This window comes from Toxorhynchites rutilus, chromosome 3 (genome assembly GCF_029784135.1).
Source record: "Toxorhynchites rutilus septentrionalis strain SRP chromosome 3, ASM2978413v1, whole genome shotgun sequence".
Classification (NCBI taxonomy): Eukaryota; Metazoa; Arthropoda; class Insecta; order Diptera; family Culicidae; genus Toxorhynchites; species Toxorhynchites rutilus.
In genome coordinates, this window is record NC_073746.1 from 167,895,812 (window position 1) to 167,967,900 (window position 72,089).

Consider the following 72,089-nt stretch of genomic DNA (forward strand, 5'->3'; position numbering starts at 1 on the left):
GCGCTTGTATAAATGTATAACAACATCATCACTTCAATAAGAAGGGGATTACGGTTTGCGGAGCGGGGGTTGTTTGTTTTGTAATTGCTAGAATACGCCATTTTTGCATTTTCATATGCGAGAGTAGTGGATGAACTGGATAAGAATGAAATTCTACAAAATCATCCCTTCTTTTTGACATAAATTCGCGAAAGCCGAACATAGTAGGCATCGTTCGAATAAGCGTCGTAGCAGTTTGTAGAGAGCTGCCGGCAGCGTTCTGATGATTTTCCTGTTCTTCCGACCGGGTAGAGACTTTCATTAGAGCTGTTTGTGAATATAAAGGCGCCTTGGGTTGGACCAACTTTCTCTATTCAACTTAGCATTTCAAGCCACGCGTGATATTTGTTGGCAACTTTTTCGTTCAACTGCGTTTTGATTTTTGCGTTCGTTGAGTTTCAACATTTGTCAGTGATAGTAACAAACAGTGTTTTAAAGATTAGCCCAGTTTATAAAACACGAACAAAATGTAAGTATTTCGCTAATTCGATTTCCATTCTTATAAATATATCGTTTATTTTTTTTTCGAATGAAGCGATCGGAAGAGTTGGAAGAGAATCTCGAATGGGAAATGTTCTACGTGGGATACAGTTTTTGAATGATTTCATGTTTCCAATCATCAATCAAGGCTCTCTACAGGCTGAAAAAACCCCCTGCTAAAGATTCGAACACTAGACTAGATCTCAAAAGACATAATCTGTTTTCATAAACCCATGTTTCTTAGTTGAGTTTAGATAGGTAAAAACTTTTGCAACGCGCTAATTTATACCAAACAAAAAACTGGTGATTTGGTGATTTACATTTTTGAATTATCCAATTAAAAAATAATTTCCTTCATTGTGATAGATGTGTAGAAAGTTTTGATTGATACAAATGATACATCAATGAATGTTAGAAAGGTAAATTACATGGTAAAAGTGAAAATAATGCAGAAATTGCATTGCCAAAGATGCGAGAAATTTTAGAGAAAAGATGTGAAATTTCCCAGCAAATCAGTTAAGCGATTTGTTTGCCGTAGGAAACCTATAGTTTGTTTGTATTTATTAAATTATTAAATTTCAGAATTACTCAGAATAAATCCATTCACAGATTTAAGCCATCGCTTGAAAAGGGCTTCTCTACAGAATTACCATACCATCTCAAACTTATCGAAGGATAATGCTTCTTGTATGTTTAACTCTACTTAATTCTCAGTTGCTAGTACAGGGTTTTCCAACTTTAAATTCCGAAAGTAAGTTGAAATAAAACACACTTAGAATTCGAATTTCGATAAAACTTTTATTTCAAATTAAAGTTTTGTTTATGCCATTATGTGTGCAATACAACATCATTCAAATGTCCACCTAGGGCTTCCTCGCACACCTTGATCCGGAACAGGTAATTTTCGATGACTTTTCGGCACATATGGGGCGGTATCTCGGTCATAACTTCACGAATGTTGTCTTTCAAATGTTCAAGAGTTTGCGGAGAGTTGGCATAGACACGGTATTTCGCATAACCCCACAAAAAAAAGTCTAGCGGGTTCAAATCGCATGATCTGAACGGCCAATTGGCATCACCAAAACGCGAAATTATGCGTCCCTCAAATTTCGTTCGCAATATGGCCATGTTCGGTCGTGTAGTGTGGCACGTGGCGCCGTCCTGCTGAAACCACATGTCATCCGTATCCATATCTTAAATTTGTGGCAAAAAAAAATCGGTTAACATGCGGCCATAGCGCTCACCATTCACAGTTACCGTCTCGCCGTCCTCATTTTCAAAGAAATACGGCCCGATGACTCCACCAGACCATAATGCGCACCAAACAGTGACTTTTGGCGGATGCAATGGCCTCTCAACAATCACGTGTGGATTTTTTGAGCCCCATATACGGAAATTTTGGGTGTTCACATAGCCACCGAGTTCGAAATGTGCCTCATCGCTGAAGAAAATTTGATGCGAAAATTCAGCATTTTGCTGCTGTTGTTCGTTCATCCAATCGACGTATGCCCGACGCATTCCATGGTCACCACGCTCTAATTTTTGTACCAGTTGGACTTTATATGGATGTAGGTGCAAGTCCAAATGAAAAATTCGCCACAATGATGTGTTTGACACGCCCAATTGCTGAGCACGCCGTGGAATCGAAACATTCGGGTCATCCTCCACACTGGCAGCAACAGCAGCAATATTTTCGGCCGAACGCACATTACGATGATGCACAGGTTTCACAATATCCGCTACGGATCCAGTTTGTTCGAATTTACGCACTACATTAGCGATTGTGTGCTCTGTAGGCCATCCATGACGACCAAAATCCATCCGTAATGCTCGAAAAACATTTGCCGGTTTTTCATCATTTTTATAGTATCATTTAACAAAATTAACACGTTGTGCGATGCTAAAACGATCCATATTGTAAAATGGCAGACATTCAACTAACGATATGACGCTTTGGTTGACAGCTATGTCAAACGGTTGTCAGCGCAGGACTGTATACTTTCGGAAGCCCGAAATGGAAAACCCTGTATATACACACATCAGTGAAAATCAAAACTATTACATCAAATCAGACATAAGGTTAATACCAATCTGTTTATTAGAAATCCTAAAAAATCAGGAACATCGGCATAATGATGAAACCACAGCCAAATCGCTGTGCGTGTCATGTATCAAAGAGCACCGCGTTGTAAAAACCGCTAAGTGTATCATGGGCTTAAGCCAATGTCCTGGAAAAAAGGTAATGAAGATGATCGAGTTTCGAGCGACATAGCATGCGCTGCCATAACTAATTCGTAAATAGTGACGTCAGTCGTTGTGTTTATTTTTGATTGCCCACCGCATCCATGTAAAAATGCTATTTTCAGGAAGTAATTCATCAATGAAAAACGTACATTTTTGTAGAGCTCCCGCCGAATATGAGGCTAATGTGATAGCGTGGAGTGGGTATTTGTGAAATCACAACGAAGAAGTGATATTTCTATGTGCCAGTTTCACTCCCCCACGCTCATAGAAACAAACGAAGTTTCATTATTTTACTGTTATGAAGTTGATCTTTCGAAGGCTCTCAGTGTCAGTGTGTGTGTTGTGAGATTATAATCGTCAATTAATCAATATTTCACCGAAAATGTTACTGCTTTCGAGAACTAAACATACGACTGCTCTCTGGACCTTTCTACCACATGAATAATCAGAATAAGCCACGATATAATTGTCATCTATCATCTGAGAATTTTGGCTCAAATTATCATGCAATCGTGAGTACTTTCAACATTGTTTAGTTTCTCCCATATACATTCCATATTGAATGCAAATAATTACGTCACGATATTTTGCTTGCCAACACAGATACACTTCACCTACTGCTCCACCTCCATATGTACTCATTGGGCTTAAGCTTACGCAGACTTTTGTCAAACTTTATGTGACAGCATGCACTTGCCAGGGTCCTGGTACGCCCAGAGCAAAAACGTAGTTTCACCACATTTCGCGGGGCAGCCATAAGCAAAAGGACGCGAGTGCTTCGTCACGAAGATTTTCGAGTCCAGTTTTTTATTTTTTGGATTTGTACGCAATTTTACGTATACAGAGGAAAAAACACCGAAACATTGTTCCTGGTTGTGCAGGAAACCGATTGCTGGCATTTTTGGTTGGTTTGGCGTTAATTTTGTGGTGCTGTGGATGCATTAAAAATTTGGGTATTTTCCCCACAGCTAGCTGATTCATTGACGAGAGGAAGAAAAAACAACCCTACTTCGTAGTTGAGTGAAGGTTTCAAAATGAACGGCGATTCGAAGGCTCCGATTCGGACGGTGAAAAGGGTGCAGTTTGGTATCCTTTCGCCGGACGAAATTCGTCGCATGTCCGTTACTGAGGGTGGCATCCAATATGCGGAAACGATGGAGGGCGGACGACCGAAGCTGTGTGGTTTGATGGATCCCAGGCAAGGTAAGCAGGGGAATTTGGTATTTCCTCATTCATGATAAATCATGATGGTTTCTTAGTGCGAATGTTTGGTTGAGATCTGAAGCAAAGCAGAATAATTATTGTTTAGAAGCTATTATTATAATTATTTTGATCGTACCATAATCAAACGATTTCGTTGGCTTCCAGGTGTAATCGAACGAACATCGCGTTGTCAGACATGTGCGGGAAACATGACCGAATGCCCAGGCCACTTTGGACACATCGATCTTGCGAAGCCAGTGTTTCACATTGGTTTTGTCACGAAAACTATCAAAATTCTACGTTGTGTTTGTTTCTACTGTTCGAAAATGTTGGTTGCACCGAGCAACCCCAAAATCAAGGAAATTGTTATGAAATCGAAAGGACAGCCGCGGAAGCGCCTTGCCTATGTTTACGATCTCTGCAAAGGTAAAAAGATTTGCGAGGGTGGTGAGGATATGGATATCACAAAAGAAGGTGCACCACCGGATCCGAACAAGAAACAAGGACACGGCGGTTGTGGTCACTATCAACCATCGCTTCGGAGAACCGGCTTGGATGTGATCGCCGAGTGGAAGCATGTGAATGAAGATTCACAGGAGAAAAAGGTTGCCGTCACAGCTGAGCGCGTGTGGGAAATTTTGAAACATATCACCGATGAAGAATGTTATGTGTTGGGGATGGATCCAAAATTTGCACGGCCAGATTGGATGATTATCACGGTACTGCCAGTGCCTCCGTTGGCTGTGCGACCGGCCGTTGTCATGTTTGGTGCTACAAAGAATCAAGACGATTTAACCCACAAACTGTCCGATATTATAAAAGCCAATAATGAGTTGAAAAAGAACGAAGCAACTGGAGCGGCTGCCCATGTTATTGCGGAAAATATCAAAATGTTACAGTTCCACGTTGCGACCCTGGTTGATAACGACATGCCCGGTATGCCGAAAGCCATGCAGAAGAGTGGCAAGCCTCTAAAGGCAATCAAATCGCGCTTGAAGGGTAAGGAAGGTCGTATTCGTGGTAATCTTATGGGTAAGCGTGTGGACTTCTCGGCTCGTACTGTCATTACCCCGGATCCGAATCTACGTATCGATCAGGTCGGAGTTCCGCGTTCTGTCGCGCAGAACATGACCTTTCCGGAGTTGGTTACCCCGTTCAATATTGATAGAATGCAAGAGTTGGTCCGCAGAGGAAATTCTCAATATCCTGGAGCAAAGTACATTGTCCGTGATAACGGCGAACGTATCGATCTTCGGTTCCATCCAAAATCGAGTGATTTGCATCTTCAGTGTGGCTACAAGGTGGAACGACATCTTCGGGACGGAGATTTGGTGATTTTCAACCGTCAGCCCACTCTACACAAAATGAGTATGATGGGTCATCGTGTCAAAGTACTTCCGTGGTCAACATTCCGGATGAACCTCAGCTGTACCTCCCCGTACAATGCAGATTTCGATGGAGACGAAATGAATCTCCACGTGCCACAGTCTATGGAGACTCGTGCCGAGATCGAGAACATCCACATTACACCCCGACAGATCATCACTCCACAGGCGAACAAACCCGTCATGGGTATTGTGCAGGATACGCTAACAGCCGTGAGGAAAATGACGAAACGTGATGTGTTTCTGGAGAAGGAACAAATGATGAACCTGTTGATGTTCTTGCCCACGTGGGACGGTAAGATGCCTCAGCCGTGTATTTTGAAGCCGAAACCACTCTGGACGGGGAAACAAATCTTTACGCTCATTATTCCTGGTAACGTGAACATGATACGTACCCACTCGACACATCCGGACGAGGAAGATGATGGTCCGTACAAATGGATCTCGCCGGGTGACACGAAGGTTATGGTAGAGCATGGTGAACTTATCATGGGCATTCTGTGCAAGAAAACCCTCGGTACATCGGCCGGTTCTTTGCTTCACATCGTTTTCCTAGAGCTGGGACACGAAATCGCTGGTCGCTTCTATGGTAATATTCAGACAGTGGTCAACAATTGGCTCCTGTTGGAGGGTCACAGTATCGGTATCGGTGACACCATTGCCGATCCTCAGACGTACGCGGAAATTCAGCGTGCCATCCGAAAGGCCAAGGAGGATGTCATAGGCGTCATCCAGAAGGCCCACAACATGGAGCTGGAACCAACGCCCGGTAACACGCTTAGGCAGACTTTCGAGAATCAGGTGAATCGTATCCTGAACGATGCTCGTGACAAGACTGGTGGCTCTGCCAAGAAATCTCTGACTGAGTACAATAACTTGAAGGCTATGGTGGTGTCCGGTTCGAAGGGGTCCAATATTAACATTTCTCAGGTGAGTGACTTTCAAAGCGAAACTTCATATCTTTATCTTCGTTAGTTTTCATAATTTCGGATATTCCTTAAAGAGCTGCTTAAAATGGTTCTGGGTCTGTTTTCTAATAGCTGAATGAAATATCTAAATAATGCGTTCCATTGCAGAGCAAATGAACAGAACAACTTGTTCAGTTGAATGCCTGCAATGGAATGATAAATTTTATTCTATCTCTTGGCAACTAATAACAATCCTTAGCGACGCGTACTACTATGCGACTTACTCCTCCCTAATTCACGACGCGTGTAAACATTCGGAACTTCTGTTGCTTCTGAACAGTCTGGCCTCGAAATACTGCGACTGCAAATTGTTCCACCACATAGAGTCCTGAATTCAGCGAGACAAAGCAATGTACTCCACTTCGCAGGTCGATAGGGCTGCGGTAGGCTGCTTCTTAACGTTCCATGAGATTGTTCCCCCCGGTATCAAGAAGTCGTGGATTTCCGGTCATCCGCATCTCCTCCCCAATTGGGGGGCATCTCTATAACCAACTATTATTTCCGCTGAACCGCTTGTCAAGTACTCTAATCACTTGGTGACTGTACTCTTCATTTATTTATACATTTTTATTTATTTATTCATTTATTCATATTTAATTAGTAATCTCAGACTTTTGTCTCTTTAATTGTTACACTGATTTGCGTACAAATGGTGTATTACTGATTATTAAATTATTTACTGTTACTTTGAAGAAATTCTTGAGTTTAACAACTAAAGTGCTCTATACATTTCCTCTTAAGTACTATTTGTGAATTTACAAGTGTCAAATCATTTGGTAATGAATTCCAGTGTGAAATGAATCTCACGAAGAAAGTGTTACCATACCTGGAAGTGAAGTGTCGTGGAATTGCATATTTTTTTGAGCGTGAACCTCTTTTTTATTGAATCGTTTATACAGGCTTTTCCAACTTTAAATTCCGAAAGTAAATTGAAATAAAACACACTTAGAGTTCGAATTTCGATGAAACTTTTATTTCAAATTAAAGTTTGGTTTATGCCATTATGTGTGATTCATCATATCATTCAAATGTCCACCTAGGGCATCCTCGCACACCTTGATGCGGAACAGGTAATTTTCGATGACTTTTCGGCACATATGGGGCGGTATCTCGGTCATAACTTCACGAATGTTGTCTTTCAAATGTTCAAGAGTTTGCGGAGAGTTGGCATAGACGCGGTCTTTCACATAACCCCACAAAAAAAAAGTCTAGCGGGTTGAAATCGCATGATCTGGTGGACGGCCAATTGGCATCACCAAAACGCGAAATTATGCGTCCCTCAAATTTCGTTCGCAATATGGCCATGTTTGTTCCTCGAACGTAGATAATCTGATATTCCATGGATATCCTGCTTCATGGACAGATCAAAATGCACAGAGGAATTCATGTAGTCAGGAAAACAAACACGGTTAGGAATATACGAAGAAAGAACAACCTGCATGGAGATGAATTCATGGTATGAACTCATGAATCCAGAGTGAAAATTTAGCTCGATCAGTTGCTCAAAATTTCCGATCAACAATGGGTTCATAACCTTGCACCGGATGAGTAACCAAAGAGATAATAAATTGAAGCGATCTTTTAGTGGGAGTACGCCTGCCACAACCACGAGACTCATGGTGTGCGTTGAGGGCATACATCTCAACGCAATACGGAGACAAAGATAATGAATTCGCTCGAGTTTAATAAGGTGTGTTTTGGTAGCTGATTAAAAACAGAAAATGCCATACTCCATCACTGAGAGAATAGAGAATAGAGAATAGAGAATAGTCGATACAACACTATAAGATCTTCTGGATGGGCTCCCTACCAGGTGCAGGTCATTGTACGGATGCGATCTGGCGTAGTGGTAACATCCATGCCTCTCACGTCAAAGGTCACGAGTTCAATTCTCACTCCCGACATTCTTCCAAAAATGGAAGTAAAAGTGACGAACCAGCCAAATGAGTTGAAAGTCACTATAATACAGATAAAAAAAGGGTCATTGTACGGAGAAAGTATATTCATTTTCTACTCAGATACCTAATATAAGCCCCCCAAGTACATTTGTAGTCGAACCAGACCCCAACATATTTGAATGACAGAGCATGAGTGATCGGTTTACCCAAAAGTTGAAGCTTTGGTTTTGCTGGTTTATGCTTCCTAGAAAAAAACACTAGACCAATGACCCAGGTTAAAAAAAATGTTTAAAGTATTTTGTAAGGGTCCTTGCAGGTCGGATTTGTTTGATCCTACGACAGACATCACTCCATCATCTGCAAGTTTTTGTAAGGCAATTGTCAATGTCGCCTAAATAGAAGTTGTTCAAAAGGAGGCTTAAACATGAGCCCTTAGGGAGGCCCATGTAAGGGACCCGACATACTGCCGAATCTCCGTGAGAAAAATTCAAATGTTTCTGGCAAAGCAAGTTACATAATCTTTTATTCAATAGAGGCGGTGGAACCCATGTTGTGTATTTGAGAGTAGGCTGATGGGTCGAAAACCCATCAATCAAGGCGAAACAAGATCATTTTCTCCTATAATTTACGAATACAAGACAGCATTGCTATAGGGCGGTACGAATTGATGTCGGACGAGGGTTTTCCAAGTTTTTGAATAGCTATAACTCGTACTTGTCTCCAATCATCTGGAACAATATTATGCTCCAGAAACTGATTAAATAAATTCAACAAGCGATGTTTCGCCACATCAGGGAGGTTTTTCAGCAAATTGAACTTAATTTTATCCGATCCCGAAGCAGAATTGTTACATGAAAGAAGAGCAAGAGAGACTTCCACCATCAAAAACTCGGAATCAAGATCACACCTATCTTGTGGTATATGTCGAACAATTTTTTGGACGGGAACGGATTCAGGACAAACCTTCCGTGCAAACTTCAAGATCCATCGATGTGAATATTCTTCGCTTTCATTCGTTGAAGGGCGATTTCTCATGTTTCAAGCCATTTTTCACAATTTTTGACGTAGGATTACGTCTTTCGGGAACATGTTTCATTGACGTTTCTCGTGACAAATCCCCCACGAAATTTCGCCAATAAGCACGTTTTTTCTCTTTGATCAAGTTTTTAAATTGATTCTCAAGGGTTAAATACGTTTGAAATTTTTCCCACCATGGATTGGGAGGCCTTCGACGAATAGTGGAACCTGTGATGGACTTCGTTTGAGCGCGAACCGCGCTGTCATAGATCAAAAGAGAAAGGAAGTTATACTCCAAAGGAGGTAAGTCATCTCTGGGATTGATGGCTAGAGTAATCGCGTCCACATATTTTTTCCAGCCAATGGGTCTTGTCAGATCATATGCCATGTTTATAGATTCAGAAGAATTCAACCCATAGGTGATAGAAATTTTGATTGGCAAGTGATCACTACTGTTGAGATCCTTGATTACATTCCACTTGCAATCTAGCGAAAGTGAATTCGAGCAAAGCGAAAGGTCAGGAGCACTTGGGTTAGCAGGTGGTCTCGGTACACGTGTTGTTTCCCCAGTATTCAAAACAGTCATATTGAAGCTATTACAAAGGTCATATATCAATAATAAACGGTTGTCGTCGTACTGTTCCCCAGGCGGTTCCGTGAGAGTTGAAGTCTCCCAAGATTAACCGTGGCTCAGGAAGAAGTGAGCACATGTCTGCAAGTTGCTTCCGGCTAATTATAACTCTCGGGGGCCAATACAAACTGACAATAAAGAGGTCTTTGCCTCTGATGTTGCATGGCAAGCAACAGCTTTGATCCCTCCAATAAGGTCAATTCGAAAAAATGAGTGGCACGTATTGATCCCCGATAGCACCCCTCCGTATCAGTCTTCACGGTCCAAGCCTATAATATAAAAATCGTGGAAAGAGAAATCATTTCGCGAAGAAAGCCAAGTTTCCGACAGAGCAAAATATCACAATTGAAATTATGAATTAAAATTTTGAATGTATCCAATTTAGGAATAAGACTACGACAATTCCTTTTGGTGCTCCCTTGGCCGAGTGGTTAGCGTCATAACTAACATGCCGGGTCTTCGGGTTCGATTCCCGTTCTGGTCGGGGGAATTTTTCGTCAAAGAAATTTCCTCCGACTTGCACTGTGATCACGCGTATTCTAGAGCTGGCCACTCTGAATACATTCAAGGCGTGTTATTTGGTATAGAAATCTCAACTAAGTACTAATAAAATGACGCAAGTAATACTACGTTGAGACGGCGAAGTTCCTCTAGGAACGTTAGTGCCATTGAAGAAGAAGAAGAAGAAGAAGACTACGACAATTCCACTGTAAAACAGTTATATCTCCGACCTCTCTGTTTAAATTAGACATCAAGAGAGATAATCATTGTTTGCATCGATTGCTACACAATTGTCTTTAATACTGGAAGCATTGCGGCGACAATGGTTCTGATGGAGTCAGAAACATTAAAACACGTGAAGATTTGATGCACAATGTCAGTCAACTTTATAAATCCCGATTGGGAAGTTGAGCTGGACGAAAAAATAGGGACAGCTGAGGTTTTTGATGTCCCCTCAAGTGATAGGTCGTTCGAAGGTGAACCATTCCCACGGAAGCCAGGAGGAACCTGATTTTGCTTGTCCGCTGCACTCGATTTTTTAGGCAAGCTAACAGGGGGTATCACCGAAGGGGCTTGTTCTTGAACTTTGAGAGTGGTCAAATTTGTTGTTTGTTGTTGGGCCAGTGGAGAAGCGCTTTTTAAGATTTCCGCAAAAGTGCGCTTCGAACGTTCATTTAAAAAGCGCTTCTGTTTCTCCATGCGAATCTTATAAGTTCCACAAGCTGAGAGCACGTGTGGGGTTCCCCACATGTTGCCCTTCGCAAGTGGCACAGCGCTCCTTGTTGGCGCAACAAGCTGCTGTGTGACCAAATGACTTGCATTTTTGGCAAGTCATGGGCTTTGGCACGAAGAGTCACACCGGTAGCCTCAGTTTTTCCACCATGACGTAGTTCGTGAGAGCGGAGCCAGCAAAAGTGACAAAACGAGTCGGACGGCGTAAATTTAGTTTCTTCTCTTTCCTGGGTGACTTTTCCAAGTTGGCGACACTCCAAAACTTTGACTTCCATCGAAGGCAGTCTCTTGAATTTTCCACTTCACTTATTATTTTTTGGCACATCAGACCCGTTTCAGTTATCACCCCTCCAATTTCTATGTCTTGGGAGGGAATAAATCTTTTAGGTTAGACACGACACCTCGCAATTTGTTCGGTCTAACTTTCCAAATTTCAGATACAGAAGGGTACCCATCCAGATCTTTCATTGTCTGAATGACTTCATAAACATTGGATCCATTTCAAATTTGTAAAGTCAGTGGTCGTTAATTTAGAAGGAACAGTTTTGTATATTTGTATAAGTGATTACAAGTTTTACTTACATCATCACATTCTCTGGTACCGCTTTAATCAGTGAATCGATCCCTACTCCGTTTAGAAAATCGATCCGTCAAGATCGATATTTTTCTAAAGATCGCCCAATCTCAGATACTGAATCACTTAACTATCTTCGAACGAAACGAACTTCACTTTCACTAAAGAACTTCTTCAGGTGTAGATTTTGTTCTTCTCACTGTATTATCATAGTATAATCGCGATAAGTTTGAATATCCTAACTGAGTGTAAGAATAGCAACACAACAAATGACTCACAATCCTTCTCCTCTTTTTTTCCAGGTTATTGCCTGCGTGGGTCAGCAGAACGTTGAAGGCAAACGGATCCCGTTCGGGTTCCGCAAGCGCACCCTGCCCCATTTCATCAAGGATGATTACGGTCCCGAGTCGAGGGGCTTCGTGGAAAACTCGTACCTTGCCGGGCTGACACCGACCGAGTTCTACTTTCACGCCATGGGAGGTCGCGAGGGTCTCATCGATACCGCCGTAAAGACTGCCGAAACCGGTTACATTCAGCGTCGTCTGATCAAAGCTATGGAGTCGGTGATGGTTAACTACGACGGGACGGTGCGTAACTCGGTCGGACAGCTGATTCAGTTGCGTTACGGCGAGGACGGGCTGTGCGGGGAGACGGTAGAGTTCCAGAATCTGCCCACGATCAAACTGTCGAACAAGGTTTTCGAGAAGAGATACAGATTCGATCCGACCAATGAGCGAAATCTGAGACGAATTTTCAACGAGGATGTTATCAAAGATTTGACCGAATCGGGAGAAGTCATACAGGAAATTGAGGCTGAATACGAGCAACTTCTGCGGGATCGAGAAGCACTGAGACAAATTTTCCCCAACGGCGAATCTAAGGTTGTATTGCCCTGTAATCTGCAGCGAATGATTTGGAACGTGCAGAAGATTTTCCACATAAATAAGAGAGCACCCACAGATTTGTCCCCTCTTAAGGTTATCCAGGGGGTCCGAGATTTGCTCCAGAAGTGTGTCATTGTGGCCGGCACGGATCGACTGTCGAAGCAAGCCAACGAAAACGCTACTCTGCTGTTCCAGTGTTTGGTTCGTTCGACGCTGTGCACAAAATACGTTGCCGAAGAGTTCCGTTTGAATAACGAAGCGTTTGAGTGGTTGATTGGAGAAATCGAGACACGTTTCCAGCAAGCACAGGTAAATCCGGGCGAAATGGTTGGTGCGTTGGCCGCACAGTCACTCGGCGAACCCGCTACCCAGATGACACTGAACACTTTCCATTTTGCTGGTGTGTCCTCGAAGAACGTAACCTTGGGTGTACCCAGGTTGAAGGAAATCATCAATATTTCGAAACGCCCGAAGGCTCCCTCCCTAACGGTGTTCCTAACCGGTGGTGCCGCTCGCGATGCTGAGAAGGCTAAAAATGTACTCTGCCGGCTGGAGCACACAACGCTCCGGAAGGTCACCGCCAACACGGCTATATACTACGATCCCGATCCTCAACGGACGGTGATTGCGGAGGATCAGGAATTCGTTAATGTGTACTACGAAATGCCTGACTTCAATCCAACCAGAATTTCGCCCTGGTTGCTACGTATCGAACTGGACCGGAAGAGGATGACAGATAAGAAATTGACCATGGAACAGATTGCGGAGAAAATCAATGCTGGGTTTGGAGATGATTTGAACTGTATATTTAATGACGATAACGCTGATAAGTTGGTTTTGCGAATCCGTATCATGAACAACGAAGACAACAAATTCCAGGATAATGAAGAGGAGAATATGGATAAAATGGAGGACGACATGTTCTTGAGATGCATTGAAGCGAATATGTTGTCGGACATGACACTGCAGGGTATCGAAGCTATTGGAAAAGTGTATATGCATTTGCCCCAAACTGATGCTAAGAGGAGAATCGTTATCACACCGGAGGGAGAATTCAAAGCCATTGGTGAATGGTTGCTGGAAACTGACGGTACATCGATGATGAAAGTGTTGAGCGAACGAGATGTAGATCCTGTGCGCACTGCTAGTAACGATATTTGCGAAATCTTCCAAGTGTTGGGTATTGAAGCTGTACGAAAGTCGGTTGAAAAGGAAATGAATAACGTTTTGCAGTTCTACGGTCTGTATGTAAACTATCGACATTTGGCCTTGCTTTGCGACGTTATGACAGCTAAAGGTCACTTGATGGCCATCACACGTCACGGTATCAACAGACAGGATACTGGTGCTCTGATGAGATGTTCCTTCGAGGAAACGGTAGATGTGTTGAACGACGCCGCTGCGCATGCTGAGGTAGATCCAATGAGAGGCGTGTCGGAAAATATTATCATGGGACAATTGCCCAGAATGGGAACGGGTTGTTTCGATCTGTTGCTAGACGCAGAGAAGTGTAAATTGGGTATGGAAATTCCCCACACATCAATCATGGGCGGTTCTGGAATGTTCTTTGGACCTGGAGCGACTCCAAGTATGAGTCCGGCTATGACACCCTGGCAACAATCACAAACTCCCGGCTATCCAGGATGGTCTCCTACGGGTCCACCCAGTGGAATGACTCCCGGTGGGCCTAGCTTCTCACCATCAGCACAATCCGATGCTTCGGGAATGTCCCCTTCGTGGTCACCAAGACCAGGTTCTCCGAGTTCTCCCGGACCAGCGATGTCACCATATTTCGCATCTTCTCCAAGTGCATCTCCATCATACTCACCGAGCAGTCCGAATTACGCTGCAACCTCGCCGGGTGGTGCATCTCCTGGTTATTCTCCAACCAGTCCAAGCTACTCACCAACAAGTCCACATTATTCACCCACAAGCCCACGATATTCGCCAACCAGTCCCAATTATAGTCCAACGTCACCCAACTATTCCCCAACCTCCCCAAGCTATTCTCCAACATCTCCAATGTTATCTCCATCAGGAACCTATGTTCCCTCGAGCGCTGCATACTCTCCAACTTCACCATCGTACTCTCCAACAAGCCCATATTCCCCGACTTCTCCCAGCTATTCGCCCACTTCTCCGGCATACTCTCCAACCAGTCCGTCATATTCACCCTCAAGTCCCTCATACTCCCCGACGTCACCTTCGTATTCCCCAACATCACCCAGCTATTCCCCCACTTCTCCAAACTACACCCCGGCAACACCATCCTACTCTCCGACCAGCCCGAACTACTCCCCAAGCTCCCCGCACTACTCACCGACTTCGCCAAGCTATTCCCCATCCTCTCCAAAGTATTCCCCAACATCACCCAGCTACTCACCCACATCCCCATCGTACGGCGGCAGTCCACAATACACACCCGGCAGTCCGCAGTACTCGCCGGCCAGTCCCAAGTACTCCCCAACATCCCCGAGCTACTCGCCGAGCTCTCCCCAGCACTCACCCGGGGGCAGCAATAACTTCATGGTTAGCTCGCCAACATATTCACCCACGACGGCCCGCTACTCGCCCAACATGTCATCCTACTCGCCTGGCAGCCAGAAGTATTCGCCCACGAGCCCGATCTACACGCCGACGTCACCCCACTACTCCCCGTCGAGTCCGGCGTACTCGCCGAACGCCCAGGGCTATAGTCCCTCCAGCCCGGCCAGTCCCACGTATTCGCCAACAAGTCCTTCCTACGAGGACAGCCCCGACGATTAGAGGTTTGTTGACCAACAACGACCTACGAACAATTGCTAACAATCATTGTTGTGAATTACACTTGCAGAAATCTCCGTACATTCGTCGATGAGGGCTCCTAATAGTAGCGGTGGAGTTCAGGAAAAGGCTAATCCAAGAATTATTTTATTCCTTTTTATTGCATACTGTACTCTAAGCTTAGTAAAAACTGGAATGTGCATTTTTCCATTCGATTGGTCCTGCTTGTTACGAACAAATCTTCTCTCAAATATCGATGAATCCATAATATGTCGAAGCAGTTGATCGACGAAAATGTTACGTATAATTAAATATTTAAATTGGACCTACATACAATGGAAGAAGTCTTTCCGAAAGCCACGATAGATGGCGGTTTGTAGATGCCCAAAGCACCCATTGCTTTCATGCTGTTAGAAATAAAACGAATATTTCATGAGTAATAATACTTAATTGTTTTTTCTTGTTTAACTTATCGTTTTGATGCATTCATTAATACGGAACCTACCTTAACTTAAAACACTTGTAACGTAATGTTTCAACTATTTTTACTTGAGCATAAGTTTGGTTCAATCATAAACTTTCGTCTTGTCTTGAGATTGCGTAAGGCATGTCTTTTGCATGACCGACCAATTATTCCATTACGTTTAAGGGTACTCGGGGCAATTCCATCTCTAGAGAGAACTGGGCTAAAACGAATTTTAAATACATTTTCGAAGCATCTTGTGTTTCACGGGCAATTTGAGGGACTTTTGCTATGTTCTGAAAATAAAACAACCTGAGGAACAAATAACTTTTACTTTTATTCTTGTCAAGGCTAAGGTTTGTATCCGGGATAATCTGGACATGTCGATTTTTTTTGAAATGTTACAGCTATGAAAAATTTCACACAAACATAGGATAGTGTCTGTACTTAAAGAAGGAATGTTTGATTTTGACATTCCATAAACTGTTTCCAGATGGCGGCGAAAGAGAAAAGTGGCAGAAGGATTGTGTGCGAGATACGACCGCATAGTTGACGTAAGATTACGTTATGCCGAGGATATAGTGCGTTCACGGGAAAGCTTTTTCGTTCACGAATGTGGTGATCAAATACAAACCGTCCGAATCTGTCATAATTAACGCGATACGATGCGGATATCAATGCGACGAAACTGATCGTGGAGTGTTTTGTCGCGTATGAAGGCAAGTGATGGTTGCCAGATTGATTTCATATTTTTTTTCACAATCGGACTTGTCGAACGAAAATAAAAATTGAGAAATTAAATGATTATTTTCGTTTTGTTCGATAAATCATATAACTATATGTTATATGTTGAATGTTGAATATATTATAAGTTGAACCATCAGAAAAAGCTCATATTGCCATTACTTTAAGCAACACAAAGTCATTGTATCGCAAAAAAATCTCTTATGAGCACTATAATGATCATCATAGAAAAGCTCAAAATCATCATGACGATATCATTGTCACTCAAACAATGTTCATCGTAGGCACATCACTGTAAGCACAGAAATCTCAAAATCATCAACACAATGTTCATTGTCACACAAGAATACAGTAGAACCCCGATTATCCGCGGAATAGTCTGGCTAGCTTATCGCGAATAACGAAAATCGCGGATAACGCTATAAAGAATTAAAAATAAGTTCAAAACACGAAAAAAAGATATTTCAGCATGAAAACAGTAATCAATAAACAACACTCAAACATATATTGTGTAGTACAAGTGTCGTTTTGACAGTGTTGTGATTGTCATTTTCAGTCTCAAGTTATAGCGCGTCAAAGATGGAGTCTACCAAGCAAGAAATTCGCCATATTTTTCTTTTTACTACCTGCGAGGTAAAACTACAACGAAGGCGGCCGAAAAAAATCGTGTAGTTTATGGACCCGATACTGTGACGATTCGCACAGCACAGCGTTGGTTTGATCGATTCCGTTCTGGTGTAGTGGCTGTCGAAGATACACCCCGTACTGGTAGGCCAATCGTCGTGGAAACCGATAAAATAGTTGAAATCATCCAAGTAGACCGGCATGTGAGCACTCGCTCGATTGGCCAGGAACTGGGTGTAGACCATAAAACCGTTTGGAACCATTTGCAGAAGATTGGATTCCAAAAAAAGCTGGATGTATGGGTGCCACACGAGTTGACGCAAAAAAATCTTTTAGACCGAATCAACGCGTGCGATGCTGAAACGGAACGAACTCGACTCATTTTTGAAGAAGATGGTGACTGGTGATGAAAAGTGGATCACGTACGATAACCCAAAGTGAAAAAAGTCGTGGTCGAAGCGCGGTGAGCCGGTCCAAACCATCGCCAAGCCCGGATTGACGGCCAGGAAGGTTTTGCTGTGTGTTTGGTGGGATTGGAAGGGAATCATCCACTATGAGCTGCTCAATTATGACCAGACCCTCAACTCGGTTCTCTACTGTGAGCAGCTTGACCGTTTGAAGCAGGCGATTGACAAGAAGCGGCCAGAAATGATCAATAGGAATGGTGTTGTTTTCCACCAGGACAACGCTCGGCCTCACACATCTTTGATGACCCGCCAAAAGCTACGGGAGCTCGGATGGGATGTCCTATTGCACCCACCGTATAGTCCGGACCTGGCTCCAAGTGATTATCATCTCTTCCGGTCCATGCAAAACGCTCTTGGTGTTACTAAGTTAGCCTCAAAAGAGGCTTGCAAAAACTGGCGGTCTGAATTGTTTTGCAAATAAGGAGGGGGGGTTTTATAAGGAGGGATAATGAAGTTGCCTTCTAAATGGCAACAAGTTTGCGAACAAAACGGCGCATATTTGACTTAAATTGGATAATTTTAAGTATGTTAAATAAAGCGTCAAATTTCGATCAGAAATTCGACATTTCTTTTCCCCCAACCCTATATTTCCAATTAAGTAGTTGTTTTGAATTACTCATTTTCGTTCAATATGATGTGAAGACACTTCAGGAGCCTTTTCTAGACATTCTCAAGTCTTTGGATGTGCAAATCATATTGCGGTCGCCACACCACACTCGCAAAGTCGAGTTTGGACCGTACAAGAGTGGTGTAAATTTTTAGAATAACATACGGAGCGGAGAATTCTTGCCCGAAGCGACGAGTGAGTGCAACTAATTTCAGTGCTTCTTCTACTATTCGTTCTATGTGACAGTTAAAAGAAAGGGATCGATCCATCGTCACACCTAAATCGCGAACATTCTCTACATGTTGTAGGTTCGAACATCCTAGCCTAAAGTTGAATGTTATCGGCTGAACTCACCTTGTGTAGATCATGACGCAGCATTTGTTGGGGTTCACACACGCAGTTGTGAACATAGTATTGCATACATTGCTTATGTAATACTCGTTTAGTCGTGAAACAGTTTTTGAAGTTAAAGGCGGTACAAAAGAATACCGTTGCTTTAAATCAACAAGGTGAACAAACACGAGCCACTCGTCTGTTTTTAGTCAAGCTCGGCTTCTGAAATATGAAAATAAAGTGCGCTACACATACAGCATCACCGTCACCGTCCCGTCAATTATTTTGCCGACGTCAAAGTTGCCGGTGATTGTGTATGTGAATGGTACCATACGATTTCCATGGGAGAATATTTGACATTTCATTCCTTTACGTTGACTTGGTGACGGGACGTTGTATGTGTAGCGCACTTAAACGAGACGACGACTCGTCTCGTCTTCTGGAATAGGGCCCAAAAATCTGATACCTAAATCCAATGAGGTACATATCGAGGTGGAGCAGTAGGCGAAGTATATCTGTATTGACAAGCAAAATATCGTGTCGTAATTATTTCCATTCAATATGGAATGTGTATGGAAGAAACAAAACAATGTTGAAAGTACCCACAGTCGCATGATAATTTGAGCCAAAATTCTCATGAAATCATTCAACTGTTTGTTTTTTAACAGATGACAATTGTATCGTGGCTTATTTCTATTATTTATATGGTAAAAAAGTCCACAGAGCAGTCGTATGCTTAATTCTTGAAAGCAGTAACATTTTCGGAGAAATTTTGATTTGGCGATTATTCTCTTACAACATACACATCGACACTGAGAACCTTCGAAACATCAACTCCATAACATTAAAAAAATTAAACTTCGATTGTTTCTATGAATATGGGGGAGTGAAAATGGCACATGGAAGTATCTCTTTTATCCGTCTTTTTCGACGTGATTTCACAAATATTCACCGCACGCTATCACATTAGCCTCATATTCAGCGGGAACTCTAAAAAATGTACGTTTTTGATTGATAAATCACTTCCTGAAAATAGCATTTTCACATAGATGCGGTGGGCAATCAAAGATAAACACAACGACTGACGTCACTATTTGAGAAATAGTTATGGCAGCGCATGCTATGTCGCTCGAAACTCTAGCATCTTCATTACCTTTTCTCCAGGACATTGACCTAAACCCTTTCCCACATTCCCACCTTTGAACATTTATCTTGTTTTAACATGGAACTCGCATTTATACGCGTTGACGGCGGAATGGTGTCGACATCTGGATACGACATTAGTTTGTATGAGGCCAACTCTTCTCTATCAGATTAGTCGGCCCTAAGGCAGTTTTAAATTACTAAAATTTGTATGAAATTTTTTTCTTGGCGTTATTTACTTACTAGAAGTACGTTGTTCTGACCCTAACTTAAACTAATTTCTATGAATTTTCAGATATTCTCATCAAAACTTTCCATTATAATATAAAATTATCTTTAGACACAATTTTTGTATGGTATTTTTTCACTACTTGTAAGCAGAAGTGATTTTCATTTAAATAGAGTACTAATTTGGTTTGGGAAAACTAATTTTGATTCATAATTTTTATTTTAAAAGTGTGTTCTTTTCTTTTGCAAACCCATATGTCATGCCTACTCCCACATTTCGTAATACGAACGCGTACGCGTACGTCAACGCCGAGATGAAGAATAGAAGGTGGGAAGATTCACGGGTATTGGTTGTGTTAAACTTTGATTGTATTAGTAGCCAGGAAAATATGAAGTTCACATACCAGGCATAACAGTCAGTTCAGTTACTTAAATAACACAGAATTGAATGAATCAACGAATAACGTCGAAAAAGGATATATAGAAAATAACAACGTATTTCCAAAAAATATTTTTCGCATTACATTTATCATCTAAAAATAAACAGTTGGGGGTCTCCGTAGCTACATTGGTTGCGCGTTCGCTTAGTAAGCGATCGATCGTGAGCTCAAAACTCAAGGCCCCCATTGACCATCTTTGTGTTGTAACAGAATAACTACGTCCACGCAACAATTATCAGCGGTGGAGATCGATCCACGGTCGAAATTGACGGCAGGTCAGGTGAAAAACAGCAGTAGAGAAAACGGCGTATCGGAAATGCGGAATAGGAAGTGGCAAAAAGAATTAACACGTGAGAAAAACTCTGTATAATAACTTTATTGAAAGATCGGAATAAAAACACGTTCACACGCGGCGATGGAATAAATTTGCTTTCAAGCTCGTTTGTATTGGTGCAATCAAGGGTACACCGTACACCGCAAAACCGAGGGGCGCGTTGATGTGGAGCAGTGTAACAGTGCACACTCAACAGAAATAAGATCGATTCATCCATAGAACTGCTCTGCTCTGCAAGACACCTCGAACTGCTGTTCTATAAATAACTCATCAACGATCAATCAATTGTCTCCGCTGTCCGGTCTAACTGGATAATGAAAGAACAGAAGGAAAACTCTTACGCCTAAATGGCTACTATGTAAATGTGTACCATATGCAATGGTATAGAAGGGAATACTCTAACGCCGAAAAATGGCAACTGTGTAATGTGCTAATTATAGATATGATAAACATGTGACATGTACGCGATTAAAATTCGGCTCTGTTACAGCTCAAATGCTAATAAGCCTAAAATAAACAAAAGGGATAAAAAATAAATAAAAGCATTGTTTAAATAAAAAAAACTAGTTCGTTCATTTCATCTGATTATTTTTACTTTTCATATCAATACTTTTCCTATGTAGTGGACTGTTATAAGAAAAGTAACACGCATAAACAAAATCTTTGACGTCACAGATTTAAAAATCTTCCCACCTTACATTTCCCACCTCGCGTCAACGCGTATACCCAGATGTATTCATCTTGAGAGTGTAACCTTGTGTGAGTGAGCTTGTTGAAGTTGAAGTCATTTGCGAGCAAGTGCTCAATAATTGAAAATTTCGTAAACTTTTTCGATAAATTATAACGTTTGGGGTGATTTTTTACTTTTTGGCGTATTCCCTACCGCTTTTGATTGTGCTGAATATATTACGTAATTCGGAACGGCATTTTTGCGTCGAAATGCCAACTGCAAGTGCCGGTAAGCTCGTGATTCGTATGTTTACTTCCACAGCCCAATAATTTGTATTCCCTTTTTGGGATTATTTTTCTCTCACAGCATCATGGGTGAGATTTTTCGCCAATGCCGGAATACCATCCCAAGCTGCAGCCGGATACGCTCACGTCTTTGTCGAAAACCGGATACAAATGGATATGCTGATGGATTTGAATAAGGAGTATCTCCGAGAGATGGGGATCACCACAATGGGCGATATTATAGCAATTCTGCGCCATTCAAAGATCGTCAGCGACCAGAGTGCGAGGGACAAAGTTTTGTCAACACCCGGAGACGTCGAACATGGAAGCAACAACGGTAATCCAGTGGTACCAGTTGCAGCGGTATCCGCAACGCAGAGCTCTACCCCAAAGTCTGTTATATCCAGTAAGTTGGAAGATTGTGGGTCTTCAATAGATAAATATTAACTTGTTTTGGTTTCGTAGGACCAAACTCGACAGTATCGCTTCCCAGCAAACAGCGTAGAGTTTTTCCAGAGCATAAGATCACACTTCCTGCAGGGACAGGCAAGTCCAATAATAGCGATATTCGAATAATAACCGACACATCGGATCGAAAAAGTTCACTCACATCAACTGTAGGAAGCCTCGGAAACAAGAAGGGTGTGTTTAAACGATTGTCGCATAATTCCGACGACGATGTCGGAAAAGATGACGATCAACCACCGGCTAAAATAGCATCAATAGTTGCACAAAAAGATTCAGAGATGGTTGGTGGCTCGATTTTCTCTCGACTGGGGGGAAAGAGCAAACGGGATTCCTCTGATGCACCTGCTGGAATTCTGAAGAATTCATCGAGTAAAATTGTGAGTGAAACTAACCTCATGACTTGAAACTTATTTTTATAAACCAATGTCATTGTTATAGGTCCCCACGGAACGCCAAATTCCTACTGGTCCACAGAAGGTAATTCTGGTGAAAAAAATACCAGCAAAAGCGATTACAGTCTCCGATGAGGAAGATATGCACAGGAGCAGTCGACAGCGTGATTTTGACCGCATGGATACAAGCGACAATCAGAAGTCGGTATCCTTCTCGGAGGAGGATGAAGTTCTTGAATTTGCACCCCGTCCTCCACGCCCTAAGACTGCTTCAATGGCTGGTCCTCGATCACGTTTCCACGAGCGGGATATTCCGGTCAGAGCTCGACTTGGACAGTCACCAAATCGCAAGCAGCAAATTTCGCCTCTGAGAGGGCCAAAAAACACAGTTTTTATGAAAGCATCGACTGCTGGCAATGTGACCACCCTGTCACCGTCATCCTTAGCGCGATCGAAGATGAAATCGGACGCAATGCTGATACGCAAAACCACGCCCATAAAGAATCGATTGAGTTTGGGATCGAGCACATCACCGCCAGGCCGACGAATGACTCAGCGTGCGGAACGATTCAGTCTAGATTCCAAAATGGCCAGTATGAAACTGAGGGGACCTGGTAAACCTATTCATAGGTTCAAGTCACCCCAAAAACACGGAGCATCAACAGCAACAAGTGTTTTCGATCGACTTGGGTATAACAGGAAATAGATCATCTATTCATGTGACAACATATTGATTTGAAAAGCTTGGCTAAGCTGCCCTACGGGGAATCCGTAGTTAATGTTCATAAAACAATACAAAACTAATGTATTAAACTAACAATTTGAGATAATTGATCGTGATTAAAAGGTTGATCTTACTGAAATTAGACTTGTTCGCGAAGATTTTACTTGGTGGAACAATAAGATTCAACGATAAAAATAAAGCTCTCGAAATTGTAATCCGCTATAGAGTAAAGCTATCACTATGTTTTCATTTCTCAATCATCTAGCCATACAGTCAACTTGTGCTATTCATCGGTTAATGATTTTGTTCCAGACTCAATCCCAAGCCTTGTTGCTTAATCTGAATACAAACATTTAGAAATGATTTGTGTTTTAGTCGCTGCAGGTGCTAGGGACACATCCACACTTTAGTCGAGTAGGGTAAATGATCTTGGTTTGTCCGATTTGGAGTGTTTTCACGCAACTAGTAAATGCAAATCGATCTTTCTTCATGAAAATCACATATAATCAGTACGAGTTTGGGTTTGTTGGAAAGCTCCGAGTCTCTGGTTGCTAACACTGCCATAAGGCGTAGAAATTATTCAAATTTATCACCCTTATTCTTGTTAACGGCCGTATCTGCTTTCGGTCGAACACGTTCGGAGAAGGTATCATTGGTTTCGTTCGAACCTGGCTGAACGAATACACATTCGAATGTAAACATCGCTGGGTTACCTGATGTGTTTCGAAATTTCAAACCTATCTAGTAAATGAAAAAGTCGCCGTTCACAACATTAGCGCAGTCTATTAAAATTAATCATTCGTCTTCCTAAGTTCGAAGCCGCCGGACGCATATATATATCGTTATCGAGCAAGGAAGTGATACCGTTATTCTCGTGGCTGGTGAAGTGATCATCGCATCCTAACGGGATTCCCTATATTGCGAGTGGATTGTATCGAAGCAATCACAACAAGCGGGAAGAAGAAGGCCTGCACCGCGGGCGCTGTGTGCTGGTGAATTTGTCGCCTCTCGTGATCGACACCATCATCGTGCTGTGTTGCGATACACCGGTTCAGGCTGTACTGAACGATTGACACGCGATTCGAGTTGGAAACCATTGGATCCGCACTGGGTGCAAAATAAGTATTATAATTTCATTAGGTTAAGGTTATTAGGTTAAGAAAAAATCAAAAAAAAATTGAAAAGATAAGTGAAAAAGTACATCTGCCACTTTAAATGGCAGATGAAGGAGGAACCGTTGACATGGAGATTGAATCCACTGTCTACCCCCCTACGGGAGCTGGAAAATCGCTTAAACGCGTTCCCCCCTCGGAAGATATCTCTTTAGAGGAAAAGTTAATCCACCTGAACAAGCCCCCCTCAAAAAAATTTGCAAACCTTTCCTCTTCACCCCCCCAATCTCCCGCTTCCGCTCAACTCCCGAACTTGCCTCCCAGCCCTACTGATCCCGCTCCCGCTCAACAATCGACCTCGTCCTCCCCCACAGTTGCTTCCTCTCCCCGTGTCAAGGTCTATCCAGAAGATGCACCTGGATCTGGCCCATGGATTGTTTTCTTCCGGCCCAAACCAAAGGGAAAATCCCTCAATGTCATCCAAATTTCGAAAGATCTGGCAAGATATTACTCTTCCGTGGTTGAAATTTCCAAGGTTAGACCGAACAAACTGCGTGTTGTCGTGGCTAATCGGAAGCACGCTAACGATATTGTTGTCGACAATAGGTTTGTTATAGAATATCGCGCCTATGTGCCCTGCCATAACGTAGAAATTTCGGGGGTGATTACGGAAACGGGTCTGACGAGCGAAATAATAAAAAAGGGAGATGGCAGATTTAAACAGCTCCCTTTGAAACAAATTAAAATTTTGGACTGCCATCAACTAGGAAAAGTTTCCCAGAATGGGGAAGAAAAAAAGTTCACGCCGTCCGACTCGTTTCGAGTAACTTTTGCTGGTTCCGTCCTCCCTGACTACGTTATGGTGGATAAATTAAGGCTTCCAGTGCGACTCTTCGTGCCAAAGCCCATGACATGCAACAAATGCAAGTCAGTTGGTCATACAGCAGACTATTGCGCCAACAAGGAGCGCTGTGCCACCTGCGGAGAGCAACATGAGGGGAAATCCTGCAGTGCGACTGAGCATAAATGTCCATATTGCGGGGGATCCCCACATGAGCTCTCAGCTTGTGAAACTTATAAGAGTCACTGGGATAAACAGAAGCGCTCTTTGAAGGAACACTCGAAGCGCACTTTTGCGGAAATTTTGAAGGGCGCTTCTCCACCGGCTCAAGAACAACAACCAATCAACACACAAAATGCCTTCGCCACGTTGCCCGTTGACGAAATGGAAGCGGACACAGCTAACGGGGGCACTCCGTTCATTTTCCAAGGGAATCCCCGGCGCAAAAATGTGACCACTCCCAAAGTTCAAGGACAAGTCCCTCCGGTGACAACCCCTGTTAGCTTGCCTAAAAAATCGAGTGCAGCGGACAAGCAAAATCAGGTTCCTCCTGGCTTCCGTGCCAGGCCAGGCCGTGCCCAACTGTCCCTATTTTTCCGTCCAGTTCAACTTCCCAATCGGGATTTATAAAGTTGTCTGACCTTTTGGATCAAATCTTCAAGTGTTTTAATGTTTCCGACTCCATCAGAACCATTGTCATCTCAATGCTTCCAGTATTAAAGACAATTTTGCAACAATTGATGCAAACATGGCCCCTCCTTGCAATGATTATCTCTCTTGATGTCTAATTCAAATAGAGAGGTCGGAGATATCACTGTTTTACAGTGGAATTGTCGTAGTCTTATCCCTAAATTGGATACATTCAATTTTTTAATTCATAAGTTCAATTGTGATGTTTTTGCTCTGTCCGAAACTTGGCTTTCTTCGCGAGATGATCTCTCTTTCCATGATTTCAATATTATACGCTTGGACCGTGATGACAGATACGAAGGGGTGCTATTGGGGATCAATAAGTGCCACTCATTTTTTCGAATTGACCTTCCACCTATTGGAGCGGTCGAAGCTGTTGCTTGTCATGCAAACATCAGAGGAAAAGATCTCTGTATTGTCAGCTTGTATTGGCCTCCGAGAGCTGCGGTTAGCCGCAAGCAACTTGTTGACATGTGCTCACTTCTTCCTGAGCCACGATTGATCTTGGGAGACTTCAACTCTCACGGAACTGCTTGGGGGGAACAGTACGACGACAATCGTTCATCGTTGATATATGACCTTTGTAACAGCTTCAATATGACCGTTTTGAATACTGGGGAAACAACACTTGTTCCTAAACCTCCTGCTAAACCAAGTGCTCTTGACCTCTCGCTTTGCTCAAATTCACTATCGTTAGATTGCAAGTGGAATGTAATCCAGGACCCCAACGGTAGTGATCACTTGCCAATCAAAATTTCCATCACCATTGGGTCGAATTCTTCTGAATCTATAAACATGGCATATGACCTCACAAGACACATTGACTGGAAAAAATATTCGGACGCGATTGCTCTAGCCATCAATTCCAGAGATGGTTTGCCTCCATTGGAGGAGTATAACTTCATTTCTCGTTTGATCTATGACAGCGCGGTTCACGCTCAAACGAAACCCATCCCAGGCTCTACTATTCGTCGAAGGCCTCCCAATCCATGGTGGGATAGCCAATGTTCCAAGCTTTATCAGGATAAATCGAACGCATTCAAAGCTTTTCGGAAACGTGGAACCATTGAAAATTTTCAATCGTATTTGGGCCTTGAAAATCAATTTAAAAACTTGATCAAAGGGAAAAAACGTGCTTATTGGCGAAATTTCGTGGGAGGTTTGTCACGATAAACGTCAATGAAAAAATTATGGAAAGTGGCTAAAAACATGAGAAATCGCTCTTCATCGAATGAAAGCGAAGAATATTCACATCGATGGATTTTTAATTTTGCACGGAAGGTTTGTCCCGATTCCGCTCCTGTGCAAAAAATTGTTCGAGATATACCACAAGATAGGTGCGATCTTGATTCCGAGTTTTCGATGGTAGAATTCTCTCTTGCTCTCCTTTCTTGTAACAATTCGGCTCCAGGAACGGATAGAATTAAGTTCAACATTTGAATTTTTCTCATGGGGATTCGACAGTAAGTCGGATCTCCTACCTGGGAGTCCCCCAGGGCTCATGTTTAAGTCCCCTTTTGTACAACTTCTATGTAAGCGACATCGACAATTGCCTTACACAAAATTGCAACCTAAGACAACTTGCAGATGATGGAGTGGTGTCTGTCGTAGGATCAAACGAATCCGACCTGTAAGAACCCTTACAAGATACTTTGAACAATTTTTCAACCTGGGCCATTGGGCTAGGGATCGAATTCTCCACGGAGAAAACAGAGATGGTGGTTTTTTCTAGGAAGCATAGATCAGCAAAACCAAAGCTTCAACTTTTGGGTAAACCGATCACTCATGCTATGTCATTCAAGTATCTTGGGGTCTGGTTCGACTCCAAATGTACTTGGTGGGCCCATATTAGGTATCTGAGTAAAAATGCCAACAAAGAATAAACTTTCTCCGTACAATTACCGGCACCTGGTGGGGAGCCCGTCCCGAAGATCTTATAATGTTGTATCGAACAACTATTCTCTCAGTGATGGAGTATGGCAGTTTCTGTTTTCAATCAGCTGCCAAAACACATCTCATTAAACTCGAGCGAATTCAGTATCTTTGTCTCCGTATTGCGTTGGGATGTATGCCCTCAACGCATACCACGAGTCTCGAGGTTTTGGCAGGCGTACTCCCACTAAAAGATCGCTTCAATTTATTATCTCTTCGGTTCTTCATCCGGTGTAAGGTTATGAACCCATTGGTGATCGGAAATTTTGAGCAGCTGATCGGGCTAAATTTTCATTCTGGATTCATGACTTCATATCATGAATTCATCTCTATGCAGGTTGATCCTTCTTCGTATATTCCCAACCGTGTTTGTTTTCCTGACTACATCAATTCCTCTGTATATGTTGATCTGTTCATGAAGGAGAAAATCCATGGAATTCCAGATTATCATCGATCGGGGATCGTTCCTACGATCTTCAATGCAAAGTATGGGCGTATCAATTGTGATAATATGTACTTTACTGATGGGTCCTCTATGAATGAGTCCACAGGATTTGGAGTGTTCAACGAATTTTTTAGCACCTCCCACAGTCTTCAGAATCCTTGCTCAGTGTATATTGCTGAATTGGCAGCAATACACTGGGCGCTGGACAGCGTCGCCTCACGACCTGTTGAACACTATTACATTGTAACGGATAGTCTTAGCTCTGTCGAAGCTATCCGTTCAGTGAGGCCGGAAAAGCACTCGCCGTACTTCCTTGAGAGAATACGAGAAATTTTGAGTGCTTTAACCAGACGCTGTTATGTCATTACCTTTGTCTGGGTCCCTTCACATTGCTCAATTCCGGGTAATGAGAGGGCTGACTCATTAGCAAAGGTAGGTGCAATTGAAGGCGAAATTTACCAGCGTCAAATCGCCTTTAATGAATTTTATTCTTTAGTTCGTAAAAATACCATCGTTAACTGGCAACGCAAATGGAACGAAGATGAATTGGGCCGGTGGCTCCACTTAATTATCCCTAAGGTTAGCCTCAAACCATGGTTCAAAAGCCTGGACTTGAGTCGGGACTTTATTCGCACCTTCTCCCGACTCATGTCCAATCACTGTTCGTTAAACGCGCTACTCTTTCGTATTGATCTCGCCGACAGCAATATCTGTGCCTGTGGCCAAGGTTACCACGACATCGAACACGTTGTCTGGTCGTGCGAGGAGTATCTTGTTGCCAGATCGAATTTAGAAAACTCTCTTCGGGCTAGAGGAAGGCAGCCCAATGTGCCGGTGAGAGATGTGTTCGCTGGTTTAGACCTTGATTACATGTCCCAAATATATGTCTTCCTAAAAGTTATCGATCTTCGTGTCTGATTGTCCTTATATCCTTATATTCTCCTTTTCCTTTTCCTTCGAGAGAAATCAAATCCCTTCTCATTAACAATAGAATAAGGTGAAATGTAAATACATATTAGATATAAGATAGGCTTAAGAATTGAGTGTAATGAATGTGAGTGTGAATGTGAGAGTGAACATTGTTAACATATCCTTTTATCCCTTCCTTTTCCTGAAGAAAATATGTCACCCTTCTAAACTCGAGTAGACCGCGAGTAATCGGTTTTCTACACCATTAACATTAGAATTAAGGAAAAATGTATATATATATACTTGTAACAATACAGTCAGGAGTTTGGCTCCTTTAAACTTATGTAACTGAGCCTGTAAAAATAAACGATTTAATAAAAAAAAAACATATTAAAATTAATGCAGAAAAACGATTGCGATGTGTGGTGATGATAGTGAAAGTGGAATACAGCTGGAATCCGATGAATGCATAGAAATTGAAGTAAGTTCAGTTTGTATTAATCCATGCGCTTTGCAATTATTGAAAAGCATAATGATATATTGCAAAAATTCAACGATGGTCACCATGAGCATGTTGCGTGGGAAAAATTTCGATCCGTACGTGTTTATAAAACATTTCTGGCCACTGACAAGCGAAATGCGTTCCAAATGTCCTGAAACCCCAGTCCCGCCCGGTTGTCAGTCTGGTGTTAAATCTGGACGAAATGTTGGTCCACTGTAGCTTGCAGCAATTGTCGGACGCTAGTTTCAAGTTTTCGGTGCTGTTCCAGGAGTGTTAATAAACGGTGTTCGTGTGAACACGATCATTTTCCCGTGAGTTTCTCGAGAAGGTTTCGCAGCTGTTTGAAATTATTCTATTCACCGCCTCGAAGCGTGTGTACGACGGTTGATGCCGTAAGTTGTACTTTTGCGCTCCATTATTCAACATAACAAAATTTACTAGCTACTGAAATTCGTAGGTATTGTTTATTTCGTGAAAAGTATGTGCTAGTCAATGTGCTCCCTTGGCCGAGTGGTTAGCGTCACAACTAACATGCCGGGTGTTCGGGTTCGATTCCCGTTCTGGTCGGGGGAATTTTTCGTCAAAGAAATTTCCTCCGACTTGCACTGTGATCACGCGTATTCTTGCCACTCAGAATGCATTCAAGGCGTGTTACTTGGCATAGAAATCTCAACTAAGTACTAATAAAAATGACGCAAGTAATACTATGTTGAGACGGCGAAGTTTCTCTAGGAACGTTAGTGCCATTGAAGAAGAAGAAGATGTGCTAGTCAATGGCAACTCGCTAACGCTCGGTCGGACCTAATTAAAGGATGGTCTCGTATGTTTCAAACTAAGCGGGCAATCGGAGGACCACAAGTTTACTTGCGAGAGACCGTCGTTCCCGACGATGGGTCGACGTTTCGGTTCCTTATTCTCGTTAGATGAGGACTTCGCTCTCATTACATTGACTTCAGTACAAATTTCATTTCGAAAAAAAATATTAATAATAAAATTTGCGCTTTTTTTCTGTGTGGCATCTACATCCATGAGGTTTCTTTGAATAGAAACTATTGCTATATATTTTTTGCATGTATTATTTAAAGAGCTTTTGAATGTTTCCACCAGACCTATGAAAAGTGAACCTGAAATGTGAACCTGTCCATGAAATTTAAATTTCAGCATGTCGATATTCCACTACGTAATCATCATCAATTTTAACATATTATTTTTTCAGAAACAAAACGTTTAGCTAAACAATGAATTTGTATGGCTCGAAACTCGGCGATGATGATTGGAGATAGGTTAAAACACTAAGAGCCCCCGCAGACTGCAGACTGATTTGTGGGCCGATAGTTTGGTCGGCTTCTTAATCAGTACGGAGAGGTATGCATGTGCGCACATTACGCCGATTCAGTTGGGTCGGTTTTTGCACCAAAAGGCCGACCCGACCAAACTGTTGGTTGACAGAAAGTCTGTAGTATGCGAGGGCTCTAAAGCTCTCATTGTTCACCTGTTCAACACAAACGAGTAGCAATTTATTTAATCCTCGACGACCAAACGATTTTCTCTGGCCGCGAGATTGAAAATATCGGCAGACGAAGAAATCACATCTATTTATTTTTTACTTTGTTTTTAGAAATTTCCCACTTCAATTAAAGTAAAAACTAGAGAAAATCAATTTGAGTATTTTTTACATACCACATCGCCTGAATAAACCACAAAAACGTAAACATCGATTGAATTTTCTTCAACGCTTCATCTGATTCGCAACCCAAAAGTAACGTTTGACTGATCGATGAAATAACGCGTTCGTACGAAAACGAGGATAGGGCAATTCTTTCAAACGAACGATGTTCGAATGTTCGAATGGATAGATTTGCTTCGTACGAAACCAAGGATAGGAATGAGGGATACTTTCGAACGTTTTGTATTATAGGTGGCACCAAACGGTCATGTTGATAATCAGGGAATATCTTTTATCAAACGATAAATCAAAGAAACTGAGTCCTCTCGAACACATGATTACCTTTTCCCCGGAATGAGTTTATGTATTGATAATTTCGAAAAGATTACAACTGAAAACGATTCATCTTTTTTGCAGACAGGCACGAGCCGTAGGAGTTATTTAATAAAAACGATTTTTTCCAAAGAATCGGTTAACTCGCTAGGTATGCTGAATAGAAAAACAATGAATAAAAGAAATTGGAACAAAATATACGTGGGAAAAAAATGAAGAAAACGCTCTCATTTCGTGCTGTTGGCCGTCCTCCCCCAGGCATTTAAGTTGGGTACAATGACACGCCGCTGGCCGTTCTCGCGCTGAAGAACCTCCAACAGACTCATGCTCGGTAGCCAGGACTGAAAAATCAAAACAAAAAAATTAGGAAAAGGCTCCACAGAATGAAATATGCACCGAAGCCACCTACCTTGAAACGATCCGCAGTGGCGACAACATTCCGGTTCGGTTCGGCATCGTAGGCTACCGATTCGATGCCAAACATCGCACACATTTCGTGCACCACGTGACGCTTCTCCCGGTTCATAACCGGAAACGAGTAGCTGCGAGATTTCTGTTTGCTTTCTTTGGCCAACTTGACCAGCTCGGAGAGTTTTTCGTGAATCATTTTGATTAGCGCCGGGTCCTTTCTGGCGAAGGTCTTCAAAAATTCCGAATAGTTGGGCTGAAGCTTGGCGGAGATATCCGGGTTGCGAATCTGGAGCCCGATGGCGAGCCGTCGGTTGCGTTCCAACTGTCGGCATTCCTCGCTGCATTCCAGGCTGGCAAAGGAATTAAAAACATGAGCGTTAGGAGTAGCTGATGGATGGATAGATGGAGGGTACAGGGTGGCAACTCAACCAGGAAAACCGGGAAATAGCTAGGATTTTTTTTTCACCAGGAAAAACCAGGAAATTACCAGGAATTTTCATTCAAAACCAGAAAAAATCAGATGGATTTATTTTTAATTATAATGTCAATGTAGTGCTGTATGTTTTATATACATTGATCATCAATCAGAGAGCCAACGGAGCTTTCGTCGACGCTTTAGTCCCGTCTAGCGTTATGGCGAGTTTACATTAGGGAGATCTTTGTATAAATGGTGTATAAATTCACCGAAAATATGAATATATTCATTATAGAAGTTCACGCTAGTGTAAACGGTTGATGCGATTTCTATAAATCTCATCATATTTCTTCAAATGAATATATCACTAGTCTAAACCCACCCTTAGAGTCTCTAGTCGACACAAGTTTGATTTTTCATTTTACCACAAACTCAACCATAAAACATGACACATGCGTCATCCGCCATGCACTAACCAACACACAGTCGTCGGTACTGTTGAAATCATCTGTACTTTATCCATTTCCACTGAAACGTAGAATACAGAAACGAGTCAGGTTGTAAGGTCATTTGGGCAATCTTCCTTATCAAGTGGTAGACTTGATCTCATGACACGATACATTCTGGAAAAAAATGTGACGAAGACAGAGCTAGTATTGGGTACTGTAAACTGTGTCCTCACACGGTTTTGTTCAGTTCAGTTCAGTTTTTGGTTTTAAGGGACTTTAACTCGATGGTCATTCGTCCCTGTTGAAATTATTATATCTTGTCGAACAGGCCGGTTTCCTTCAGGAATCGAATCACTTTATTTTCGTAGGGTGGGGATAGTACTAACTCCAGGGGGAAGTTCAAATCGTTGGCCGAATGTTCGTTGTCATAGGCTTTGCATTCTGTTATTATGTGGGGAATGGATAGGGCTACACCCCAGGTGATGCAGTTTCGGGGGATCTTGTTTTGTGATAAGGAAATTGTGGGTAAGGTCCATAGACCTTACGGATAGCACCCATAGAAGGCACAGCAACCGTCACAACATCACAGTCCCGACCTAAACCCGCCAGTCTGTCGGCTGCATTACCAAGAATTCCAGAATGACCTGGAATCCAGCAAAAGGAAACATTTCTCTCTAATACGAAAATCTCAGTGGAGAGAAGCCAAGCGTGTTTGGTGGAAGCGGATTTCAGCTCTTGTAGACAGCTTGCTGAATCGCTGAAGATAACCACTGGTTTTCCAGACTGGGGAGGGTTGAGGGCAGAGACTTTCAAGAGAGCGTAGGCTTCCGCACTGAACATGGAACAACATGAAGGTAAGGAAGAACGGAATGAATGTATCACATTCACTGGTAATTCCGTAGCCAACCTTGCCGTTGACAACGGAACCATCAGTGAAAATACAATGAAATCCTTCATAACTCTCGCTTCACAATTTGAGAAAATGTTGTTGGATTTTGTATAGAGGGACTTTAACTTGATTCAGTAGGGAAAGATCTATTTTAGGAGGGGATTGGTTCCAGTGTCTAATTTTAGTTCTGGGTAAAATTGGTTGAAATTGGTCAAGGAATGTAGTTTTTGGTTGGCTCTCAGTACCAGGGGGACATCTTCGCGACCCTTAAGGCTAAGCCATCGTACAGCCTTGAAAACCACACAGACCGTCGAGTAGTGCTTGAACGGTAGCTGGCCACTTTCGGCCATCACTGCAGAGGTAGAACTTGTAATGAACACTCCAGAGGCAGTTCTGAAAACTCTGTTGTACAACGGACATAGCTTCTTTTCAACATGATTACCTCTGCTAAAAAAGCCAGTGCCATAGAACATTTTGAATAGAAGCCAGCAGTTGACGATTTCCATGATCGATGTTCTATGGGCACAGGGAACTCAAGACGCAATCGTTCTGATTATTTGGAGGCGTTTAACCGAAGTACTCCTTACGTAGTCTATGTGGTGATTAAAGCTGAGCGTTCGGTCAAGATAAACCCCGAGTATCTTGAGAGATGTACCTTCTACAATAGTCGTTTGATCAAGCATGAGTTTTGGTAACTTGCTGATCTTTTTCCTATTGTTGCTAATGTGTAGAAGTTGGGTTTTTTTCTGGGGAAATTGTGAAGCCTGTTTCATCAGCCCATTCTACACGGTTTTGTGCGGACTGGAAGCTCTAGTGTTAAGATCTTTCCGAATATGCTTCCGGACAGTGAAATAGCACCAAATACGCAACTCAGCAGAACTATTGGGTTGGGGAATAAGTTTGTAGCGTTTTTTTATGTATGAAATATTTTGTTGAAAAATTTCCTTAAACGTTAGTTTGGAAAAATTTTAGTGAAAAATTTCAAAATATACCTTTGGGGTAAAATTGATCAATCAATTTTTTTCATTATATTCTAGTGTTATATCCATGAAAATGTATAGAAATTCACCTATGGTAATATAAATGATAATTCAAGGGTTTATCTAATCTTATTTAATCCGCCTAAAGGTGCAGTCGGGCCTTTCTCATATTTCGATCTGAAGTTTGAGTTACAGGTCATCCGGTGATCGTCCGGGTTACCCTAATGTCGCCAAAAAACCCTTGAAATGGTTACCAATGAGCTAATATTGACAAACCATGAAGCTCTATACGTCGCATGATGTAATTTGGTTCCGGTCATAAAGTTGTCACTCTCGTCGGAAACCTTATGCGGAACATATCCGGGTTATGTCAATGAGATCATATATGTTTCAATTCATCACAAATAAGCTTGTTTCGAAAAATGATGAAATTTCATATGTTGGGTTTTGTATTGTTTTGGATTCTGGACTAAACTTGTTTCCGCCATATTTCCGAAATCCGTGGACCGATATGGATAAAATTTCGAAAGATTCTCAAATGAAACGAAATGGAGTTCCAAATAAAATTTCTCGCGACCGATTCTGATAAAATTGAGCCGCAACATTGGTTGTCTGGTTAAGAAAAAAAGAGTCTTTCATGGTGCTTTTTTGTTAAAATTGATTTCCTCACTTGTTACAAAAATAATTTTAACAATATGATTACTTTTTCATCTCATCAAAAATCGGCACAATATGCGTTGATATGTTTAGCGTATATTAATGTCCTTTTGATGTGTTGAAAATGTGTTTTTTATCGTGCTTAAAAATGTAAACGAAAATGTGGTTCAGAAAAAGATAAATGTTTTATGCAATTCGATGAGAACCACTGACGAAAAGTACCTACAGATAATTATTGAACGTGTCATATAGAAAAATTTTAAATTTAGTTTTAAGATAAGTGCGTTTGATCAATTTCACCCCGGTGATCAATTTGTCCCCGGATGACGGTAATCGGTCGGTACAAGAAAAATTGCAAGGATTTCGTTATAGCATTCGACGAAACGTTAAATAAGATTTCTCAAAAGCACTAGATGGATATTAGCGTCCGTTACTGGAATAAAACGAAGGGCGCGTTGGAATCCAGGTACATAGACTTTTGTGCTTTTCTAAGCACAACGCGTGCACAGGAAAGTCCAATCGACGGATTGTAGAAATGTTTTGAAGCTAAACCTAATACAGTAGAACCCCGATTATCCGCGGAATAGTCGGGCTAGGTCACCGCGGTTTACGAAAAGCTCGGATAACGCAATAAAGGGCTAAAAGTTAGGTGCAGACACAAAAAAAACAGATAAAAGTTCTACTGTATTTTGAAGAAAGCGAGTCAACTCAACATGGTACATTCCCATGTTAATTGGAAAGTAAAAAAGCAGTTGAATGAAGAAATCCGTGAAATCTGAGACAGCCAAAACTTTGACCTCACGAATATAGGTAGCTACGGTTTGTATGATGTACACAATTTATTCAAAGAAGAAATGAAAAAGACTGGTTGGAAAATTGATGAATTCCTTCAGTGCTTGTACAGCCTGTTTAACAACGTTCCGTCAAGACGAGTGGAGTGTTCTTTAACTACTTGATCGACAAAATTTCCCCCTGAAGTTTTGAGGAGTAAGGTGGATTGAAAACCAACCGGAAAGAGCCCTGGACATGCTTCTTCTTCTTCTTCAATGGCACTAACGTTCCTAGAGGAACTTCGCCGTCTCAACGTAGTATTACTTCCGTCATTTTTATTAGTACTTAGTTGAGATTTCTATGCCAAATAACACGCCTTGAATGCATTCTGAGTGGCAAGCTCTAGAATACGCGTGATCACAGTGCAAGTCGGAGGAAATTTCTTTGACGAAAAATTCCCCCGACCAGAACGGGAATCGAACCCGAACACCCGGCATGTTAGTTATGACGCTAACCACTCGGCCAAGGGAGCACCCCTGGACATGCTGCCGTACCTTAAAACCTACGTAGTCACGGTCAAAATATTGACCACCAATATTGACGCCCATTCTTGAGGAAGAATTGCAAGACCCGACGCCATCTCCTGAATGTAAATGAAGTTATTATTTATTGTCAGAATTCAATCGCATGAAAAGTCCATGCGAGATGAATGAAAATCATAAAAATTTGCTCTTCGCTTCCTTCGAGATTATTCTTGGAACTGAAACTAATTGGGACGAAAGCGTATGAAACGAAGAAATTTTTGGCAATAATTACAATGTATTCCGGCATGATCGTAATTTGAAACTGTCACATAAAAAGTCTGGGGAAGGCGTCCTCATTGCCATAAATGTAAATTTTACTTCTGAAGAAATTACAACTGAAAAACATAAAGAATTCGAACATGTATGGACCAAAGTATCAGTAGCAGGCGAAGTACACATATTGGCTTTAGTGTACTTTCCACCAGACTGCGCACATAAGAAATCATACGAATTATTTTTTCAAACTGTACAAAGTTTGTACAGAAGCAAAATTGCACATATATGGCGACTTTAATCAAAATAAAGCAGACTTTTTAACTGATAACGGAAATGAATCTATTCTACTTCCAGTCGTCGGCGAAAATGATACTCTAAAATTCATTTTCGACGAAATTGCTCTACTCGGTCTTAAATTAAATCCATGACTCCGCTCTGGAAAAACGAGACTTTCCACACAGCAATATATTACTCAATTTTTACGCAAAAAACGCAAGTGCCTGCTGACTGTGAGTATGTAGAAGTGCCGGAATGCAATAAGACTAATTTCGAAGCAATTAAATGTATTCTACGTACAATAGACTAGGAACATATGCTTAGTAATGAAGGAAATGTCAACCAATCTGTACAAAATTTTCAAGAATTTCTGAATAACATAATGTCAGAATTCGTCCCGAAGAAAAAAAGACGTAGAACTCGCGAAGACAAATATCCTCAAAAAGCACACAAAAAGTATAAACTAAAAGAATCGGATGAAAATTTATTTAGTTACCCACCTCATTTGTCAAAAACTGAATTCGGCCATAAATATCGCATATGAAGAATATAATCGGAAGATCGAATCTGAAGTCAAATCCTGTCCGAAGAACTTTTTCAATTACGTGGAGTCTAAACTTAAGAGCAATAATATTCCATCACGTATGCATCTCGACGAGAATGTTGCTAACACTTCGAAAGAAATATGTAATCTTTTTGGCAATTTTTTTTCAGGAACTCTATACCACATTCTCCGAGCAAAACCGTGACCGAAAGTACTTTTCATTTCTACCGGAATTTTCCAACGACATATCTGTGAACAACATCACACATCAGGAATTAAAGGGAGTGTCACATCAAATTGCATCACGGAAAAAACGCTGTAGAAATTTAATTTTTAGGAATTATATCTTCAGCTTTCGCTTATAATCAGATAAGAGTGTATAGATCACGTTGGCCATGCTTCACTGTCAATTTTTCGTAAATTTGGAAAAATGTCGTTGAACGAAATAGAGCGTCGTGAATTAATCCTGTGCACTCATTTCGAGAATCCGGAGTTGTCACATCGGGACATCGGTAAGATGCTGGGAATCGTCCAATCCACGGTCAGCAGAGTACTAAAACGATAATTCGAGAACCTAACCATCGACTGGAAGGTGAAGAACGGCAAAAATGGATGCTCCGTCAGTGAAAAAGATCACAAGCGCGTAGTTAAGCAGTTTAGACGTGATCCGAGAAGTTCGGTCCGGGATGTCGCCAATAAGCTGAATTTGTGAAGTTCATTCGTTCAGCGGACCAAGCAGCGGGAGGGCCTGCGTACATACAAGGTTCAGAAGGCTCCTAACCGCGACGAAAGGCAAAACATGGTGAGGAAGACGCGAGCCCAGAAGCTGTACACCGAAATGCTGACGAAGCCGCATTGCCTGGTAATGGACGACGAAACCTACGTCAAAGCGGACTTTCGTCAGCTGCCGGGCCTGTTGTTCTTCTCCGCAGAGGACAAATTCAGCGTTCCGGAGGAGATTCGCAAGCAGAAACTATCCAAGTTTGCCAAAAAGTGCATGGTGTGGCAAGCGATCTGCTCTTGCGGAAAGCGGAGCGCCCCCTTCGTGATGACTGGCACGGTAAACGGGCAGGTTTACCTTAAGGAGTGCTTACAGAAGCGCTTATTACCACTATTGAAGCAGCACGAGGGCCCGACCATCTTCTGGCCGGATCTCGCTTCGTGCCACTATTCAAAGGACGTGTTGGAGTGGTACGAAGCCAACGGAGTCACCTTCGTGCCAAAGGAAATGAACCCGCCCAACGCGCCGGAGCTTCGCCCAATAGAGAAATATTGGGCGATTATGAAGCAGGCCCTCCGGAAGAACCCAAAAGTTGTCAAATCGGAGGCGGACTTCAAGAGAAAATGGATTTCTGTTCAAAAAAAACTACAACCTGACGTTGTACAGAACCTTATGGACGGGGTAAAGAGGAAGGTGCGAGCATACGGGCTTGGGCTCGAAGTATGAATAAAAAGAAAATGCCAAAAGCTGTTTAATAGTTTTTATTTGACTGTCTAAAATTTTCAAAAGGATCGGTCTACTGGGCGAGTTTCTACAGCGTTTTTTCAGTGATGCAATTTAATGTGACACACCCTTTATATAAAACACTAAAAAATCTGAGTCCATCGAAAGGCCCATGTCCTGACGGAATTTGCACCAGTAATCCTCAAGAACCTGGCTGATGAACTTACGCATCCTCTTCATCTCCTATTTAATATGTTTTTAAAAACTGGAATATTCCCAGACAAATGGAAACAATCTTCAAATCAGGCTCAAAGTCTGACATCCGTAATTACCGTGGCTTTGCTATTATCTCTTGCATTCCTAAATTATTTGAATCAAATATTGATGAAAAAACCTTTCAATAAGTAAAAAGTCGAATTACATGTAGACAACACGGTTTTTTCAAATGCCGCTCTACATCCACTAACCTATTAGAATTCGTCACCTTTTTACTAAATGCAATGGACAATGGCAAACTAGTCCTATAAACGGACTTTAGTAAAGCATTTGACCGAATCGACATCCCGTTATTAATCTTCAAACTGGAAAAAAATTGGGAATAGTACACAGTCTTTTGAAATGGCTTAACTCATATTTAATAGATCGCGAACAAATAGTTCGTTTCCAAAACAACCATTCAAACACCATTAAAGTCACTCCGGGAGGGCCGCAAGGGTCCCATCTTGGCGCTCTTCTTTTCACTTTGTACATTAATGGCATTCCCTTTACTATTAAGCGTATAAATATACTCATGTATGCTGACGACATGAAGCTTTTCGCGGAAATGACAGCGACTATGAAGCATTCCAGAATGAAATAAATGTATTCTACACGTGGTGTAAAAAAGCCTCTTACAACTTAATGCAAAAAAATGTAGTGCAATAACATTCAGCAGAAAACAACAAACACCAAATATTGTAGAATCCCTAGGAAACTAAACTGTAAAAAAATGCAGAATAGTCAGAGATCTAGGCGTCATTCTTGACTCTAGACTCACATTTATTGAACACTACAACTTCGTAATAAACAAAGTAAATAGAGTGTTAAGCTTCATAAAACGCTTTGCACATAACTTCCAGGACCCATATACAATAAAAACATTATACACCACATATGTAAGACCTATTTTGGAATACCGCAGCATTGTATGGAATCCTTATATTGTCGCACACGAAGAACGCATAGAGACTGTAAAAAAACAATTTCCTTTTTTATGTACTTCGTAAATTGAACTGGACATCATTCCCTCTTCCCTCATACGAGGCACGCTGCATGCTCATCAACATACGAACACTTAAAGAACGTAGAAATCTTTCAATGCTTTTCTTTGTAAACGATCTTATTTCACAACGTGTACAGTCAGCGGAATAGGTATCTGGCTTAAACTTTTATGTACCAGGACGTCAATTAAGAACAAGGAGCTTATTCCAAATAAAAGCATCTAGAACAAATTATGCAAGCAACGCTCCTGTAGATCGCATGATGCTTATGTGCAATCGTCATTGCGACAAAATTGGCATCACAATGAATAGAGAGCAAATTAAAAACATGTGCCGTGGAAATAACAATTAGTATATAAGAAAACATCGTAATAACATATGTATGTAGTCTACATTTGATTGACGAAATAATGTCCCAAGAAATAAATAAAACACAAAAGTATTGTAAGTACAGTAAACATTCGCTAAACCTTGCTTCAGAATGAGCGAATTTTTCACTTGAGAAATTCGTCCTTGCGAAATGTTTTCGCTAAAGTCATTCACATTGAATTACGAAATCATGCGAATCTGTCAAACTATCGTCCTTACAACAAAAACAAGTTGTACGAGATTGGTGAATCAAATTCATATTACTCACAAATGTGAGTTCAAGTATCTCGTTAACAATCTCTAACAATTCAATGTTAGAAAATTCAGTAAAGTATAAATAGAAATTCGGAAAATTATTTACTATCCTGCCGCAAGCTTAAATATTGTTTACATCGATCCATCGATGTGAAGCTGAGCAAAATTTTTCATATCTTGTTGCACCCATCTTGATTGACTTGTTCCAACTGTCAGTGTACCGTGAATTCGTAATTTTTCGCAGCAATAGCTTGGGAAAATCTATCTTTTTTCGGTACATATTTTGCAAGTGATCCCGCGCTTCGTTCTGATTGGTTAGCGAAAAAAGTTCGCAAACATTCGCATGAATTTGTGTTCATTGTGAAGGATTGAAAAACAAGCTTAATGCGCGATTCACATACAACTTCCACGTCACGTTCACGTTCCGTCACGTCACGTTGCGTCAAATATTCTTCCATGCAATTCCTATTGAAGCATTCACATACACCAGCAACGGCAATGGAAGTTTCGCATTTATTGCGATAACAGGTTTGAAATATATATTTGAGGAAATTATTTTTCTGTAATTTAATCAAACTTTTTGTCATGCGAAAACAACGTCAATTTTCATAACATTTCAAATTACCTTCGAATGCACCTTACAGCAAATCTTTCATTTGAATATGGCATCGATTGTTTACAAAATTCTGCTTTTAACTGGTCCAAGGACCAGTTAGCGTTCGCCCTGTTAAAAAGTAGACCAACCAGGACCAGAGGCTGTTGAGAATAAATTTCTGTCATGGAGAAAAATGAAGTCTTTAAGAAAAATATCTAGATTTTTTGACAGAACTATAAGATTATTTCTTCGAAAAAAAGTAGGAACGATCCTTTGTCGTTGTCGTGACACGATATATTTCTTGTATCGATCCAGCAGTTATTAAAAACTATCCCGATGTCGCAAAAAGTGCATGCATTCCGCTTTTGAACATTTCGTGGAGAAAGGTAGAATCAGTGATATCGTGGCGGACAAAATTAAACAGAAATTCGTCGATTTTTATGATACTCTGGGTTCATGCGATATGCTAAAAAGCTATCGTCGAAAAGAAGAACATTAGGACATCTTGTAGGTGAAGAAACTCATAGACGCAACGGGAAAAGAGTATGTAAACTTGTTTGACTTTGTCAAAGGGATCCTCATTCTGTCGCATGGCATGGATAAATTGGAGCGAGGTTTCTCCGTGAACAAAAATGTTCGGTTGTAAACCAAAATGACCAGAGCTTGGTAACTCAGCGCATTGTTCACACTGCCATCTTGGATGCCGGTGGAGTTTTAAATGTTGAAATATCAAAAAGTCTCATCCAATAAGCAAAGGAGCTCTTCTAAGCGTTACGTCGAGGCTCTCAAGAAGTTCAATCAGGAAGATGCAGATAAGAAGATTTGGCGGAACGGAAGCGCAAAGCGGCGCACGAAGCGAAGAAGTTGGAGGTCAGAAAGGTACAAATACTTGCGGATGCTCAGAAACAGCATCAAAGAGCATGCTTAGAGTTCGCATGTATATTAAAAACTAAGAATTTTTCAAAATATCTACCAAGAAAACTAGAAATTTCAAAACACAAATCAAGTTGCCACCCTGAGGGTATATACTTACGTTTTGTTGTTTTTCGGCTTAACCGGTCCAATTATATCACTGAGCTCCACCGATCCGCCACGTTGCATCTCCAGCATCGAGGAAGCCAATTGGGCGGAAGTTATCCGGCGGTATTCTTTGCTAAAATCGTAACACGTTCTCATTTGCTTGCGATTTCCGCACTCACATTGGACCTCGACCATTTCCTTGCATGGCAAATCCGTTGGACATTCGCCATCGTGACAGGGTGCTTTGCACTGATGGGGACAGCCCGTACGCGTGGTTGTACAAGACTGCTTGCAAATCGCTCCTTCGGTGAAGCATTCATTTTCATGACAGGGTTTGATGCACTTGTGGCGGCCACATGGCAGTGGTTTCGAACATGGAAGCCCACAGCTGAACGAATCCTGATAGCAGGGAATCGTTTTGCGTTGCTCATGTTTCCCGTAGCAGAATTGACTGGTTAAAACCACGCACGGTGGACAATCCGGATCCGAGTGGCAGTTATGGAGCACGGGATGGGTACACCGGTGGGGTCTGGTGCAAGGTTTATCGCATAAAGGTTTTTTCGTTCCGCAAGGCACTGGTGGGAAAATAACGCTTGCCCCACACTCACAGGTCAACTCATCGAAAGACGTCCGATGACAAGCTGAGCAGGATCCTTTATGACACGGCTTGTCACAACGATGTCGACCGCAGGATAGCATTTGCGAGCATGTTTTATGACAGATGTGATCGATATCAATGCAGCATTCCTGGTTGCATTTGTGTTTACCACAAGATCTCATTTTTGTGCAGCGTTTCTTACACTTTATACCCACGCCACGACTCTCCAACTCTTTGCATTTGATCTGCTGATCCATATGACCGCAGCGACATTTCACAACCGTTGATTTATTGCATGCGGAACATTGACCCAAGTGGCAGCGCGCAGTGCACAAATGACGCGATCCTGGGTTCCCACAAATCAACTGCTTCCCACAAACGCCTTTGCACAACGGAATCGGATCCAAACATGTCAAACGCTCATCAGAAGCAACGGCTTGTTTCCCGCAAGGACATGACGTTACCATCTCAGGCGACAGTGCACATTTCCCACAAGGCCCCTTGTGACAAATTGCCATACATTCGTGATTTTTACAATCAAGCTCGGCTTGACAGACCTTCCCACAACTAAATCGGGTGTTGTCCAAGTTGATAACATTACAGCTAACATTTTTCTTCTCCTTCCCACAGTGGCACTCGTGCTCTAAAGTCTCGACACATTCGTTGCACTCACCGCTGTGGCATTTCTGCTGACAACTATGGATCCCACAGTTCAGAGGTTTTTCGCAAATCGATTCACACATAATCTCTTCTTTTTGGCTACATTGCATGGGTTTAACGGATCTACCGCACCCACAACTGCGCTGGACCATAGCCTGACACGGAGGACAAGGTCCCGGATGGCAAAGCAGTGTGCACGGATGTTCACACAACTCTTCCCGAGCACACAGCTCCCCGCAGGAATGTGCCACATCAGTTCGGTTGTACTGTGGATTCTTCTGCTTGCCACAGAAGCAATAATATTCTCGTGGGATCTTTTGCGTTATGTTCTGACAAGCCGGACAGCGCCAACCTTCGTCGGATTTGGAGCTGCTGGCCCATTTGGTAGTGCAGTTGAGATGTAGCACATGATAGCAATTGGGACATGACCAAATGGGTTGCGCCGGTCTTACTAACTCACAGCATACGAGACATTCCAGTTTGGAAGATTCCAGCTCGCGTGTAAGCTTCTCACGTTGAGAGCATTTGGACAAGATTCTAGCCTCCAACTTATCCAAACGCGCTCTATTCCGCTGATAAACGTTAGGTCTTCGTTCCTTCATCTCAATCTCCTTATGAACTTCGCGATTTGTGTTAAACTGTCCGTTGTAATTGTCTTGCTCTTGTCTTTGATCACGTCCGTTCCGACCACCACCATACCGATTGCCCGAATGTGGCTTCCATCTACCATTCTGCTGGAATGGTCGATTCTGTTGATGTGGCCTAAAACCATTCCCCAGGTCCCTTCGATCCGAGTAATTCGATCCTTCATAAAACCTTCCTTCGTCATCGCCCTCTCTCCTATCACGAAAGGTGTTCAAATTTGATTCTCTGTTCCTCCCAAATCCATTGCGGACCCCGTTACGATTGTTTCTCCGTCCATTGTTCCACTTCGATCCATCATACTGCCTTCGAACCGCTCCTTTCGCACGCTCTTCACTCCTAGCGTCACTGTGACCATTGCTTTGATCCTGATCCCGCAGGTTATGTTTCGGGAAGCGGGGGAAAAACTCTGTCGCTGTTGGTTTCAAATTGGATGATTCAGGTGCAGCCATTGGCGCTCCCGATTCTCCAGCTCCATTTTGGCTGGAAAAATCGTGTACGGAAGCTCGCGCGGCAAATTGTGACACGAATTGCTCGAAACTTTGATGTCTAGCGGAACTAGCAGACGACGAACCTTCCCCACCATCAGCCATTGCTGCTACTGTTGCGAAACGCAACGTCGCAAGCTGGCTTGTTTCGCTTGTCCAACAGGAACTGGGTCTGATCCCCTCAAGGGGGTGAAATGTACCTACGATCAGCAGTGATGGATGGTCTCCCTATAAAGACAAAATATTTAGATGTTTTGTCATCACGCTGCAAAGTTGTGAAATTCGCAAACGTAAAATAGAGCAACACAAGAGAAAGTTTTACGTTTATGTCATGAAAATTGCAGTTTGAAAATATTTACTCTGCACTGAAATTAATGCCCCACCATCTTACACTAATGAGAGCGACACTTACCTTAGCTCTAAACTAAATGAGGAAAAAGGTCAGGAAACGAGAAAAAGAACTTAAAATAGTCGAAAAACTATAACGGTGAAAAGCTGTGCAATATTACACAAACTGGTGGTGGTCGAAGACCATCGCCTCTGAAGCGGTTTGGGCGCTTTGACAAACGGACGCCATGACGTTTTTTTGCGGTACGAGATCTGTCAAAATATGGAACCGATTGGAGCAGGGATGGAATCCTGATGTACAGTAAGTTACCTTTAATTCGACATACAGCTACCTTTAGGAGGAGTAAAGGTTACGACCAAGATGGTGGAGTTAACAGGTGGCTCGTAATTCACACTATTTAGAAAAGACGTATGAGGAATGGCAAGACGAAAAGTTTGGATTTGTTTATGTTCTTACCTATGTTCGTATGGTTACATTTTATTTCGTCGAAGGTATTTGAAGCAGTATAATAAATAAACAGTTGTCGTTGATAATAGTAACCTAGTAACCTTTATGCATTTGCTTCCGCCAGCTGGCTCGGCTAATGTGATTCAGGGAGTGCTTTGATCGTGGTACCGCCACTGGCGCATAATTTGCAGCTTTGTTTTTTGTGCTGGTTCATAACGACAATCAACCTTGCCGGCGAAACTGTAGTCAATGTTTAATGTTGCTTGAATACCATCTATGTAAATAAGTTCAAACTTACGGGATACGTCCGAACGGCAATTCTGACATTACGTTTTACCTTCCACTTCACTTTCCTTGGTTACGACAATGTCTACGGTTATCCATGGTGAGGGGGAGGGGGTAGGAATAATGACCACGTGAACAAATAAAGTTTCAAAAAGAATGCATACACATCTATAATCAACAATTAATTAAATCTCGCGTTACTTTTGAAAAGGTCCAATGTAACATTTTCGCCAACTCGAGAAAAACGTAGTTGAAAACCCGAACATTATTTCGCGAATTGTCTTAAAAGCTATCAATCTTTATCACTGTTTTCACCACTAGCTGTCAAGAATAACTCCGTAAAACCAATCGTAACTATTGTTCCGTGATTTGAGATTAAGGTTGAAGTCTCGGAGCGAAAAATGTTACATTGGACGTTTTGACTGCCCGCGTTTGCACATTGGATATATTACGTTGCACTATAAAAATTTGAAACTAACTAATAAACAACAATCCAAATATCAGCATTTCGTTCTAAAGACTGATTATTATTGTTATCACTCGTTGAATTGCACTGGAATCGATAACAACACCTGTAAGAAACAAATTCCAAAACGACCGAAGTACGACTGCGAGTTGTTTTGACTGCTTTGTTACTTCGGACGTTTCGGCCGTCGGAGGAAAGTGGCGTACGAAGTAACAGCCGGGTGCTTAAAATTTGAATCTGTAAATTGGATATTTTTTGTATCGGCGACAAAAAGATGAAGAAGATAGATACGTGAACGATTGTTTTTGTAATACATTCAATGATTGAAAACTAATAGCGTGCATCCATTAACTCGATTTGTTTACATTTGTTACATAGGACCTTTTCAAAAGTTATGCGAGAAATCTATTCTGGATTTTTGAGAATTTTTACACCTTTTCACACTTGCGCTCACTCTAAGTATTTTTGATTGATCAATAAAAGTGTTCAGCTGAGAGCGATCGATAATCCATATTTTTCTCATATCGTTGATATTATTTTCGCTGTATTGTGAAAGTAATTGTGAACGATCGGGCTTTTCCACTAATAGTAGAGCATGTAAAACGAAAGGTTCTGAAATTTTTTTCTTCATTCTGGTGGAATAAAACTTAATTTACGTAAGTCGATATCCTTAAATTTATTCTGTTACAAATTCCTTTAGTATTGATAACAGCGTTAGGGTGATTATCGAGGACTTTTAGGGTGGGACTTCTATGCGTATGATGAAATCAATTATTACAGATTCAGAAAAATTTTATAGTTATTGAACTATGTGTATCTAAAACTTGTTCTGAATAGAAAGGGTTGCTAGATAGCACAATTTCAATACTTCCATTCTAAAACTGAGATAATTAATCACTTATTGATCATTAAATTTGGAATATGCCGAAGGGAAAAGTGCTCACGGAGAGAGAAGGAAGACAAATCGATGCATTTCACCAAGAAAATGTTGGTATCAGAGAAAGTGCTCAATTATTTGGCGAATCCTCTCAAGGATAAGGAGAGAGCTCTATGTAAACCGAAACTCTCTGATAGGAACAAGCGGGAAATAGCTAGAACAGCTTCGGATACCTCAAAATCGCTTATGCAAATAAAGCAATATTTAATTTGACAACGGGTGACAACGTTTTGGTAAAAAGTCCTCACATAAAGAGGGCTTAAAAGGTTAAAGCTCCTAATCTTACACCATTTCACATCGGAAGACGTCTGATTTTTGCCAAACCTCACATGAACCGACAGTGGGACATGGTATGTTATGACAAAGAATGTTTCCGAAAGAATACATTTTGCTATATACCATAACGAAAAGTTCTTCAATGTATAGGTTGTCTTTACTGACAAAAAAAAGCTAAATTTGGAAGGTCCTAATGTTTTCAACGAGTACTGGCGTGATTTACGGAAGGAGGAACAGTGTTTTTCAACCAGGAATTTTGGTGGAGGCTCGTGCATGGTATGTTGAAATTCTAACTTTTTGTGTTGCAACGAAATATAACCAGGGTGGTCTTATAGAAGTTAAACAGAGTGTAGTCCTGATTTTTTTTTCAAATTTTTGATGAGTTATTTATTTACACGTAGAGTAAGGTAAGCTAACTTTTTGATTTCGAACGTGTTGACATACATAACCCAAAACTATAAAAATTCGGTGACCAAAAACCTGACTTATAGAATATCTAGAGAACGGCAAGTCTTAAGATAATAATCTTTATACAGTTATTATATTGTATTATTATGCTTGTATTACTCTCCAAGAAAAGTTACCATTTTGGAAAGTATTGACGAACATATAGCGCAATCCGCGTTGACGGTATTGAGCTTCGTATTACGGAATGGGGAAGTAGGCATGACAATATGGGTTGCAGAAAAAATGAACACACTTTCAAAATAAAAATTATGAATGAAAATTCCCAGCAAACATTAAATCGCATAACAAGCGTATATATAACATCATATGTCCTAAAATTTGGTTGGCATATAATGCGCCTAACTGGCATATGCATGCAAAAGTGGAGGCCATATACATACATGGCAAATGCTTACCGAATTTGTTTGGTTGAATATACAACTTTGATCGGCTATAATAGCGATTATGTTGAAATTGAATTGCGATCTAATATGAATATATTCATGAATTGTCAAAGCACCAAATACGACTTTTGTCATACTCATATACGATTTATCACAGCCATAGAAAAAAAACAAATGGCGAAAAATATTTTCGTGAAATGTTTATTATAGCCTCACGAATCGCCATTTTTATATATGAGTATTTATGTTCGTAGAAATAATAATTGTTTGATTGACTTGTGTTGGGAGTGGAATATGAATGTTTAAAATGGCACGGATTGATGTTTGGTGATAACTCCGATGTTGGGTTCGAACTCCGGTTGTCTGGATTATCATCCACCAGCTATCTCGCGCGGCTATCTGAAGATTAATTCAACAGCGGTTAAAACTTTTGAGTGCATCAGTATTTCATTGACATTTCAATATGATGTAATATGTTCTTTATTAGGATCTAATATGATTTATTGTTTCATGATTTTCTTCAGCATGCAACACGATTTACTACAGTACTGAATCGATTTAAATTATACGCTTATACGACACACAAACTGCATCAGCGTAATATACGCATATGATGCGGATTAAATATATTTTACGACAATGTACATCATAAAATTGATGTTTATTATATCGAATAGCGACTTAATTTGATACTGGTATATAAAATCGAGTTTTTACATTTTATGCTATATCAAATATACACGATACATACTTTGATTGATATTATATGCGATTATGATTTATTCGGATTTCATGTAAGACTTGGCACGTGCAAAATTATACGATTTAATGTTTGCTGGGTTATTTTTCCCAAATCAAATTAGTACTCTATGTAAATGAAAATTACGTTTGCTTGCAAGTAGTAAAAAATATCATACAAAAATTATGTTTAAACATCATTTTATATTATAATGGTAAGTTTTGGTCTGAAAATTCATATAAAATAGTTTAAATTAGGGCCATATAAAATGATTAAATTAGACAACTTACTTCTAGTAGGTAAATAACGCTAAGATAAAATCATCATACAAATTTTAGCAGTTTTAAACTGCCTTACGGCCGAATAATCTGATAGAGAATAGTTGGCCTTATACAAACTAATTTTGTATCTAGATGTCGACACCATTCCGCCGTCAACGTGAATACGTTCGATTTCCGATTGAATGTAAAATCACTTCCCGTTCTGATAATTCTGATTTGATCGGATTCCACAATAAGCTCTTGTGATCCCTGCTTGGAAGATGCGAATTGGTAAAAATCCCAGCAAACAATCAATCGCATAACAAGCGTATATATAACATCATATGCCCTAAAATTTGGTTGGCATATAATGCGCCTAACTGGCATATGCATGCAAAAGTGGAGGCCATATACATACATGGCAAATGCTTACCGAATTTGTTTGGATGAATATGCAACTTTGACCGGCCATAATGGCGATTATGTTGGAATTGAATTGCGATCTATATGAATATATTCATGAATTGTCAAAGCACCAAATACGACTTTTACCATACTCATATACGATTTATTACAGACATAGAAAAAAAACAAATGGCGCAAAATATTTTCGTGAAATGTTTATTATAACCTCACGAATCGCCATTTTTATATATAAGTATTTATGTTCGTAGAAATAATAATTGATTGATTGACTTATGTTGGGAGTGGAATATGAATGTTTAAAATGACACAGATTGATGTTTGAGGAAAACTGCTCCGATGTGGGTTCGAACTCCGGTCGTCTGGAATATCATCCACCAGCTATCTCGTGCGGCTATCTGATATTTAATTCAACAGCGGTCAAAAATTTCAAGGGCATCAGCATTTCATTAACATTTCAATATGATGTAATAGGTTCTTTATTAGGATCTAATATGATTACTGTTTCCTGATTTGCTTCAGCATGCAACACGATTTACTGCAGTACTGAATCGATTTAAATTATACGCTTATACGACACATAAACTGCATCAGCGTAATATACGCATATGATGCGGATTGAATATATTTTACGACAATATACATCATTAAATTGATGTTTATTATACCGAATTGCGACTTAATTTGATAATGGTATATAAAATCGAGTTTTTACATTTTATGCGATTTCAAATATACACGATACATACTTTGATTGATATTATATGCGATTATGATTTATTCGGATTTCTTGTAAGACTTGGCACGTGCAAAATTATACGATTTAATGTTTGCTGGGATGTTGCTGCAGCTATGTTTCATCTGTTTGTACATCCCTGCACATTTGTATCATGCAAAGTTTTGCTCGTTCCTGGTTCGTTGCAGGTTTGTGTTCAAATATTTTTCAGTCTTTCTCTGCTCAGTCTCTCAGCATCAACAATGCGATCTATTTCGTATGCAAAGTGTTTGTTATCCTGTGCTTGAAAACGACCTTTGACGCATAATTATAATGTATTGAAATCCACACTTTGTCTATCGTAGGAACAAGCAAAAAGTGATTTAGCTGATAGTGATTTTCTTATTAGATTGTGTAGCAACATTTTGGTCAAACAAATAGATTCGGCGTGACACAAAATATCACGGTATCTCGTCAATTTGTACCTAATCAGGTGAAGTTCTAGTGCTATTAGAATTGAATAGGAAGAATGAACTATTCCCGTACATTTTTTAAAGCCCCATAAAAACAAAATGTTTTTAAGTCGTACATTATTCGGGTCAGGATAGTTAAATCGCAATGAAAATAAAACGTGTGCTAACGAGCATTTGATGGAAGTGCATTTCGCTCTTTGTTGAGATGATCGTGAGAATCTTAGTTTTGATTTGTTCATTGTTATTTTCTCGTAGCCTAATATCGAGGGAAAACTTGCAATGACCTGGCAGCATTTGGAACGTGGGAGTTCTCCGGTTGACTGGTGCGAAGGAAATTACATTATTTCGCCGGACATCGCAGAATTTGTTAACACGGTGAGTGAATTGAGTGAGGTTTATTGAAATAGTTCATAGTCCGTGGACAGCTTTCAGCATGTGCGTTTTGTAGTGCAAATGTTAAGGGTCGAATTTGAACATTTTGTAGGGCACATAATTTTTTTTTTTTATATAATCAAACATACGATGCAGCATGCAAACCACGCGTCCGTAAAAATACCCCCATTCACCAAGGCCAGTTGAATTATCATGATTTAACGCAACTGTTTGGAATGAACGCTTCGATTTCCGCGTTTGTTAGGGATTATTTTGTTGTGTTTAGTTGTATTGAATGGCGAAATTGAATGACGTGTAATGGCTTAGAGTCAATGAAAAAAAAACCAGCTTTTTTGGGCCATTGAACATTGGTACTACTTTGAGACACGTGCGATTTGGATTCATAGTGGAATGCATATGATTAGCGGGTAGGTAGTTCATAAGCATATGCACGTGGCCAAACGCGAGTAAATATTTTTCATGTTATCACGGTATGTTACTTATCGTTGTCATTCAGTAAATTTACATTTGGTCGGCGGCCAGAACGTCATTTAGTAAATAATTTATTATCTTTTTTATTGGCCTAGTTTAGAATGAATGCATGTGATACTTATGACGATACCGGCAACAATTCTTATGATGACAAATATGGCATTCTCAACGGAACTCCAATATAAAACTAGACTGTCACAAGTTTGGATGATTACTTCATTGATTTTTAGATATTTGTTCGATGGCTATGATCGATAGGAACTCTAAATAGTAATAACAGTTCAAGAAATACGCAAATCCAAAATAATAGGTTGAACTGGGGTGACATTCCGTATTTCGAAGCGAGTGATTTTTGTACGTTTTGAATAAATATTGCTTTGTTTTATTAGACGATGTTGTATCCAATTCGATCCATTTTTCGCATAAGATTCTTTTCAGAAGTAGCATCATATCATTGAACACTGATGAAACTGTTGGTTGAACCACATCAAGTAAAGAGTTTCCTCCTTTAGTACATAAATTTGGCACGACCAGGGGTGACATTGCGCATTCCGAAACGAGTAACTCGTTACGAGATAATTCAAACTCGAATTAAATTGATTTTAGTACTATGTATCTTTTTCGAATTATTATTTTCTGTGTACTAGATTTCGAGCAAAATTTGTCTCGAAGAAAAATGTAAAATTTTTGGGTTTGTAAACAAAGCAAGCTCCACGGCTATTAGAATTGTGATTAAAAAGAAAAGATCGCGAAATGCTTTTCGACGATAGTGATAGTGAAGAAGAGAGTACGCTTATTCCACAGAAGCGGGAGTTGAGGGATAAAAGTTACTCTCTTTCGCTAAGTGAAAATGAGTGAGTTTGTCTTATATATGTTTCTTATATAAATGATAATAATTATTCTTTTGTTTCAAGGTTTCGGCAGTATATCAGACCAGTCTTCAAAAAACAAACGCAGCGTTGCGCTTGAGTTTAATTTTCATCAGCGCGCGCTCAAAGAAAATTCTCTCTTGGTGAGAAGAGCACAAAATTCATAAGCACGACAGCGCAAAATGTACCCGGCGCAGAACTCAGATACTAAACATTTCTTCTCACTTGTGTGATGCGCGTCTCATTCTATACACACACACACACACAGACTTAGTCGAGAAGCATTTTAAAAAATATCTTGGATACAACCGTGTTCCAAACAACTTTCAGAAGCACTGCTTCTCCTGCACCTTTGAAATTAGCGGCCGTTTTGAATCTTCTTGCCGCTGGTCGTACCAAATAAATGTAACTAAGGAAAAAACTTTCCAACAGTTTCATCAGTGTTCAATGAAATGATGACTCTTCTGGAAAAAAGCTTATGTGAAAAATGGATTAAATAGGATACAACATCGCTTAATGAAACAAAGCAATATTTATTCGACAAATTCAAGATACCCGGTGTATTGATGATGCTCATATACCCATTCTAAGGCCTACGGAAAATGAACAAATATACTGCAAATGTGTTGCTTATTATATTTCTTTGTGATTCCATAGTGCTGAAATAAAAGTATTGTATTTATACTCACATACTTGTACAAATAGATGTCGAAATGCATTTGAAATTTTCTTTGATGTGATTGAATATTGAAATCAATGTTTCACTAGCATTTTCCCATACGACGATCAACCATTTCTTGTCGAGACATTTGTTCTCGTCTCGAGCTCGAAACAAACAAAAATCACTCGTTTCGAAATGCGAAGTGCCACACCAGCCACCTCCCCTCTGTGGAATAGGCGTGCACTTTTGTTCACTATCGCCGTCGTTAGAAAACATTTCGCTTTTCTTTTTAATCACTATTCTAATTTGATATCAAATTGAATTTGTTTTTCGATCTTTTTTTATTATTGCAATAGTAGTGCCTTTTACCTTGTTTACGAACACGAAAATTTGACATTTCTCTCCGAGACAAGTTTTGCTTGATTTTTAGCACACAGAAAATATTAGCTCGAAAAAAGATACATAATACCAAATTCAATTCGATTCGAGTTTGAATTTTCTCGAACCGACTTACTAGTTTCGAAATGCGGAATGCCGTCCCTGGTCTTGATCATTTGAGTCCCGTGATTCAACAATGTACAAGGACAGACATCAATACTAGCTTAGATAGAAACGGAATATAATATTTAACATTTAAGTAAAACGTGTTGCTGCCACTGAAAAGGGGATTGCGTGGTTTTGTCGCAATTTCTGTATGTTTAAATAAGCCAAATTGAAAATTGACTTTCAGCCTACACAAATACTGTTGATTGCTCACTGGCTAAAGCTATACTGGAATAGAATTCGTAAATGCCATCTTTTGTATTGTTGTCCAGTGCAATTACTTTTCCATTCCATAGATTGCTGTGCAAGCGCATTGAGTGCACGAATGATTCACCCTGCTGCGAAACAACAAAACAAATATTTTCAAATTAACTCTCAGATTAAATATACCTACAATATACAAATATGCACAAATAACGTAACGCTAAAAATGTAATTTTTGAATCCCCTCCCCCCTATGTAACAAAAAGTAGCGCAAGACAAACCCCACTCCCCCTTATGTTACGTAACGCTAATTTTTACACAAAGTCAAAGTCGTTCGTTCAACATTTAAAAAAATAGATATCTGCCCAGGTCGGAATCACGTCGGTTATTACGGTTATTATTACTGCCCAGGTCGGTTATTACGGAAGTTCCTTATGTGCAAGTAGTGACATCGGAAGAACTTTCCACAAGTTCATAGAATATGGAACAAAAATATACGGAAAATTAATGCTGACATCAGATTGGATTGATGCTTTCAACCCATTTGGCGTTAAGCTGGAAGGAACACGGACTGATATAAAATTATATTAAAATTATTTACACTACTCACTGGTTCAATTCAGCAGTTTCTGTCGTTACTTTTCACTGCTTGCAAAAGGTCCTGGGATGTTCTTACGTGACGAGCAAACCACTCGACCTAATATCGCACTAATTCTGCTTCATTCGCGAACGCGGAGTTTGCGAACTCAATATATTTTGCTTTGAGGGAATATTCGTGGATCGCTAGATTATTCCACACATCAGCTAACGATTCCCCTGCATACTTAAAATTTTTTGTTTCCAGTTAAGATCCCTCGTGATCATGAGGAAGTATTGAACCTACTAACTCCCGGGGAAGAGGAGCCATCCGACGTTCAACGATTGGAAGCACTGCGTCCTGGAGCATTTGCAGTAACGCGTGTTGGATCAAAATTTAATTGGTTAAAATGATAAATCGAAAATATCTATGACCTTTCTAAAAGGGGTTCTCGTCTGGTCCTACATTCACGTTCGTTTTCACGCAACTAGTAAATGCAAATCGATTTTTCTTCATGAAAATCACATATAATCATTACGAGTTTGAGTTTGTTGAAAAGCCTCAAGTCTCGAGTTGCTAATATTACCATAAGGCGCTGAAATTATTAATTTTTTTATGTTTTTTCAACGATTTTCGTCAAAGAGAAATTATTATCATGGTTTGTTCAAACAATATTCATGGTTTGTCCGGTTTAAGAAATCACCATTTTCGAATGAAAAAAATCGAATTTTCAAGTAGATGTTGCATTTATCATTGTTTGCGTTTACTGTCATCATATTGATCCATTCATAATTTAGGCTTCCTTCAGAATATTGCCTTTTCTTGGGCATTTTAAAAGTGTTCACTTCAACACACTTAACACGTTTAACACAGTGAAACTTTATTTCTACTATGCGCGAAGGACACAATAAACAAACTGCAGCGCGCCAAGCGTTTGCCATCCGCGTTGACGGCATTGAGCTTCGTTTTACGAAATGGGGGAGTAGGCATGACAATATGGGTTTGCAGAAGAAATGAACACACTTTTAAAATAAAAATTATGAATGAAAATTATTTTTCCCAAATCAAATTAGTACTCTATATAAGTGATAACCACTTTTGCTTGCAAGTAGTGAAAAAATATCATACAAAAATAGTGTTTAAAGATAATTTTATATTATAATGGTAAATTTTGGTGAGAGATTTCATACAAATTAAAGCAATTTCAAACTGCTTTATGGCGGGCTTACATTAGGGAGATCTATAGCTATAGATGGATTTATTCACCCGAAAATAGATGTAAACGGGTGAGAATATATATAATACACTTCTTCAATGCATATATGTATAGAAGGTATAAAATAAATTCAGGCATATGTAAACGCTGGTGAATTTCTCACTGGTTAGAAATCACTAAAGTTGCATGCAGTTCTACTTCAGGTGAATAAATTCACCGAAAATATAAATATATTCATTATAAAAGGTCGCGCTAGTGTAAATGGTTGATGCGATTTCTACAAATCTCATCATATTTCTTCACACGAATATATCACTAGTCTAAACCCACCCTTAGGTCCGAATAATCTGATAGAGAATAGTTGACCTCATACAAACTAATGTCGTATTCAGATGTCGACACCGCCGTCAACGCGAATCCGCGTTTTTTGGTTTTTGTTGGCGTTATTTACCTACTAGAAGCACGATGTTTTAACCCTTATTAAACTATTTTCTATGAATTTTCAGATATTCTCACCAAAACTTACCATTATAATATAAAATTATCTTTAGACACAATTTTTGTATGATATTTTTTCACTACTTGCAAGAAAAAGTGATTTTCATTCACATAGAGTACTAATTCGATTTGGAAAAAATAATTTTCATTCGTAATTTTTATTTTAAAAGTGTGTTCATTTCTTCTATAAACCTTTATTGTCATGCCTACTCCCCCATTCCGTAATACGAAACTCAATGCCGTCAACGCGGATAGAAATCATGTGGACAAAACAACAATATGGCGGGATTACATTAGGGAGATCTATAGCTATAGATGGATTTATTCACCCGAAAATAGATGGAAACGGGTAAGAATACACTGATACACTTATGCGAGGTATATATAACTAGAATAAATTCAGGCATATGTAAACGCTGATGAATTTCTCACTGGTGAGAAATCACTAAAGTTGGAAGCAGTTGTACTTCAGGTGAATAAATTCACCGAAAATATGAATATATTCATAATATAAGTTCGCGCTAGTGTAAACGGTTGATGCGATTTTTATAAATCTCATCATATTTCTTCACATGAATATATCCCAAATCCAAACACACCGATAGTGAATCGGACAACTCATGAATTGAATTGAAGTCATCGAAATGCGTTAATTACATGGTTTGGCTATGTAAATCTGATACAAATGGTGTGCCAACATGATGTTTACAATATTTGTAAGTGTTATAATGCAGAAAAGGTCTGAATATGTGTCAAATAATCATCTGGTGATTGATTAAAAGTTAACTCAAATGAACGGCGCATTGACACCAACAGAAGGTTGGAAAGTAAGATAAAGTTTTCTGGTATCCGAATTAATCTGAGTGAATTCCGAGTCCGAGAGTAAGTTGTAGCTCGTTTTTTGACTCGTCTATTTCTAGATCAACATGTCAAAAGGGTCTATCTTCTTTGATCGATTCTCTTCATCCACATTCTCTTTCATTAATAACTCAGCAGTAACAGGATTTCCTGATGTGTTCGACGACAAGGGGTGTGATAGGGGACCTCGTTTATCAAACTGCATGGCAAAATTGGAGCAAAATCTGTCTGAAAGGCTGTGGTTATCGAAAGAGAAAGACGGTGAAGAGAATCGATCAAAGAAGATATACCCTTTTGACATGTTGATCTAGATTTGACGTTTTAGTGGCTCCGTTTTCCGACGAGGCTGCTCGTATTCCCTGCGGTAAACGGCTGCACAGATTATTTTCAGACACAATTTTCGTTCATGATGTTTTAATCCACTTGCAAAAAAACATGTTTTTCCATTACATGGAATAAATGTTTGATACAGAAAATATGATACAATAAATCCAGCCCTAAATCGGACAATTCCTTCCTCGTGTCAACGTATTCTGCGATCCATTTTTATTTATATAGATAGAAGAAGATTTAGTAGTTCATTTTATCACATTAAAATCCATTTCCACATTCAAACAAAAATCAATTTCGTTAGCGTAAACATCAAATGGACTAACAATGCTTGTCACTATGTAATTGCAGAACATATGGGAATTGAATTTTCCGAATTTTCTCATTTTCCTTCAGAGTTTTCCGTAAATTTTCAATTGTCAAGTTTGGTTGGAATATGTTTGGTTGAAATATGTGTAATATTTTTATGGGACCCCCTCTTCATTCCTGAGGAGGGAGGGGTTTCATACTACCATAGAAAAATTTCTCGTACCCTAAAACCCTCACATCCCAAATTTGGCTCCATTTGCTTGATTAGTTTTCGAGTTATGCAGAAGTTTATGTTTCATTTGTATGGGAGCCCTCTTCCCCATAGAGAGTAGTGGGTAGGTATGTGGAACCACCATAGAAACATTTATTGTTCTCTAAAACCTCCATATGCCAAATTCGGTTCTATTGGCTTGATTAGTTTTCAAGTTATGCAAAAATTCGTGTTGCATTTGTATGGCAGCCCCCCTTAGAGAGGAGAAAAGGGGTATCTATCCAACATAGAAACATTTATTGCACTCCGAAACCTCTACATGCCAAATTTTGTTCCATTTGCTTGATTAGTTTTCGAGTTATGCAGAAATTTGTGTTTCATTTGTATGCCAGCCCCCACCCCTTGAGCTTGAGCATGCCAGCTTGAACTTGAGCTTGGGTAGACTGCACACTTCGTAGTTGCTCTCCGTGATTCACCAGAACCAGCGAAATTACCCAAAGAACAGACCGAATGACGCTTGGGAGTAGGCACAATGAGAATGATTTGCTACTCCGAGTAGCAAATCATTCTCATTGTGCAAGTTTCGGTGTATCGAGCTTCAAATAGTGTTCGCGACCGGCAGTGCGAAAAAGGAGCAAGTATCCCTATTTCGCCATTATAGACAAAGCCAAGATCCACCATGGCTCACAAATAATTATAGTCTTTTTTTGTTCCAGATAAGCAATATTCTATTTCTCATTGGTCCTCCGTTCCTGATATACCTGTTCAAGGACTATGGAAAATTCATACAGCCCGCGATTCATATGATATGGATTCTGCTGTTTGTTGTTGGATTAAGTTCGGCCTATTTCCACGCCACATTAAGCCTTCTTGGACAGTTGCTAGATGAGTTAACCATCCTGTGGGTGTTTATGGCCACCTTGAGCTTATTCTGTCCCCGTCGACATTTTCCACGAATTTTCAAGCATTCCAGGTGAGTATTGGGGTACTTAATCGAATATTCTAGCAGAGAACAATATTTATATTTCAAAGGAAACGCTTCTGTATTTCGATGACGGTGTTCTCCCTCACGGCAACGGCTTTTTCTGTTTGTTATCCCGCCATCAACGCGTTCGCATTGATGCTACTGGCCATACCTGCTACCTATCTTCTGTACAAGGAACTGAAGATGTAAATATTCGCTCAAGGTAAGGTTGTCTTCAACTGGAACACTAATTTTTGTGAACCATCGTAGTGTACAGGATCAACGCGTATACCGGCTGGGCATCCGCAACACAACCATTCTGATGCTGGCGATAGTTTGCTGGATCAACGATCGTCTGTTTTGTGATGCGTGGTCTCGAATGCATTTCCCGTATCTGCATGGGTTTTGGCATATCTTGATCTTTATCGCTGCCTATACGGCGTGCGTATTGTTTGCGTATTTCTTTGTCAGTGATGAAAGGCCGGAGAGCAAACCCCAGCTCAAGTACTGGCCTCGCAATGATTTCGAACTTGGTGTCCCGTATGTTTCGGTCAGTTGCTACAAAAAGCTGAAGGATTACATTTAAAGCGCCGGCAGTTTTTGTGTTTGTTTAGTACAAATGAATAAGTAGTACAGTTCATTGTGAGGATACTGTGTGTCATAACGCCAAATGCGTGGTTCCAAAGTCTAATAATCGATTCCGTTGGCTCATTGAATATTGATATTGCACGGCTCAACATAATCTTTACCGTGTAAGCATAGTCCTATTTTATTTTTTGTACCTTAGGATTCTTTATTTATATGCATTATGCTCAGATTCAATATGTTTCATCGCAGCTCAATTTGCAAGTGATTACAATAGTGAATTTATTAGTTTTAGGTGAATGTGAATTAATTCTACTTTTGTAGTTGGCAGTGATATTTCTAAATACGTTGTGATTAACAGTAAATAGGGGTTAACCTACCGGTGATATTCAATCTATCGCAGGCCTGCATAATTTATCAAAACATCGTATATTTCAATTATACCTTATTGGTCTATTCGCAAAATTCAGCCCGTCTAAGGTACGAGCCCATCAGAGATAGAGATATAGTATATCATGTGCTTCGAAATGTTACTATTACATCCGTTATATCAGCATACTTTGTTGGGCGCTCAATTTACTATAATGGATCCAATAAAAAAGTAATTCTCATCGCAAGCGATGTTCTCCCAATAGTAACTGATTTTCCAGTGGTAGTTTAGAAACTTCTAAAATGGGCGATTTGAAGTAACGGTTTCAGTCTATTCGTATATTAAACTGAAAATTATATAGAGTGAATTAAACTATGCGGATAGACTTTAATTCGTTCAAATGCACGTCTCAGACAAATATTCCAGAGCTCGAAAGATGTAAGAAATAGTCTGGTAGGAAACGAATTTAAACAAGTATAAATCTAATCTATTATAAAAAGTACTGTCAGTTTTTGTAGTATCTTTCAAGAAAATAATTCAGTAGTTCGGCTGAAAAGTTTATAAGGTAACATAGTAACACTATTTTTTGGCAAAATTCAATCTTATTATTCAACATAATTGCCTTCGATGGAGATACAGCGATTATAGCGATCTTGCAACTTTTCGATACCATTTTTATAGTACTCTTACGGGTTTTCCAAAATAGGCCTTAGTTTCGGTAATCACTTCATCATCGGTCTTAAATTTCTTGCCAGCGAGTATTCTCTCCAGGTCTGGGAACAGAAAATAGTCGCTGGGGCCAGATCTGGACAATACGGTCGATGCGGAAGCAAATCGAAGCCCAATTCATGCAATTTTGCCATCGTTTTCATTGATTCGTGATTTTGTCCGATTGCTGTCAAATTTTGACACGTATCCATTGAACGACGGTACTTTGTGATAGCCAAGTAGATTTTTGCAAGAGGCGCCATCTCGGCCTCAACCTTATGAACTTTTTAGTCGAACTGCTACAATAGATGGATTCCGATTTCATCAATGGTCATCAGCTTTTTGTTGTATATACATTTGTTTGTCTACACTTATTTGGATGATTGCCTCTATTCTATACCAGAGTTTTTGAAGCGAAGGATCTCCCATAATTCACAAATTAATAATTTACCGAATGAAATTTCTGAGTCCAAGTGGTTGATGACCGATCATGTTTATGTTTTTAAAAATACTTCCAATTCAAGTGTTAGTTTCAGTGATAGAATTTTGAATAGAATTTAAAATTTACATAAATTTTCTTTTCTGTACTATCCGAAAGCCCATGGAATAAACACACTAAAAGCTCCAACAAACTCCGATCCCGTACAAAGTATACCATGTACAAATTCCCAATTCGATCGGTTGTTCTCTATGGACACGAAGCATGGACGATGTTTGTTGCATTCGATAGTCTCGAGAGCGGAGGCTCTGGTCGGATGATGCACGTTTCACCGGTGGAAATATGCCTCTGGACGCTTAAACCGAAAGTCCACAGCGGAAACTCTCACAGGAATTCTCTTTGAAAGGTTTTGTTCAATCACTACTTATAAACGGTAGAAAAAACACAAGAATCAAGTATAAACCACGTTTATTCGACTTCTTGACCGGATCCTTCAACTTTCACTCCGTTCTTCTCGTGGAAGCAAAACGTTCTGCCAACGTTCACGATTTTTCTCCCAAATCTCCCTCGCTCTGCTGCGGCTGCTGCTCAACTTCTTCTTGTTGTTGATTTTACTCCTGCTGGTGATGTTCTGCTTCTCCTTTCACTCTTGGTTCTTATTAGATTCTAATTGGTTTCTGCTTTCGGTTGGAAAATACTCATGTGATCCTTGCTGCTAGACTGCTATGCTAGCTCGCTGGAGAATCGCAAGAAGTAGAGGGGTGGAACTTCTTATGCAATGTCTCATTCGTTTTCAGGGACTGAACATTCTCCCCCGCCAGAGGTAGCTGAATTAGGTGCATTTTAGTCTTCCATGATAGGAAGTGGTGCAAGATTATGGATCGAACGTTTGTAGGTGCCTGATTTAGTTTTAACATCCACCACTCTGATAAAACTGTCTACACCAGGATAGATTCTGGTTATGATTCCAAGTTTCCAACTTTGTGGAGGCAGATTATCATCCTTCACGAGGACGATTGTTCCAATCAAAACATTAGGTTTAGGTTTAGTCCACTTACATCGTACTTGCAATTCCGTCAAGTATTCTCGTGACCATCGTTTCCAAAAGTGCTCACGAAGCTGCTACATACGTTGCCGTCGTGATAAACGATTTATTGGAATATCGTCGTAAGATGGTTCGGGTACTGCAATTAACGGTCTATTAATCAAAAAGTGAGCAGGTGTTAACGGTTCTGGATCATGTGGGTCATTGGAATGAGCATATAGAGGACGAGAGTTCAATAACGCTTCCGTCTGACACAATAAAGTGGAAAATTCGCTCATAGTAAGAGAAGCTGACTTGAATACCTTCTTTAGGACAGATTTTACGCTTTTAACTCCGGCTTCCCAAAGCCCCCCGAAATGGGGTGAATGAGGAGGAATGTTCCGCCACAAGATCTCTTTCGTCATACAGTATTCAGCAAGTTGATTCCTGGTAATTTCTCGTTTGAATAATAGATAAAGCTCGTGCAGTTCTGATTTGGCTCCTACGAAGTTTGTTCCATTGTCACTATAAACTTCCTGTGGTAATCCTCGTCTCGAAACAGAACGCTGGAACGCGGCCAGAAATGTTTTGCTCGAGAGATCTTCAGCAGCTTCCAAATGCATGGCCTTCGTAGCCATGCATACAAATATGCAAATATATCCCTTTTAAAGTACACATTTTCTTCCTTTCGGCTTCAGGAGGATGGGTCCTGCAAAATCGATTCCTACTCTGTGGAAAACTGGAGCAACTTCTAAACGATACGATGGCAGATCTCCCATTTGTTGATCAATTAGTTTCGGGTTCGTTCTGAAGCATGTAATGCACTTCCTGAGGACCTTGCGGACAGTGGATTTCGCATTCGGCAACCAAAATTGTTGTCTCAAAATGGTAATTACACCAGCTAGACCAATATGAAGGTTTTCTTGATGAATTGCAACTATGATACGATGGGTTACAATGCTTTTACTTGGAAGAATCATTTGATGCTTATTTTCATATGGTAAATTCGAGTGCCGAATTCTTCCGCCTACTCTCAAAAGGTTGTGATCTAAAAATGGGTTGAGATTGTTCAAGCGATGATTCGGATCATTTGATGCTACACAATCGAGTTCTTTTGCAAATTCTATATGCTGGATCGCAGCAACGATGCGCTTTGTGGATTCTCGTAACTCAGTCACTGTAGGAAAACGATTGAAATTTCTCTCTTCTATCTTCTTCTGGCAATTGGCAGCGAAGCGCATTAGGAGCGCAACAATTCGTTGGAGTTTGCGAAATGACTCATATCTCGTAAGTAAAGGAAATTCGTCGTACGTTGTAAGCAAATTGACGGATGATTCTAACCTTAGCTCAGGAATATCGCAATCTAGCATTGGTGCTGTATCTTCTACTTGGTAATTGACGGTTTGCAGAAAGTGTGGGCCATGCCACCATGTCTTGTTCTTTACCAGTTTTGATGTTGGCTCCCCACGGGATACTATATCAGCAGGATTTTCAGACGAGGAAATATATTTCCACTCGATATTCATCGATAAAATTTCCGCTACTCTATTTCGAACGAAAATCTGCAACTGATTGACAGGTTTGAGCAGCCATGCAAGCACAACTTGACTATCTGACCATAAAATAATCGAGGTGAACTGGGTTTTGAGCGCGTTCCGAATCTTTATCACCAGTCGAAATAGAAGGAGGGCAGCTAAGAGTTCCTTTCTCGGAATTGTCATTGGGGTGAGTGGACAAACCTTCGATTTACTGCTAATCAGGTGCATGTTCGTAGTGCCATCACGATTAATAGATCGCAAGTACACGCAAGCGCCGTATGCCTTCAAGGATGCATCGGCGAACCCATGTAATTCATACGCAATAGCCCCTTTGGATATGATTTGCCTTGGAATGCGTATTTGCTCTGCTATGGGCAAAGAAACTAGGAAGCCTTTCCATTGTTTAGTTAATTCATCATCGAGATCATCATCCCAATTCAATTTACTGATCCACAAACGTTGCATTAATATCTTAGCAATAACTATAACTGGCGAGATGAGGCCGATTGGATCATATAACTTTGCAATAGCAGACAACACCTTTCGCTTGGTGGGCTTATCAGATTCCACTGGATGTTGATACACGAATAGCAGTTCATCAGTTGAGGGGTCCCAAACAAGGCCCAAAGTTTTGATAAATTTATTGGCTTCACAGTCGCCTACAGCAACCAGTGTATCTCTATTTGCTACAGGAATGGTACTCAATAAGTTAGGATTATTCGAAGACCATTTATGAAGTGACATTCCACCTGCATTCATAAGTTCTATAAACTGTTCTTGCATTTCCTTTGCGCTATCAATACTCTCGGAACCAAATAATGCGTTATCGACATACATACTTTCTTCAACTATTTTTGCTGCGAGAGGGTATCTTTCATACTCGTCGCGAGCCAATTGGAGCAGGCTCCTTATTGCTAAATAAGGGGCTGAGGCTGTTCCATATGTAACTGTAGTCAGTTCTAATACTCGAAGATTTTCATTTGGTGTTCTGCGCCAAAAGATTCTTTGTAACGGAGTATGCAAAGGGTTAACAATAATTTGACGATACATTTTTATAATGTCGGCACTCAGGACGAAGCGGTATATTCTAAAACGAAACATTATGGCCAGCAAATCGCTTTGCACATTTGTTCCTATCATCAGCATGTCGTTCAAAGAATGGCCAGTTACATTTGCAGAAGCGTCAAAGACCACTCGACATTTGGTTGTGGTATTCGATGGACGAAGAACAGCGTGGTGTGGAAGGTACCATTTTAATATATTGGGAGGATCTTCGGATTCCTTTATTTCACGGCAATGTCCAAGCGATTCATATTCATCCATAAAAGCATCATATTGAGCTTTCAATTCTGGCTGACGATTTAATTTAGATTCCAACATAAAAAATCTACGAAGAGCCATGGGACGTGAGTCATTCAGCTTGGAAACATCATCTTTCAACGGTAATTGTACAACATAACGTCTATTTAGTGTACGGTGATAAGTGCTTAGGAAATGTTTTTGGCATTCTTCTTCTTCAGTAGATGGGATAGTTTCTGGAATTACGTTTTCAATTTCCCAAAATTTCTGGATAAGATTTCCAATGGGATCGGGGGTAGCATTATGTGACCTCAAAATGCCAGTATAATTTGAACTTGCGTGATATTTTCCACCCACTAGCCATCCCAAATGTGAATAACTCATCGGTGAATTGGTAACTCATCGGAGAGCTTCAAAGTCCCTGGTTTCATTAACTCATAGAACATTTCCATGCCAATCAACATGTCGATTTTACCGGGCTTATGGAAGGTTGGATCCGCTAATTTCAAATCTACAGGAATATCCCACGTCTGGGGAGAAATTTCCACGCTTGGGATATGACCAGTTATTGTTGGTTAGATCAAGCAGTCAAGAGTAAACGCATAATTGTTGAACCTCGAACGGACACTGACTGTGCTCTTGTGCTTTATGGTGGACCTGACGCTACCGATACCGGTTTCTGGAACGCTCACTTCCTCGATGTTTAATTTCAGATCACTTGCCAAAGAATAGGATAGGAAATTTACCTGGGAACCGCAATCAATCAACGCCCTGCAAGGATGTGGAATTTGGTTATGATCCAGAACATTTACTACGGCTGTCAGCAATAGAACTTGGATGGTTGACTTTGATGGTACTGAATGGGCAGTCGTCACCGACGGTTGGGTGTTCAACGGACCCTCAATCAATGTGTTCAATGGTTCTGGAACTGATGAAGCCGGAGACGATGAAGGTATAACTTCTCGGGTCCTTCTCAAAAGGTTGATTGATGTGACATTTTCTTCGGGATGCAACAGGCTGTGATGCTTTCGTTGGCACTTGGAGCACGATTTTGAAGATGGGCAATCAAGTACTCGATGTCCCCGTCTCAGACAGTTGAAGCAAACATTCTTCTGTCTCACCATTGCGTTGCGTTCACTCACAGATAGTGTGTTGAAATCTGGACACTTGAATGTTGGATGGTTAGCTTCACAAAAGTCACAACGTAGATTGAAAGATGTTGAAGCTGTAGTAACATTTTGGATAGTATGGTGTGCGGAGGATGGCAGTCTCATTAATGATCGTATTGGCTTTAACAGGTGTCTGCTGGTTGCAATTTGATATCTCTCTAGAACTGAAACCCGATCTTTCAAGAATGCAATTGTTCCGTTATATGATGGTAGTTCACTTCGCTTGACAGTGGCTTCCCAATGTTTCCTTGTCTCCTCATCCAAGGCTTGTGCCAGAAGATGTATTACTATCTGCTCCGACATTCCGGCTAAGTCTTGGCCCAAAAATTTTAAATTTTCCATGTGTCTTGACACCTCTTCTCAACTCGGTATGGCTTTCTTGCGGCAATCGTTTCACTCCCAATAAACCATCGATGTGGAGGATGATCATTCTGCGCTTATCTTCAAATCTGTCTTCCAGAATTTTCCAGGCCTGCTCATAGTTACCGTCACTGATGGTTCTGGCATCTATTAAACCAGCAGCCTCGCCTGTCAGCGCCTTCTCCAGGTGGAATAGTTTTATTCGTGGTGGCTCGTTGGATTTGTCTACAACATCACGGAACATCACCTTGAATTTTTCCCATTCGGTATAATTGCCATCAAAGGTCGGTATGGCACGTGGGAGCGACTGATGGATGACGAGCGGTTGCTGATTAGGAGTTACTGGTGTTGGTACTGTAGCAGAGAAATTCTCTGAATACTCCTCGAGGAAGACGCAAAGTTCGTCGTATAACGTTTCAAACTCAAAATATTTAGCATCATGTTCTTCGCGTTTCTCTGGATCAATCAAATTCATGATTTGTTGATGGAGATCGTTGTATTCCTTATAGGTTATTTCCAATTTCTTCCGATGCACCTTTATTTGCGGTAGAGTAATCTCGATACCGTTTTCTTCAGCTTGTTGGATGGAATTCCACATCCGTGTTAGCTTCGCTTTCGATACACCTCGCAGGTGAATCAATGCATTAACGCTATCAGAGTCAGCACGATTTACAACACACGTGTCTGCCTTCTTGGTGGGTGTTCTCTCCAACGACATTTTCGCTTCACCTTTCTTCGCTATGTACGGGTTTGAAATTTACTTATTGTAGTGTCAATAATCACTTTAAGTCAATTCTTTTTAGTTCTCGCAAGAATTCACATTCGTTCACAAATATAGATCGATTCACTATTCCGTCGCTTCCATCGCATGCGGCCAATCCGGTTCGAAGGACCAATGTTGCATTCGATAGTCTCGAGAGCGGAGGCTCTGGTCGGATGATGTACGTTTCACCGGTGGAAATATGCCTCTGGACGCTTAAACCGAAAGTCCACAGCGGAAACTCTCACAGGAATTCTCTTTAAAAGGTTTTGTTCAATCACTACTTATAAACGGTAGAAAAAACACAAGAATCAAGTATAAACCACGTTTATTCGACTTCTTGACCGGATCCTTCAACTTTCACTCCGTTCTTCTCGTGGAAGCAAAACGTTCTGCCAACGTTCACGATTTTTCTCCCAAATCTCCCTCGCTCTGCTGCGGCTGCTGCTCAACTTCTTCTTGTTGTTGATTTTACTCCTGCTGGTGATGTTCTGCTTCTCCTTTCACTCTTGGTTCTTATTAGATTCTAATTGGTTTCTGCTTTCGGTTGGAAAATACTCATGTGATCCTTGCTGCTAGACTGCTATGCTAGCTCGCTAGAGAATCGCAAGAAGTAGAGGGGTGGAACTTCTTATGCAATGTCTCATTCGTTTTCAGGGACTGAACAATGTTTGAAGAGGACTCACAAGCGCTTTGTGTTTTCGAACGCTTTCGTGCTCAGAACAATATACGGTGTTGTACCGACAAAACAGAGTATGGAGAAGGGGAATGAACCACAAACTGGCGCAACTCTACGGCATCCAGATGGTCGCCAAGGCTGGTGCAATGAGCAGAAGGCATATTGCAAAATTACCGGACAGCATCCCTGCAATGATGGTGTTTGCATCGAATCCGGTAGGAATAAGAAGAAGAGGAGCCCAGCGAGCGAGGTGGTTGGACCAGGTGGAGCAGGAATTGGGAAGAATCGGAGCAGCTGGGAGCTGGAGAACTGCAGCTATGAACCAAGTGCATTGGCGGAACAATGTTGTGAATCAGATCCTATCTCTTCAAGGGGTGTAGCATTATTGTAAATAAATAAACCAACAGCCTACTAGCGATTTAGTGAAGATGGTTTCCAACGTTGCGAACAGAAAAATTCCTTACGGATTTATATGTAGCATCGCGTAATTTCAAGACTGATCAATACGAGGTATGGCTATTAAATAACGAGACTGCGCGCATGGAGGGCGCCCTAGAGGGGTGTGTCTGCTATAAACGTACGAAAAGACGTTTTTTGTCACATCATGTGTGACGAAAAACACGAACAACGTATCAACCTCAAATTTCTCATTAAGTTGAAGAAAAAAACGCCGTCCGAGTTAAAAGTTAAACCGAGTTTGTTAAAAGAGGTTTATGGAGATGATTTTTTATCTTGTGCACGTGTTTTCGAGTGGTGTAAGCGCTTCAGTGAAAGCCGAGAGAGCACTAAAGATGACCAGCGTCCAGGCCGCCCGGTCAGCGTATCAACTACGCAAACAGTGGCCAAAATCAACGAAATTGTGCGTGCAGATCGTCGATTGAGCATCCGGGTGATAGCTGAGACCGTAAATGCTGATAAGGAAACCGTTCGAAAAATTTTACACGACGATTTGCACAAAAAACGACACCTGACCAAAAGGTCTGCTTGGACACGCTTGAGAGGTTCGAAGAGGACCCAGAACTGGTAAATAACATTATTACTTGTGACGGAACTTGGATAAACGACCCGAGTTGTGGACAAACAAGTCGTGGATCTTGCACTAGGACAACGCACCTGCCCATAACGCGCTATCGGTGAAGCAATTTTTAGCCGATAAGGGCATTCCAGTGCTCGAACATGCCCCGTACTCGCCAGATCTAGCCCATGCGACTTTTTTTCTATTTCCCAAGATCAAATCCGTGTTGAAAGGATTTCAGTCCGTAAAAGAGGCGAAGGAAAAAGCGACGCGGCTTTGAACGCTATCACAAAAGAAGAGTTTTAGCACTGCTTCGAAGAATGGAAAAAACGTATGGAAAGGTGTCTGAGGAGCCAAGGGGAGTATATTGAAGGGGAGCATATCGTTGTACCGTAATTTTTGAAATATAACCCTTTTTCGTAACCAGTCTCGTTATTTACTAGCCATACCTCGTATGACAAGACGAATTAGCATCCGATGTATGTATGCATTACATGATAAATCGAATTAAATTTCTTCGTTTTCTGGTAAAAATTACTAAAGTTTTTTTTACATCAATTTTCACACCTTTACTAAAAGGTTAATGCATAATGTCCTTTATTTTCTGACACAATGTTGACAACGGTGAAAATTATCCAGAACAAAAATTGGCGAGCGTATCATCAGAGGAATATAAAATTGTAAATTAAATTAACGTAATTCCTCAAGAAATACGTTTACTTATCTTCCATTTAACTCGTGGCATAGATATAGGTACAACAAATTTCGGACCTCTCAAGGTTAATATTTAATATACGGGTTGTTAGGTAGCTTTTACAAAGATAATATATTCTCCGAAATAAACAAAACCCGTTCAGAAGAGATGCCCAAAGCCTCAGCAATTTCACGCTTGGTCAATCTTCCTTCATCCATGACCATGATTATTTCTGATTATTTTTTGGACGTTCAGACCGAGAATCACATTGAAGGCTTGAACGATCACACTGAAACTCTTTATCCCACATGCATACCATTGTTTTTTGAAGTAGTATCATCATCCAACACATCTGCCATATCTTCATACATTCTCATAGGTTTCAAACCTCTTCTCAGAAAGAATTTTACTACAGTAGGATTTTATTTTCATTCAACTTAAGCATATTAGAAGTGTGGTGCCGCATTGTTAGCGTAGGACTACATAGTTGTTGCCGGCGAGAATAAACATTATTCAAATTTAAAAGTGGAATTCTTTAGTCTAGATATATGGTTGCCCTGACATTGATTGATGGAGTGAGGGGTCCAAGTGTTTTGTGAAGCAATAAAAATCCAATTTGAGCAGATTGTCAAATCAACTCTTATCATTACCGTGTGACGGCAGACGACACCGGCAGCGAGACTTTTTAGTAGACATGTTTCATGCAATTAAGAGAGTATTCTAGTCAACAAATTCGAAAAAAACGATTTTTTCTTTATATTTCGCAAATTTAGACATTCAAGAATATGACGCTGGATTTTGGATTTTTCAAAACTCTCATTATTTACCGAGTTATGGCCATTTTAGTGACGCGATATACAATCTAGTACGTAATTGACTAAAAACTTTTCATGTTAACGTTTTTCTCGAAATGGCATTTTTTAAACAGGCATACACGATATCCCCCTTGAACGGCATTATTTTACGTTTCTTGTGGGAGAATAGTGCAATTACACTTTATCGTCGGATATATATATATATATTAGCTTAATTATAACAAGCTTATGGTGTATAAACCTATTTTACCGGTCTAATATATAGATTTGCAAATTATTAATTGAAGGGCCTTAATGACACAATTTTATTTCAAATATCCGGTAACCGACTGAATAGCAAATATTGTCCGGATAGTTACCAGATATTCGTTTTATCTCTAGTCTAAATCATAATCATAATCATAAGTAGCCCGCTAAATGAAAACACGTTTGGTAAAAAAAAATCAATACTTTATTGCATTTTCACAAGTTCTTACTGTAGCGTTTGATTATGGGGAGCTTCGCTACAATCAACCGTTCACCACGCTGGTCGAGATCCAAGAGCTACGACTCCAATATTCGCTTGCTTCTGATACTGTTTTCGTGCTTGTGCTACACACGCACACACATTGATGGAAACAGTATTCATTCCGAGCGGGTTCTGTATGTGAATGTCATCCGCTATAGATGGATTCTGTAAACAAACACTGAATCAAATAATCAGTGCTATTTCCAGGACTCTACATCCTTCTTCTCCTCCAAAAAAAGAGAACTAATCAAGTCTATTGTAATTGAAAAAAAAGGTTGTTTCAAAAGTTCTTACCATCAAAGGCCAATCGCTTTCTAAGTGCCTGGCACCATGCTGAATACATAATCATCACCACCTTAATACTTTGCACACAGAAGAGATGCCTCATCATGCGCGGGTTGCTATACCCGGCATACACTGTGTCGTACATATGCTCACACGGAGCAACTGCGCCCATCAGGCGCTATCGCTATCATACACAGGCCAATCGATGTACGAGACCGTCATGCAGGCTTACGAGATTGTCCTCCGCCTTGCGTTCCAAGATTGAGGGGTGCTATTGTGTACCTCTTTTACGCATGTCCCTAGGTACCGTATCATGCGCGTTAT

The 72,089-nt window shown here is 40.6% G+C and overlaps 4 protein-coding genes across 5 annotated transcripts; 3 read left to right on the top strand and 1 right to left on the bottom strand.

Annotated features, from left to right (window-relative positions):
- The first annotated feature begins 3,482 nt into the window (after nucleotides 1–3,482).
- LOC129776637 (DNA-directed RNA polymerase II subunit RPB1) lies at nucleotides 3,483–15,764 on the top strand. Its single transcript, XM_055782385.1, has 5 exons — nucleotides 3,483–3,667; nucleotides 3,732–3,966; nucleotides 4,132–6,281; nucleotides 11,975–15,324; nucleotides 15,390–15,764. The coding sequence occupies exons 2-4, from the start codon at nucleotides 3,798–3,800 to the stop codon at nucleotides 15,320–15,322; spliced, it is 5,667 nt and encodes a 1,888-aa protein (XP_055638360.1). The 5' UTR covers nucleotides 3,483–3,667; nucleotides 3,732–3,797; the 3' UTR covers nucleotides 15,323–15,324; nucleotides 15,390–15,764.
- Nucleotides 15,765–21,457: 5,693 nt separating this feature from the next.
- Nucleotides 21,458–23,468, top strand: LOC129777079 (uncharacterized protein C19orf47). Its single transcript, XM_055783144.1, has 4 exons — nucleotides 21,458–21,660; nucleotides 21,739–22,062; nucleotides 22,122–22,501; nucleotides 22,563–23,468. Exons 1-4 carry the CDS (start codon nucleotides 21,642–21,644, stop codon nucleotides 23,220–23,222), a joined length of 1,383 nt encoding a protein of 460 aa, XP_055639119.1. The 5' UTR covers nucleotides 21,458–21,641; the 3' UTR covers nucleotides 23,223–23,468.
- Nucleotides 23,469–31,603: 8,135 nt separating this feature from the next.
- On the bottom strand, nucleotides 31,604–45,764 carry LOC129778758 (protein shuttle craft). The gene is made up of 4 exons (XM_055785858.1): nucleotides 45,605–45,764; nucleotides 42,818–45,420; nucleotides 32,080–32,431; nucleotides 31,604–32,011 (listed from the first exon to the last, which is right to left on the bottom strand). Exons 2-4 carry the CDS (start codon nucleotides 45,295–45,297, stop codon nucleotides 31,898–31,900), a joined length of 2,946 nt encoding a protein of 981 aa, XP_055641833.1. The 5' UTR covers nucleotides 45,298–45,420; nucleotides 45,605–45,764; the 3' UTR covers nucleotides 31,604–31,897.
- Nucleotides 45,765–51,184: 5,420 nt separating this feature from the next.
- On the top strand, nucleotides 51,185–61,736 carry LOC129777999 (alkaline ceramidase). Of its 2 annotated transcripts, XM_055784618.1 has the most exons (6): nucleotides 51,185–51,433; nucleotides 51,498–51,596; nucleotides 51,669–51,788; nucleotides 59,270–59,526; nucleotides 59,586–59,723; nucleotides 59,788–61,736. In XM_055784618.1, exons 2-6 carry the CDS (start codon nucleotides 51,591–51,593, stop codon nucleotides 60,101–60,103), a joined length of 837 nt encoding a protein of 278 aa, XP_055640593.1. In that variant the 5' UTR covers nucleotides 51,185–51,433; nucleotides 51,498–51,590; the 3' UTR covers nucleotides 60,104–61,736. The 2 variants fall into 2 exon arrangements, with proteins under 2 accessions (XP_055640593.1, XP_055640594.1); XM_055784619.1 differs by lacking the exon at nucleotides 51,498–51,596.
- Nucleotides 61,737–72,089: the final 10,353 nt, after the last annotated feature.

What these genes read in the sequence shown, in the direction of transcription:
- LOC129776637 (XM_055782385.1), top strand. Translation starts at nt 3,798, where the DNA reads ATGAACGGCGATTCGAAGGCTCCGATTCGGACGGTGAAAAGGGTGCAG. An exon ending in TTTGATGGATCCCAGGCAAG is followed by an intron (nt 3,967 to 4,131) that starts GTAAGCAGGGGA and finishes GTTGGCTTCCAG; the next exon opens with GTGTAATCGAACGAACATCG. An exon ending in CCAATATTAACATTTCTCAG is followed by an intron (nt 6,282 to 11,974) that starts GTGAGTGACTTT and finishes CTTTTTTTCCAG; the next exon opens with GTTATTGCCTGCGTGGGTCA.
- LOC129777079 (XM_055783144.1), top strand. An exon ending in CCCAAAGTCTGTTATATCCA is followed by an intron (nt 22,063 to 22,121) that starts GTAAGTTGGAAG and finishes TTGGTTTCGTAG; the next exon opens with GACCAAACTCGACAGTATCG. An exon ending in AGAATTCATCGAGTAAAATT is followed by an intron (nt 22,502 to 22,562) that starts GTGAGTGAAACT and finishes TCATTGTTATAG; the next exon opens with GTCCCCACGGAACGCCAAAT.
- LOC129778758 (XM_055785858.1), bottom strand. Translation starts at nt 45,297, where the DNA reads ATGGCTGATGGTGGGGAAGGTTCGTCGTCTGCTAGTTCCGCTAGACAT. An exon ending in AAGCCGAAAAACAACAAAAC is followed by an intron (nt 32,432 to 42,817) that starts GTAAGTATATAC and finishes TTCCTTTGCCAG; the next exon opens with CCTGGAATGCAGCGAGGAAT. An exon ending in CCACTGCGGATCGTTTCAAG is followed by an intron (nt 32,012 to 32,079) that starts GTAGGTGGCTTC and finishes TTGATTTTTCAG; the next exon opens with TCCTGGCTACCGAGCATGAG.
- LOC129777999 (XM_055784618.1), top strand. An exon ending in CGAATTTTCAAGCATTCCAG is followed by an intron (nt 59,527 to 59,585) that starts GTGAGTATTGGG and finishes TATATTTCAAAG; the next exon opens with GAAACGCTTCTGTATTTCGA. An exon ending in CTGTACAAGGAACTGAAGAT is followed by an intron (nt 59,724 to 59,787) that starts GTAAATATTCGC and finishes GAACCATCGTAG; the next exon opens with TGTACAGGATCAACGCGTAT.